The 55161-nt window shown below is 38.3% G+C and overlaps 3 protein-coding genes across 3 annotated transcripts in view; all 3 read left to right on the top strand.

Moving 5' to 3' along the window:
* nptxr (neuronal pentraxin receptor) overlaps nt 1-14633 on the top strand; it is a 21585-nt gene extending 6952 nt beyond the window's left edge. Inside the window, exons 3-6 of the mRNA XM_012962517.3 lie at nt 9791-10022; nt 10595-10836; nt 11353-11532; nt 12362-14633. Coding sequence (XP_012817971.3) covers nt 9791-10022; nt 10595-10836; nt 11353-11532; nt 12362-12586 — 879 coding nt within the window. The 3' untranslated portion in view covers nt 12587-14633. The remainder of the gene's footprint in view (nt 1-9790; nt 10023-10594; nt 10837-11352; nt 11533-12361) is intronic.
* A 4830-nt stretch (nt 14634-19463) lies between these two features.
* Nucleotides 19464-29165, top strand: dnal4 (dynein axonemal light chain 4). The gene is given in 4 exon segments (NM_001006783.1): nt 19464-19648; nt 24180-24376; nt 25315-25398; nt 28021-29165. Coding segments are annotated over 3 exon segments (321 nt in total). The 5' UTR covers nt 19464-19648; nt 24180-24304; the 3' UTR covers nt 28186-29165.
* Nucleotides 29166-30369: 1204 nt separating this feature from the next.
* Nucleotides 30370-54788, top strand: LOC100494742 (extracellular serine/threonine protein kinase FAM20C). The gene is made up of 10 exons (XM_002933758.5): nt 30370-32180; nt 36683-36855; nt 37324-37402; nt 42239-42331; nt 44447-44562; nt 47240-47420; nt 50184-50293; nt 50741-50822; nt 53069-53128; nt 54190-54788. The coding sequence occupies exons 1-10, from the start codon at nt 31726-31728 to the stop codon at nt 54416-54418; spliced, it is 1578 nt and encodes a 525-aa protein (XP_002933804.3). The 5' UTR covers nt 30370-31725; the 3' UTR covers nt 54419-54788.
* The last annotated feature ends 373 nt before the right edge of the window (nt 54789-55161 follow it).

The raw sequence follows: 55161 nt of genomic DNA, 5'->3' as shown, positions 1-55161 counted from the left end.
TAATTTGGATCACCATACTTTGTCTATTAAAAAGTCATTTCTACATTAAATAAAACCAATAGGATTTTTTTTGCCTTCAATAAAGATGAATTTATCTTAGTTATAAGTGGATCAAGTACAAGGTACTGTTTTATCCTTACAGAGACAGAAACCATTTTTAATTATTTAATTAAAATAGGGTTTAGGGGAAATGGCTTTCCTGTAATTCTGAACTTTCTGGATAACAGATTTCCAGATAACAGATCCCCTACCTGTATTACTATTGCCATTCCCTATGATTTATGCAAATGTCCTCTTTGAGTAACAGGTACAAAACCAGAGAGTAAACTCTTCTAAAAAGAGACGTCTAAAAAGTTTTGCATCCCCAACATCACAGGAGTCTCTCTGGGAAATAACATTGTTAAAAGTTCAAAGAGAATATTATATTGTGTAACAGTTGTGATATACGGACATTTTCCCATATGCTGTCTATAGCCCTCCAACATCTTTGCGTCCATCTGATAGGGAATGATGAGACTTGAAATACAGTAACAGCTAGAGCGCTATAGTCCGGGCATCCATGTTCTGTATATTAGTATACCTGGCTATGACAATATGTTCTGATTTATGTATTTTCCAACCTGTCCTCTGTGGTCCAGCCTTTCTGCATTTTTAGGGGCCCACTCTTCTCTGACTTTAGCCCTGGGGCTAAGGGTAAATGTCTCTATTCTTTACCCAATATATTTACTATATTTACTAGAAGCAATAGTGTTATCTAATCTCCATGCATGATTTTTTTTTTTGCTGTCTCTTCGAAAAACCTATGCTGAAATGCTGTGCAAGAACACACTAATATTTCAGTAAATTCCTGTTACAGCTATTGAGCTTTTTGCTATACATTTTTGGCTGTGTTTACTGACCATTAATCATACTTTCTACTGTTAACTAAGTCCTCAGCTCTAACTTGTTGATCCCACTGGTTTCTCTTCTCCTCTCTGGGAAAAATACTACATATATTATTTATAATACACTTTGCTTTATTTGTCAAGCCTAAATACGAATTAGGAAAATGTCAGCTAGCAGCCAGATTTAGCAGCAATCTATTTGAGCAGGTACTGGAAAAGAGCAAACAGATTTCCCACAAAACGTAAAAAATTAACTGTTGTGTATCTCTAGGTAAGTGCTGTATGTGAAAAGGATTCTGTTTACTGAGCTATAATTAATGACATCTGTTTATCCAATAATGGCAGCCATGCATAAAATTATATATAAAATGTGTACAGCTCAGCCTTGTCTGATCAGCATTGCATTGCACATTTTAAGTCCAGGGGCACTGAGGTGCCAGACACAATGCTGCAAGTTCTCCATAACTAATAGAAATTCTTTTCTTATAAATACCTGGATGGGTTCTTGACGCCCCTGGATAAGTGCCACCTCAAGCGAGACTCACATTTCTTATGGCAAAAGTGCCCCTGTTGAAGACTGACCGATGTACAAGGCATAACATGTACACATTAAATATAAAGGAAGACTTAAGGGCTTATTAACTAAATAAGGGAAAGTGACAAAACAGAAGCAAAGTGTAATGGGGTTTGTCCCTATGCACTATGTTTCCTTGTATTTGTGCCTGTACACCATACTAGAGATCCATTGCACCCTGCATGACCCTGAAAGTGCTTTAAAGCTAACTGTATAACCCTTTTGACTTTAAACAAGATCAGAGAAAAAAAATAGTAATGGTCGCTACTAGCCACAATGTTAACAGGCAGGTAGGTAGCATTGTGCTTGCTCATTCAGTCTTTTCCTAATTATTAACAGACTGCAAAGAGTCATTCCTCCAAGGCTGCCATAATTCACACAGGTTGTATAACCTGACAACTATAATGACAAGGAGGTTAAGGAATAGTACCAGCAAGGTAGGACAGAGACAGACATGACCAAAAGCCACTAGGGAGTAATGAGCACCTGCAGATATTGGGAAGAACAGACTGTGCTGTGACATAACCAGATGAGCTGGCAGTTTGTTGCATAAAGAGAGAAGAGTCAATAGAGAGAAGAGTCAATAAAGAGAGGAAGGGGAGAGTCAATACAGTCTCTCTGACTGGATGACTGGCAATGTCCCTGGTACAAATTCTTGAAAACTGGGCAATTGTGTAATGTTTTTGCAAAGTAGGTATAGTATAGTATATTTTATTTGGCACATAGCCCAAACACTAAAACTCCCATAAATCTTAGTAATAGAGTCCCACATGAACATAAAGAAACTGCAAAAATAGAAAAATACAGGGCAAAATGAAACTGTTCAAACAGCTGTCAATGTAAAGAAACCAGAAGATCTTGGAAGCATAATGGAAGAATATCATGTATTGGTTATGGGGGAAACACTCTACAGAGCCAGCATAAAATGGTTTGCTCTTTTCATTTGTAGTATGCAAACATATACAGGCCTAGTTATCAAAATTTGTATTTCTGAAATTTTTGCATTCTTTTCTAACCTTAAAATGTTAAAAAAACAAAAATGTTACCTAAAAAATTTAAACAAATAAAAAATTGAAAAAAACTCAGATACCTTGAATTCATATTTACTCATCATTTTTGATGGGTGAACAAGCTAAAAAAAAAACATAAAAAAAACTTGGGAACTTTGGAAATTGAATAAATAGTTTAAATTTTGCCAAGGACAGCTCCCATTGACTTCTACATGACCTTGCAAGCTTTTAGATGGCAAAGGATGGCAAAAGTTTTTAGCCTTTTTTTTGCTTAATAAATTTAAAAATTCATGTTTTATCAAAACCATGATCCAAATTTTTAGCACAAAAAATAGAATTGCAGAAAAAAATACAAATGTTGATAAATAACCCCCATTGGTTTACAAAGCTGGCCAGGAGTAGTAGGCAGGCATTGTGCATAGATAGCAGATTTAACAAGTTGAGATGGGGATTGTAATGCTTAACCTGCAGCCTTCAGTAAGAGATCCCAACACCCACTAACAGCTAAAAGTCATTATTTGAACAGTCTGACTTTGTAATGGGAGTCCAAAAGGGTTATTTTACACTGAGCCACACTGCTACTGAATGAAGACCTTCAGGTTTAGTTAACTCCTAGGTCTGCTGCAACCTGAGGCGAGAGGGGCGAAGTGGTGCCACTAGTGTAAAGTGCCTTCTGATACAAGGTTCTTAGCTTCCCTCATAACAATACGGCACTGTATGTGATACAGGTATGTGTGTGTACTGTGTATGTAGCTGGGTGGGATTATCCACAGTCACTCATACACTGTAGGACATCCAATTGTACATTATTCATGAATCAATATAATTATTTTTGAGTCCCACTTCCGGCCCCCCTACTGCAGGCTTTCCATGTATTCTCATTAACACCTCTCCTGAGTCATATTTGTCCTAGGGAGAGATTTCCTCTGGCACTACAACTCCATTTTCTTTCCATTACAGCAGAGAGTATTGATTGAGAGATGGGATGCTGAGCAGTGTGTTTCAGCAGCTCGGCCTTCTCTAGTGTGGAACTGAACACAATCGAACAATACATAATACGCTACTGATTCCCTTAAGGACATGTAACCTTTTCAATATTCCAGAATGACTGAATATAGAAGGTTACTACTTCTTCGGGCAGTAGTTTATAATGGGCACTTGCGTTTAATTTCAAATTATAATTATAGCTGTTCAATCACTCTTTCAAGAGTATTATGAGTTGGGCTTTGGTTTTCCTCCCAAAAAAACTCCCCCACCACCCAAATTTCACCTTCACTCTCTCCAAATGCTATTGTTCCGGTGCTATACTCCCCCTGTGATGTGACCATTGTGGTTACATCCTAGACTTGCAACGACTTCTTTACCATTTTTTTTTAATTCTGTTTTTCCTATCTGGAGGTGGTTTTGGTGGGACCAGAACAGGTGAAAAGTAACCCTAATAGTAGTTTAGGGGTCTTTTATGGGTCCTGAGTGTCTATAACCAGGAGAGATAGCAGGGAGTGGTCTCCTAAAAGGCTCTCCGGTCTTAGTGAAGGGACTGCAGTAGTGACAAGGGTATCAGGCTTAGATTTATTCTATAATACTTAACTATGGAGTGCCCTCCTCTGTCCAGACTTCCCAGATGAGTTTTTAAAGCAGGCCATACACGCACCAATAATATTTCGGTGTGTGTATGGCAAGTCGGTGAGTCGGAAGCTGCTGATATCGGTCGACTCGGCGATCGGCCCAGTTAAAAGATTTTGATCGGGCGCCATAGAAGGCGCCTGACCAAAATCTGCCTTCAGAGCTGAATCGGCAGAAGGAGACAGAAATCCTATTGTTTCTACCTCCTTACCTGCCTGTTTCAGCCCTGAACGGTTTGTGGCTGATTGTACGATCTTTCGTGCGACCAATGGTCACCTTAAGGGATAGCGTAATACAGTGATATAATATTGATAATCAACCGTCCAAACGTGTTTGTATCCGAAACCAATCTTGTGAACACCACTACCAAATTTACTTCACTTTTATGTGAAAACTCATAAATACAATCCACTGCAAAGCGTTTAAAGTTTAAGGCATTTATATTGCACTACGTTTTTAGAGAAGTTACACTAGAAAATCATTAACAAATTTCCTATATTACTAGTTTTTTCCAACAAAGCGGCCAGACAGCTTCTTAGATAGACAGGGGGAGGGCTCAGATCTAATAAGGTGGTGCAGAAGGCAAAGGGGTGCATACTAATAATGTTGGCGTTTGTTTTCTCCATTTTTTCCCGTACAATATGTTGTGTTTTTCTGCTAGAACAGAAAGCATGACAAAATTCTAGTGCAGATTTACCAAGAAAAATGTAGTCACTGGCAAAACAACAAATTTTCGCCCAAAATTGTTCTGGGCAAAAGAGTTAGCTCATCCCTACTTTCCAGGTATTGGCAATAGATGACTCTTAGCAATTTAGCCCATTAGATACCTATTTCACATTCTCTGAGTTGCAACACCATCCTTTCCTTAATGGCATGGTTGGGTTGGGATCAGCATTAATGCCACATGAATACAATTTTGTCTCTTCCTGAAACCTCTATACCTATTGCAGGTATTTCTACATCTGTATTTATACATTGTTATAAAGACCACAGAACATTGTGTTTGTATAATTTCTGTAGCAAATAGAAAAATGAAGTGGCAATTCAAACCGCAATAATTAAAATGCAAATCCTATTATTTATACAGTTGCACAGTGTGAATAATAATGAAAATGGCATCATCACTAATAACTACTGACTTATAAACTGGAAAACAAACGCACAATGTAACATTGCTTCCGCTCTCAACATGTTCAGTTTCAACCCATCCTTTCCTTTCTCTCTTCTTCCTTAAATAATTAAAGAGTTGTGGAGCCACAAGCCACCTCTTTCCTCCGAGTGGCTTATTACTGGTCTGTAATGCTCCACTGATCTGCCAGCTATACTGAGGCTCCTGTCTCATTAGCATTTGCCTGTGGTTTTATAAATAGAACCTATAAGTTCTTGTGATAGACTGGGGCACAGACCGCCAAGTAATAACTTTGTGGGGGTGGTCAGCAGGGAAATTACAGATATCACACATACTCACTTTAATCCTTAAAGGGGCAAATGGGACGTATTATATTAACTGCATATGGAGCTACAGTATGAATGCAATAGTAAGTGAAGGAATATTATTTGTGCAGTAAGATTAGATTTATCAAGATGTGAGATTAAAGCGCACCACAGAAAAATTCTCCTACTATCTATCCATTCCTATGGGATTTTTTGAAGCATATTTATCAAGGGGTGAAAGTTAAGGTCTTACCACTTCCAAAAATCCCATAGATCCCACAGGAATGAATAGAATGTGGGTGGGTCATGGTTTTTTTTCTGTGACAAATTCAGGTTTTTGGTGACAGAAGCCCAGCCTGAAAAAATCACACTTTAGTAAATGACCCCTTTAAAGTTCTTGTGGAATCTCTAGATCCCACAAATAACCCATTTCTAATAATATCTAATCTAATTTTGAAAATCTTCAGTATACAAAGTGTACAAATTCTACATTTCCTGACATCCTCAGACCGTACAATAACTGGGCTCTACAGGTACAGTACTTTAAGGAAATCTAAAATACAGGAGAGCCATGGAGGAGTTCCTACATGTCAGCACAGCAGCTGCACATTAGGGCAGTGGCACATGGGGAGATTAGTCGCCCACAATAAATCTTCGCTATTGCGGGCGACTAATCTCCCAGAAATGCCATCCCATCTGCAAGAATGTAAATTGTCAGTGGAATGGCATACATTTCGCTTCTGTTTACATTGCCTCTCAAGGAAACTTTGGGTGGCTTCGGAAAACTGAAGCGACGCGTATCCCATCCCACCAGCAATTTGCATTATTGCCGGTGGGATGGAATTTCAGGGAGATTAGTTGCCCGCAGCAGTAAAGATTTATCGCGGGCGACTAATCTCCCCATGTGCTACTACCCTACAAAAATTATATATCATGCAAATCACTGCCCCAGTGGAACTTACAGTCTTAGGGCGAAGACACACAGAGCTACTAGTAGCAGCAATAGACAATGCTCATCATTTACTGATAATTGTCTCTATGCGTGTTATACCAGAGGCAATTATCAGTATTGTCTATGGCAAGGTATTTTCTGGCATTTAGTAGCTGTTACAAGTAGCTGCTAATAAGTAGCTCTGTGTGTCTTCATCCTTATGGTGAAGACATATATGCAGCGATTAGTAGCCACAACATTTTAAAAAATGATTGTGGCAACTAATCGCAACGACTATCCCACCATAGGGTACAGTATAAGTTGCTGCGACTATTTGCCTTTTTAAAAAAGTCGCAGTGACTAATCACTGTATGTGTCTTCGTCCTTATCACATTCACACACACTATGGTGATTACCAGGATCCAGTTAATCTGCCTGTAAGTTTAGGAAGTACCTGGAGGAAACCCACACAAGCACAGGCAGAACATGTGCCACAGAGGCCTTAACTGCTATAACTTAATCTTTAGAAGAATAAATGCCTGCTGACTGCCAATATTACCAATGAGTATTGGGTAAATTGTTGCACAGTACAATGGTTTTGATCTGTTACTGTGTGCTGAAAACAGTAATCATTTTCCACTGAATTTGGTTGATTGTTTCAACAAATTGATATTTCTGCCTATTTCTTATTCTTCCTCTTGTGTTCAAGCATGTGTTCCACCACCTAAACTGTCCCCTTGGGGGTCACAAAATAGGAATGAGACAATCATTATGCGATAGACTTTTGAGAAGAGGTAGCACTATATCAAAGAAATGTGCAGAATACATATGTATGCCCCACAGCCTCCCAGTAATATATGAGCTACATTCAATCATTTCTATAGTTATTCTCTGTACAATAATTCTAAGTTATGTGGTTTGCAGTTTTATGAGGCTCTTAGTTCTTTTTATATCATGAATTATTCTTTACTAATGGCTCAAAGATGCATCAGATTTTAAAAACCCCATTATAGTAATTATTCTGTAGGTGAATTGACTTCAGAATCAGAATGGCTACAAATATAAAATAAATATAAAGTATAAATTTGTTATATTGTTGCTGTGTGTTGAAGTGCTGTTGTAAAACCCAGTGTAACCTGTGCTCAATGAATAAGTGTTAGAATAGATAGGTAGATAGATAGATGATAGATAGATAGATAGATAGATAGATAGATAGATAGATAGATAATAGATAGATATAGATTATAGGGGCCATTTACTAAGTTTAGGTCAGGGTGCAAAGTACAAAAAATGGGAGTAATTTCCCTACCCTGGTCTTCTCTGATTTTCCACAAATATGTGTTCAACCCTGTAAATGCAGCACTATGTTTGGCAACACTGTATTCATGAAGGCCTGGTGGGGGGGAACATAGATTTCCCCTTCCTGCCCCCTACCTATGTTCTAACTTGAGCTTTAATCCAGCAGTAGGTGCAGAATGCAACAAGGCCCCAGATACAAGTGCTTTCAGAACAAGCACTCCTTTTTATCGAATGAGACCATTAATTATTCCTTATTCTGCTTTGTGCTGGTTTATAAATAGGGATATGAGACGATTCTTAGAGTCCTTCCTCACCTTTCCTTATGGCACGAGTGGCCCTACAACCCACAATAGTGTGTACAATTAATCCATATCTGCCAACCAGCCAATTAATGCTTTAAAACCTGTTAAAATAAAGTCTAGTTTAGGGCAAAGTCTATCAGCCTGAACAGTGCACTACACCGCAAGTGTACATAGCATTCATATTCCCTCCATAATGTGGGAAGAAGGTGACATTTAAATATGCCCATACTTTAATGATGACACATGCATTACATACGGGTGGAGGAGTCAACAACATCTGTGCTGTATTAGCACAATTTAATCAAAACATCACTCTGGGCAGGATCTTTTTGTTGAAAATACGTGTAAAATGCCCCTTTAAATTTTAAGATCTAAGCAGCAGACAGTTTACATTATCTTAATAGGTTCTGTAAATAGACTTTCAGTTAACATGTACAGTATGCACTAAGGGGATTTCTGAAATTTATTGCAAAGCATTCCTATTAGCACTTTCAAAACTTTGTAATGGGAAACCTTTCCGGTGGGAACCTTAAATGCAATACCGTAATGACAGCAATTTTAACAGATCAGAACCCCAGGTCTCCCGTCACTGAGTTCCAAGCAAATTCTCTTGCCACCTACCTAGCACATATTATAACTCAAAAGGATCCCTTCTCTTAATGATACAGTAGTCACTGTAAAACAGGCAGAAATCCCTTAGGGAAACCTTTCACAATTCTATCAAACTACAGAAGTGAACTTTATGGTCATATTAGAATATCTGTTAATTAAAACAGAGTATCCAGGCAGGTGAAACACTTAAAGCACAGACTAAGAATTCCCAGACCAAGCTCTGAGAAACTTTATCTATATTCAGTAAATATTCTTGATTCTTGAAGGGGTTGTTCATCCTAAAAATAACTATTAGTATTATGTAGTATGTGCTATTCTGAGGAAATTATTTGCAGTTTTTGAATTATTTAGCAGTTCTCTCTAGTTTGCAATTTGAGCAGCTATCTAGTTGCTATGGTTCCCCATACTAATTCCCTAACATTCTATTTGTTCCTATGGGATCTAAGGAATTTTTAAAAGCATATTTATCAATGGGTGAAAGTTAGAGTTTACCATTTGATAAATATACTTCTAAAAGTCCCATAGAACCCATAGGAATGCATAGAATATGGTTGGGTCTTGTTTTTTTTCTGTGACAAATTCAGGTTTTTGGTGACAAAAAGCCCAGCCTGAAAAAATCACACTTTGGTAAATTACCCCCTTAAAGTTCTTGTGAAATCTCCAGACCCCACAAATAACCCATTTCTATTTATTTGCACCACTGATCCTGTTATTCTGCAAACATTGATCTATTGAGATGGATAAATATTTCATCCACAGCCTAATAATAACTGGGTTTATTTAATAGAAGTTTATTCACTGGCATACATACTGCTAGACCTAGTAAGAATAAATACAGATTTATTTATTTTTTTGAATGAAAGGGCTCATTGTAGATGGTTAGTAAGTATTTCAATATGTATATTTAAAAATAGTTATTGCTGCCTAACTTAGCCCTTGTTTGTGTGACAATAAGAACACGTGTCATTGAGATTGTGATGATGTACTGTTCTGTCAGTTACCCATTACTGTTTTAGCAGATAAATAGTCTCAAATTCAGAACATCAACAGTATATTGAGGAAACCACAATAATCTTTCTAATTAAATTTAACTGTGATATTTTTTTCTGGATTTCTTGTAGACAGAGATTCAACAAAGAGTGAATAATGCATCTTCTCCAACCTCTGCATCACCACCACCTTTTCATGGAAGGGATTCACTGCAATACAAGATGCTAGAGCTGGAAGCTCAACTTCTGGCCAAGCTTCAAGAGCTTGAGAAGGAACAGACAACAGCCTCTGGGGAAAGAGACAAACAGGATATAGAGAAAGAACTGAGCATTTTACAGAATCGCATTGCAGAACTAGAACATGGTGAGTGTGGGCAATTTTGTGATTGTAAGAAACTAAAAAAGCAAGAGTTTAATATAGTTGAATTATTTGTTTTATGATTTGAAAACAATGGATACCAGGGGCCATCACTAAAGACTTAGACCATTGGGGAAATTGATCAATGCACATTCCCTAGTCCCCTGTTTCGCTAGTAATTTAGTACCCGTGCATGTATTTCCTAAAACCAGGAATTTTAGTTGCAAAGTTAAGATGTTAAAATTGCAGAGCCACCGTCCCACGTCAAGGTAAACCCCACATAGTGGTCCTAACTATTTACCTCTGGTAATATTTTTCAAGGGATTGCACAAAACACAAGTTTCAGGGAGTCATGTCATACAAATTACATAGCTTAGTCCCAATTATAGCTGTTGACATCACTAATCACCTTTATAAAGGATATTTGTGTATTATAATACACATATATACAGTATATACACACACCCACATATAATATTACTTTACCTCAGAATCTGCTTTAGAAAAATTTTGATAAAAACCCTAGGACCCTCACAGCCTAAAACATTTATTGTTTTTTTTTTTTCCTTTTTCTACAGGAAACCCAGGATACAACCCTGAAAATTTCAAGCTCAGCTTTTCAGTCCGTACCAACTACATGTATGGGCGGGTGAAGAAGACCCTTCCAGAACTTTATGCTTTCACCATGTGCATGTGGCTGAAATCCAAGGCATCGGTAGGGTCAGGGACTCCCTTCTCGTACTCAGTACCAGGTCAGCCTAATGAAATTGTGCTGTTAGAGTGGGGGCACAACCCAATGGAGCTTCTTATCAATGACAAGGTAAACATTTGATTGACATATGCAACAACACAGTATAGCCAGAACCACAACATCTTTGTACATTAATGGGTCATTTACCAACAGGAAGTCAAGGTGCAAAATGCAAAAACAAAATAAATGTGCCTTCCTTTATCAACTGCAGCAAGTCTCTGCATTCCGTACCCTCATAAAGACAGCACTGCCTGCATTTTGCAGTGTTGTATACATTAAGGGGAGGGTAGGAAGAAGAATGTAGTCATGGTCTTGTGTGTTCATATGAACATTTAGAAAGTGCTTCAGAGCTGCTATATAAATGCAGAAAATACACAAAAAATAATGTTTTTTCTTAAATCAATGTTCAGCCTGCATCCCTTCAGCTGTTCTTGCATCCCTTCAGCTAAGCATTATGGACTCAAATTAGCTGTATATAGCTTAAGAATTTCAAACTACACTTTCTTCCATCCCTAGCAATTTCTATTCACCTTCACTTAATATACAACTACTGTAGTAATGTCTCACTCTAACTCACACTGACAGGTCACACAGTTGCCTGTAAGTCTAAAAGATGGCATGTGGCATCATATCTGTGTAGCCTGGACCACGAGGGATGGCATGTGGACAGCTTTCCAGGATGGGAAGAAGAAAGGCTCTAATGATAACCTCTCTGCTTGGCATCCCATTAAACCCAACGGAGTCATTATTTTCGGACAAGAGCAGGTAAAATCTTGTCTCAGCTAGAATGGTAATGTAGTAAAACAAAGGAGCCTGTTTAGTAAATAAATGTTCATTAAAAGAAACAGTCATCAGAAAATACTGTATGTTATTAGTGTTATAGTCTATTAAAATATTGGTTCTTAACAGAGCACACAAGTAGTATTTAGTGTATGCATGTCACAGCAGTATTCAAAAAGTTTTTTTTTCTCCTTACCTTTTGTGACAAATAAATTCAAGGAAAGCTGCCCTATATCATGAAAAGCTATTTAATATCACTTTTATTTGCGTAAGAATTAAAAATGTGAATTCAACAAAGCTAAATTACACATTCACTTGATACATATTTGGGCAGTAGTACCATTTACTGGTGGTTCCTATTCATGTCAATAAGAGGCAGCAAGAGAATGATTTTGGACTCTCTTCAGACAGCTGAGAATGCCCAGTGTGCCATTACAGTTGCCATCAATACTTTTCTGTGTATACTGTATGTCTGTGTTTGATGCTAGGCTATTAACTCTTTCCCTGTCAGCTTTTTCCCTGCTTTATAATCCAATGCAATATAATCTAAATTGTTTGGAAAGGGTTTAACTGTTTTCTTTGTAGTTTTGTAAGGCAGATGACAAGCTTATATTTTTTAAGATGAAGTAATTTACATTACCTGATGCTACAGTTTAGCTTCCATCCTGCTATCCCCACTGATAACATTTCTATAATTTAGCTATTCCTATCACTTTTGTTTATTAAATGTATTATTATATTTCAATTTCCCTCTATAATGTAGCTTGCGGAATGCAAGGTGCTGAGCCTCTTTTTTTTCATTCTGCTTATTTAGGACACATTAGGTGGTCGTTTTGATGCAACACAGGCATTTGTGGGTGAAGTGGCACAGTTCAACATGTGGGATCGAGTTCTGACCCAGACAGAAATAGAGGGCATCGCTAACTGTACAGCACCCCTTGTTGGCAACCTCATTCACTGGGATGACCGTCAGGTGGATGTTTTTGGAGGAGCCACAAAGGGGATATTTGAAAGCTGTGAGGAGCGCCTGGGCCACTGAACCACCTCAGCATCCTAGCTTTCCTCTTGCACCCTACCTTCCCTTTAGTGTCACCATTGCAGGCTTGGGCAGCTACCCAAACATTGGGTGGTAAGACAGCACAAACTCGAGTTGCCAGCAACACTTTCAAAATGAGTAGTGTTTGTGGTTAGTGAATGGGTTTAGGATGAAATCTTTTCCAGGTGATCTTAAAGCAGACATCTTAATTGTGGCATCTTTTTCTTCTTACCTAACCACAGGCTGTTGATTCCCACTAGCTGATAATAAATGATCTGCATTACATTAGGCTCGGAATCCTGCAGTAGCAGTTACACGTCGGTAACCAATAGCACAATGTCAGCACAAAACAAAATCTTGCTCTTTACCTTACTGCCAACACATTAGGCAGCTTAATGTCTCATCTGCTTAATATGTTCTGAGAAAACACTTTACACAAACCTCTGCTCATCCTGGGCCAAATGATATTGTTGTAGGGTACCGATTGGTAACAGTCTGCCTAAACAATAATGGGAGTAGCAGTAAGAAAATCACACTGAATATAGGTTGCTTTCTCTTTCATCAAGAGAAAAGGCTACAACACTGGACCCTCTTAAAAGTTATGATAAAATAAACATGTTTGTGTTCTCTGATGCCACAAAAAAATTATGCCAAAAGATTTTATTTTCCAAATTTTAGAGGAACAATTACAAAATCAAGGTACAGTAATACAGGGAAGGGTTTTATTTTCTATTTACCCTTTAAGGAGTGGTTCCCATTTAAGTTAACTTTTAATATGTTATAGAATGCCCTATTCCTAGCAAGTTTGCAAGTGGTCATCATTAATTATTTATTATAGTTTATGAATGTTTTGCCTTTCTCTTCTGCCTCTTTCTAGTTTTCAGATGAGGTCACTGACCCTGGCAGCAAAAAAATGATTGCTCTGTGAGGCTACAAAGTTATCGGTATTGTTACATTTTATTGCTTCCTATTCGGCCCCTCTCCAATTTATATTCCAGTCTCTCATTCAAACTGCATTCATACTGCCTGGTTTCTAAGGTAAAAAAGAACCAGGCAACCACTGATCTAAAAGCTAAATTACTGTAAAACCACTTAAAATAAAAAATGAAGACCATTTGCATATTGTCTCAGAATATCAATGTCTACATCATACTAAAAGTTAATGTAAAGGTAAACTACCCCTTTAAAGTAACTGGGCAACAGCGCAACTTCAGGTTATTTATATTTATAATATAATATTTTTAAAACAATTGCCTTACAGACTTACTAAAAGTATTTAACCAAGAACACATCTATATTCCTTATTTTCTATTTTTTTCTATGTATTTATTTTATTCTTTGTTTTATTTTTCTTTTTTTAAATTTCTATTTTTCATCTGAAAACAATGCAAAAGAGCAAGAAATCTAAGTAAAAAAATAAAAAAAACTATTTTTCCATTTGAGGGTAAATAGTCACCACTTACTATAAGAATTTTATTTTTGTGCATTTTATTTCTACATTTTCCTGGCTAGTAAATATAAGTAGACAAATTTTAACTTTATATAATTATAGGAAAATCTGTGGTTTATGAGTACAGATAGCTGCTTTAAGACATAACTCATGGAGAATAAAGAACTTAAATATCTGTAACTGAGAGATCCTCCCTTGTCCATACATAAACTTCATGGGGCTGCAATCATTTAATCTCTATGGTTCTATTTTGTGATATCACAATATTGACTCACTGTGACATAAGACATCACTGCCATTTTCTCGTTCAGAGTTCTTCCATATTTCTAAACTATTTCACTTCTTATATATATGTATTGTGTTAACTTTGAAGGTTTCTCTTAAAAGTTTATTAAAACGACAAAAATATATTCTTTCTTGCTTTTTCATATTCTCTCATTCCTTTGTCCCATTCCCTTTCCCCACCTTCCTCCCCCATGTCTTTACATTGTCCTAATTCTCCTACCTTGCTTGATCTTTTGGAACATTTGTGAATTGAATTGTGTCTCTTTTCTATATTATCAGTGCTGGAAATAAAGATGGAATTGTGTTTGTTTACAATTGTCAAAGAAAAAAAACTACAAGACTACAGTGTTTTAACTTGTTTATCTCCCATCCCTTTAATTATAAAGAGTATATTTAGCAAATATGTCCCAGGATCCATACAGTCTTCCTAAATAGAATGTAGGACTGAAAAATGGTTCTTAGCAGCTGAGATTAGAAGCAGTTGTTTACATATATAAACATATAAGTGTGCCTTCTAGTTTACATCATTACTCTCTACAAATGCACCCAAGGGCAGTGGATGGAATACAATATATTTATGGGCCATGCAAGAGATGCAAAGCAACATTTGATGAAGGTGACCATATCATGTGATGAAGGCACATTTAAAAAACTAAGCAGAAGGACTGCATTGATTGTAAAGTGCATTTATTTAGGTTAAATGCATTAAATGCAATAAATACAGACCAGCAACATGAATTGATTAGATTATGCATTAGAATATTCTCTGATTTTTTTTTCATTCCAGCCCCAGGTTTAGGTTCCCAATCCACTTACCCAACCATAACAGGCCATTGTCCCTGCCCACTCACAACTGTCTTTGGGACAAAATAAGAGGTATTATGAGGAAAAAAAACAAACAAAAAAACATATGATACATGTGATGGGTACACAATGTGTAATGTTTGGGTAAAGCTGTAATGAATAAATATAAAGGGTTCCACACTACAATATCTAAGATCAAATGACTGTTCCAGATAGAAATATAATGGCATAGTTGAAATGCTTCACCCTTGAGCATATGCCTGGTTATTCTTCAAAGGATTTTCTGTATCTTCCACTGGATTGATGTATATAAGATAAATGAGTATGTGATATTAATGTGAATGACAAGCTGCTGTGTGCTGGGTGAAAAGATGGCTTGTGGTCATTTTATATATTCTATTAAATACTAGATTTGCTGCAGACTTCCTATTCAATAACAAAAGTACACCTATGGTATCTGACCCAGAATTCATGCAACCTGAGGTTTTGCAGATAAGGGTTTGTTTCTAATTAGAAACATCTTACTAAAACACATACAGTATGTACACAGCAATACTGATTCAACATTGATCAATGCTGGTATTTCACATCAGTTGCAAGCTCTTGCCTTAGAGATGAATAGCACATCAGGATATAATTATGTTTTATTTATTTAAGCAGTAAACTGTGGAACATGGAATAGGTTTTAAAGCATTCAATATTAAGATAAAAGGTCCTATACCTTTATTAAAGGAGAAGGAAAGGCTAATAAAGAGTTAATCCCAAGCTGCAGGCATACCTTCAGTTGTCTCAATAGTGCCCTTAAGTCTCCCCATATTTCACCTGTTCAAAAGATCTGAAGCCAATCAAGAAGAAAAAACGCTGAGCTGGGAAAAGAGGACTCCCATAATGCCTCGCTCCTCCATTGACTTTGTGACCGGAACACTGAAGGTGGAAGCATATAAAACATGAATTTCTTAAAAAAAAAAACCAAAAACCTCTAAAACCATGAAGCAAAAAAAGATCTTTCAGTTGTAAAAAAAGACACCTTACATTGACGTTTATATGACCTCAGCAGCTTTTAGATGTTTTTTTCTTTAGGATTCGTTGCAGTATTATCACATAATAAATGTTGAAAAAATTGTAGGGTTTTTTCCCACTCCAAAAAAAAAATTTTAGTAAATGCCCCCCCTTAAAGTTACTTGTTTTCCATCCCTTTCCAAGTTATGTTCTCCTTTATGTGAACTCACATTTAGAGTAATGAATGCAGTGATATGATTTCATAAATAAAGGAGGATTCTTATAGAGTTTAATGTTATAAAGTGCAGTCAAAGTATATAATTCCATAGCAGGAGAGGTTCTAATGACTGATTCCTTAGCGGAGTCCAGAAATCAGCTGGATTCGTTTTTGACAAGAAAGGACATATGTAGTTATGTTGTGAAATCAGAAACGATCAATCAGGGGCCTGTGTGAGATCAGCAAGAAACATATACACACACACAAATACACTTACTTTGAGATTCGGTTGGCATCAGCTTAATGTACATAACTTTCTTTTGTATATTGGTTCCCTTTCAAACACTACAAGGAAAGACAAGGTTTTTGTTTTAATTTCTTACTTATTTCTTTCTTCAATTTTAACGTAGGTTTCCCCATCTTCTTGCATCGCCTGGGTCCCATTACTTACTCCCATGCCATCTGTTATGCGTGTGAATTTATCTGTCTTGGCTTTTGCCAGCGTAAATCAGCAATGTAAAAATACACCCACAGTCACTTTGTTTTATTTTACTCTAAGAAACACTGGTCAACAAACATAGGATTGGAACAAGCTACTTGAATAAACTGCAGGTTTGTATAAAATAATATCAACACCAAATTGTAACTATTCTTTCATTGCTAAGAAAAGCCACATGGAGGTGGCTGCAGTTCTGGCAGCCAATTTAATCTGCTCTCAGTAAAGTTGCCTCCTCAGCATCCCTAAATCTAACCGAATATCGTACCAAAAAAGGTTTTGTACAATATCATTGGTGCATGTATGACCAGCTTAAGAGAGGTAGATCAAGATAGGTTGCACTGCAGATCAAAACCATCAAGTCCAATGCTGCAGGCATTCCTTGTTGATTCAACGGGTTCTCCTTTCCTTGGGGGCTCTGGCCCTGCACCCACACCAGTCATTTGCATCTCTTTGATATGACCTGTACTGTAGCTGCAAGGGTTCTTGTGCAGGATGTCTATTGTCCAGAATTACACCTCAGCAGATGTCACATGATGGAAAGGAAAGATATTTGTTAACCCTTTGTGTACATGTGGGCTCACTACTGAATATCCAAAATGCAGTACTACACCAATCTTACTTCCAGGCAGCTCTTACCAATGCTGCATGTTTCTAAGGTAATTCAGGTGTGTACTATTCCTTGGGTCCCTGGGGTTACTGCTCTCTGCACCTCATGATGCTGTACCTTGCACCTCTGAATAATGTACAAGGTAGAGGGCAGGAGGGGGACACCTATGTGCCACCCCTCACTAATACAGCGCTGACAACTGAAATGCACATATCTGCAAAATGCCCTGCATTGTGTTAAAAAAAATTACAGCTTTTTTGCTAACTTCTTGTGGAATGTTCAAAGCTCTGCTTAAAGGAGACATATTGGATAAATGGGAAAAACGCTAATTTTGTAGGCAATTATGAATAATATCTGGTGCTGGTTTCACTTTGTGCTAAAAATTAATCCTATCTGTAACAATGGCCCCTTTATTGGAGCTCCCTATAGATCGTATCACTTCTCCGTCCTGTGTGAAATGAAGAGTGGGCGTGTCCTAACGGTCCCTGCCAGAAGCACAGTAGGAGGGGGAGAGCCAATCACAGCCCTGCACTCACACAAGCAAAGACAGGCTTTAGTTCCCTATCAGGTCAGCCTAGCTGCTGATTGGTTCCTATCCTACAGTGCAGTGTACTGAGGCCCGCCGGCTCCCCTGCACATCCAGAGAATTCAGCCAGCAGGAAGTGGAACAGATGGGCGGGGCTAGTGGAGTTTTTGTGGAATTTCTCAATAAATCAGTCAGAAACATAACATTTTTAAGCACAATCCTTCTATATCTAGAGGAGTATAATTCACTGGTACATTCATAATTTTTATAGGATATGTCTCCTTTAAAATACCGGCCAGTTGGCACCCCTAGCTGTGGCTGCAGGCAAGCTGGTGCTCACTCTCCATTTAGTAGTGGCCCTATGCTACAAGACTGACCAATCTGAATCCTGCAAATAGTGCTAGATGTGCCGGATTTCTGTTTAGGGCGCCCAGAGGCTGCCCCCATCCTGCCCCCCAGGATTGTGTGCCAGCGCATCCTTTTTGCTCAAATGTGAAGCACTGGGGACAGGACGCACGGAAGCTTTACCTGGGGCCGGATGGCATGCTGCCCCTAAATTGATGCCGTCCTAGGCCTGGTTGAATCCCAATTTGCAAGTAGTAGTCAGCATGATACCTCGGATGTGTTTTCAAATAGAGCAGGTTCTCCAATGGCCACTTCCCATCGGTATATCCAGACGAAAAACAGTTTAGAACAGCACCATTAATATGTCTTGTTTAAAATGCATTTATTGCATACATCTTAGGCATTCAGGCTACGTTTTATCATAAAAGGCCACACCTGGCCTGAAACGTTGCTGGAATGCCCTAAGATGTATGCAATAAAGGCATTTTAAACAAGACATATTAATGGTGCTGTTCTAAACTGATTTTCGTCTAGTTGAATCCAAAACCAAATCCTGGAATGTGTACATCCTTAATATTATATGTGTTAGTACATATTATTAGTTTGTGTTTCCTGAGGAAGATCACAATGTAGCAGTAAAAAATGATTGGAATTCTTTCTCTACAATAAAATTTCGTCACTTATTGCGCAGTACTCTAATTCATTGGATTCATTGTATCTACCTACGCACATACAGCTACTGAGCTGCCTATATACACAATACAGTCTCAATCTTCATTGCGTCATTTCAACTTTTAAGGTTGCGGCTTTTTTTTCTCGAAGTCCCCTCCCATTTGGGAACGTTTGTATTTTCCCAACTCAGAATCCCACCCAACTGTGTCGTTTTGGGTCCCTCAGACGATTTCTAACAATGAGGGGAGTGGTCGTTTTGTAGCATATAGTTAACTGTGCATATACAATCCAGCTACGATTTAGGGAGACCTAAAAGTGACGTAGTTTAGAAATTTGTTTATAAATTATTTATTTAGAAATAAAAAAAAACAAAAGAGCGGAACCTTGTCAGGCACTAAAGTAGCCAGCTACCGCAGTCTCGTCTCCTAGGCAACCCATATGTAATCAGTAAGTGCGTCAGGGGGAAGGTCGGCAACATCCACCAAACGTTGGCGGGTTTTGAAACGAGTGGGCGGAGCGCAAAGCTCGGTGGCTTAGCTTCCGGGTTTGGTAGCGGTTGCCAGGGGAGGCCTGGCCCGCTGCATAGCAACGGAAAGCGGAGGGACGCTGTTGTGACACACAAATATGAAACCGGCTGGTGGCTTCGGCAGCTCAGTCTGAGGTAGGTGTGAAACACGGGCCCCGGTGATAATAACAAAAGGGAGGAAAACGTGAGAGGGTAACAAGGAACAGAGTGAATTACAAAGGACAAAAAGTGGAAAGGGGTTATATAGGGACAGCTGGGGGGGAGGAAAGGGCAGAGAAGGGAATAAAAAGTACTGTGAGTCGACTCGGCAGGCAGGACAGAAACCTGGGTTTCAGTTACGGCACTGCTGTGATACCATGTGTGGAAAGTTCATTCTTAATATGAATTTACATTTAAACCTGAGGGAGACGTTTCCTGTATTCTATGAGTAACTTTCACTCACTGATTTGCAACCAATGCTGTGTTCCCTTTCAATTCCTATGGACAGTGACCCTAATAAGCTTCTTTGTATATCTGTGTATGTGTGCAGCGTGCTCATTGGCTCTTGGCATACTTCCTCTCTCATATGTAGGCTGTAAGCTCCTTGGGTCAGTCCCTATACTGAACTCTTACCTCATTATATGTCTGTTACAATTTATTAGTCTGGCATGTCCTTCTATGATATGGCTAGTTCTACAGAGAACCAGAGAGAGGGCAGGTCACAAGCCACTGTGACATCACAGGAAAGGTAGAAAAGGTGCGTACAGGTACAAACAATCTGGAACAGCGCCTCTTGTGGTTTCAATTCAAATGCCTTTATTGCAAGTTTTAAGGGCATACAGCAAGGTTGTGGCCTTTTATCAAGCTTGATTAAAGACCTGGATGTGCTGATGGAAAGTGGCCATTGGGTAACCTGCACTACTACAGACTAGAAACAAGGTGTTGTGCTGAGTACTATCTCCAAAGTAGAAAAGGTGCATAAACATTATCGGAACTTGCAAAAATAATACAATAATATAAATAATTAACAATATAAATATATTTTTTTTACACAGACTTGCCTGGTTCCACAAATCAAAAGGAAACCATAATACACATAAGACAAATTTTCCAACCCACTACTTTGGTTCACTGCGTCGTGCAGCCCCTCAGTTCCATTATGAAGTGATAGATTCTCTGCTTTTCAGAGAATCTGTCCATTATGGAAAACTGAGGGATTTCAAGTCACAGAATCCATCACTTTACAATGAAACAAGATGAGGGGGGTTGGAAAGGGGTTCCTTAGTATCATGGTTTACCTTAATGTGTGGCATAGTGATGTGTGTGTGTGTGTGTGGAGAAATCCTCGACCCGCACCTGGCCTTAACTGACTAACTTACTCCACTCCACCCTACCCTACCCATCTTCCTCCCTCTATTTATAGACCCTTGCCCGCCTCACAATGACATCACAAAAGGGGCAGGGCGTGCCGGGCAGAGCTGAGAGGAGGACGGCAGTGTAAGGTTGCGGACGGAAAGGGTGATCAGAAGAGCTCAACCCGAACCCACCCACAATTGATGCGCCAAGGTCTGCCCGAACCTACCCAACCTGTGGGTCGACCCGCACATCATTAGTGTGGAACCAGTTATGTCAGTGTGGGGAAAAAATATATTTATTTTTTGAAAGTCAGGTAGTGTTCATGCATGAGCCCATGTCAAAAGGGGGGTATATTTCCCCTTTAACGTCTTTTGCTTTTAATGAATTCTAGAATAGTGTCAAGTACTACTCCATACCTTATTATCACAAAGAAATAATGAATAAGTCAAAAGTTCAATATTTGTTTAAAAATACATTGCCATGTTTATAGATATTAGATCCCATATCAAATTATTAGAAGAGCTAAAGCCTAAAAACAATGTAGCTAGAAATGTTGCATTTTATATACAGTACCAACCCACAGGTTTGGTAGCTCTGTAGAAATGATCCAAACCTTAAAAGCTGTCAAGAGCAGTCCTCTGCCTTTTCAGTGTCAGTGTCAGTGGCACTGAACATACTCGGTGTGCTGCTGTTGAAGAGCTTAGCTTATGTATTGTCAGAAATCATCAGAACATTAATAGATAGAAAATTTACAGTTCTCATAAAAGCTGATGCTACAGGAATGATTATTAAGGGAGAACTAAAGCTTATCAAAGAAGTAGGCTAGAATTTTTGCACATTATGCTTTGAGGTTCCCTACCAGTCCATGGCAACCACAGCCCTTTAGCAGGGCATATCTGTTCCCCCAGTAGCTACCCATCTACTTTTCTGCTAGTTTGCAGCGCATACTCTGGACAGGTGATAATTACTTGGGTTTATGGGAGGGCAAACAATATACTGAATATATACAATACAAAAGTCATAATACAAGGCTGATTAGTAATTAATGTAAATCCTTATTACATGGTGCATAGTGCAATTTCCATTAGAATTTAATAATCAGCTCTGTGACATCAGCTTCTGTGACGTGTGATCCTCATTTTTTGCTTGATGATTTGCAGTGACCCCCTAAGCTTAATTTCTCAACACCTGCCCAGAGCACATGCAGTGCCACTGACCCTTCTAACAAAATCCAAGATGGTGACCCCCCTGTACTCACCTGTAAAGACTTGACTCATTACTGAGATTCTATAACTTTAGGTTTATAAAATAGCATTTTTATTGCTTGGGGTCTATTGATAGAGGTTTTGTTTTAGGGGTTAGTTCACCATAAATGAAAAATGAATGAGGTAGAATGCTCTGATGTCTGTGCAGCTGTGTAATCTGAATCAGAATGTATTACCAATAAGACTTGTATGTGAATTTATTAATGCTTTATTTTGTGTTATTTGCTATGTAAACGTGCTCTCTTCCCCTGTTCAACTGAAATGGGTGCTCTAGTTCTAACAAGATATTGCAAGTTTGGTTGCGTCTAACCTTTTGCATTTTACTTGTTACCAAATTACAGATGGTGGAAGCCTAGACAGCTACAAGTTAGTTGTCTCATGTGTTTAAAAGTTGTTTATATTTTGGTGGAAAATCTTCAAATAGATATTTACTCAATAATAACAGAACCCCTTATTATGTAGCACAGTCATGGACAACATGCATCATTTTAGGAGCCTTACACTTGACCAGTGGTGATGATGATAATGCCTATAGAACACCTACATAAATATTATTTTGTGCAACTTTTAAGAAACAACGTGTTACGTGTGCAGCGTGGTGAGTAGCCCATGCAATGCTGAATCATAGTATTTGGAAATGAGAATTATATGCGTGAGCATGCAAGCAAACATATGTGCTAGAAAAGTTCAAACATGCTTCTTGGTCAGTCTTGTAGCATAGGGCCACTACTTAATGGAGAGTGAGCACCAGCTTGCCTGCAGCCACAGCTAGGGGTGCCAACTGGCCGGTATTTTAAGGAGAGCTTTGAACGTTCTACTACAAGTTAGAAAACGGAAGCAAACATCCAGCTGGGTATTGTCATGGGTGTTGCCGTGTATTAAGCACAATTTTACTGGAAAAGGTGATGGTTTAGGGGCCCTTTCAGTATGGGTCTACACAAGTACACTTTGAGAACAATCACATACTGTTAAAAAAAGCGACGGTAACAACATTTTGCATCAACTATAACAATATTGCCAAGACTAGCAATGTCTTGAGAAGGGTGTATGAAAACCTATGCTGAATTAATAAATTTGTTTTAAATGGAGCATGCACCTTCTTTAATGTGCATATGTCAAAGTTTCGGTCTTGAAAAAGGTCCCTGGATGTGACCGAAATGTTGATATCTGCACATTAAAGATTTTTTTCATATATATATATATATATATATATATATATATATATATATATATATATAATTTACAGGGATTCTGATACTGTGCCTTTGTGTGTTGGTTCCAGTGCTTTGTATCAGAGCCTTTGTGAGGAACTGGCCGTAGATGGAGTATAAGAGAAAGCACAATGATGCTTCTGTTTGAGCAGATGAATGGAGGGTTTTTATATTCGCTCAAAGTGATATGCCTAACATTCTTAAAGGTTTCTCTATCCCTTTTTTCTGCAGTGGCTTATTCTCTTTGAACACATTTCAGTCTAGTGGTTGCCCTGGTGATACTAAGCAGGAGTGTTGTTCTGTAATGTTTCATCTCCCATTGTTTGGAAGGAAAATAAATAAGGCGGCACGGAGGTTCATATTTTAAACACCAAGCGTGCATACCTACCAATGCTTTTCTTCTTCGTATTGTTCATATAATTCCATCCTAGAACATGCATAAATGTTTCATGCCAAGATCAAAGCACCTCACTTGCTTAACAAATATACAATTTGGAACTACAGGGATCCCTTATCCGGAAACCCATTATCCAGAAAGCGCCGAATTACAGAAAGCCCATAGACTCCATTTTAATCAAATAATTCAGAATTTTAAAACTGATTTCCTTTTTCTCTGTAGTAATAAAACAGTACCTTGTAATTGATCCCAACTAAGATAAATAATCCTTATTGAATGCAAAACAAGCCTATTGGGTTTAATTAATGGTTTATTGATTTTTTAGTAGACTTAAGGTATGGAGATCCAAATTACGGAAAGACCGCTTATCTGGAATACCCTTGGTCCCGAGCATTCTGGATAATTGGTCCTATACCTGTATTAGAAAGTGACACTGAGAACAATCTATATCTCCTCAGGTATGTAAGCTGGCCTGCCACTACTTACCCTGCAGTATCTACCTTCAAAATATAGTTTACACTGCATTGTGCAATATAACAGACTTAAGTGTAAAGTAACCACTTGGAGCTGACGAGGAATCGCCATGGCAGATCCTGGCGAAAGCAAGAAAGATGAGGCGGACTACAAGAGGATGCACAGCTTTCCTTTAATTCGGGTAATCTTTTATCCTTCCCAATATAGCTCTTCTGTCAAAATGGTACCACCTTTATGATTTTGCTGCTTTTTTAATATGGTGCATTATATTTAAAAGCATTGTGAGCTAAGAGCAGTATAAAATGCATGCAGTATTAAGGGGTTGTTTCCACCCCTAACTGAAGCATTAAATAACTGATGCTGTTAAGGTTGGAAACTTTTGAGATATTTACATGTTCTTTTCAGTAAAGTTTTGCAACACTTTCTTCTTGCAGCATTTTTTTTTGTTTTTCAACTATACTGAAAACTTCATACACTTTGATGCACTACAATAGATATTGTCAGCATCCCAGGAGGAGGCTGTTAATACACTTTTAGGCATCTCTGCGGTCCAGAATGTCTCTCTAACTATAATTCTATCATGTACTACAGTATTATTTTGGCTAGGCAGTCCAGCATTGCCATTCAGGCCCCATTGCTCACCCTTTCTTGGGAATGTTAAAGCAGTGTTAGGCTTTCAGGCAGGTATAGCTCTCTTGACACCAACTAAATCCATAATTATTTGTCAAACTACACATTTATCACTCTTAATACTGTGTATCCACTTCTTTAAAGTGCAGTGGTTTGGGCCTTTATACCATTTTTACAGAACTTCAGCATGATTTGGCATTGTGCATTGTAATGTAAGACTTGTGTGCAGCCACTTGCCCATAGAATACCCATGCTCCTGATGATTAATTCTTGTGGACAAAAGTATCTGCAAATTGTTTTGGACATATAGTTTATTTGATATTGCGCCTGTAGTTCTCCCTATGCTTCTTGGATGTCAGTATGTACTCAATAACATGAAACATCTGCATTTCCTAAGAGGTCCTAGCTCACATCCATAAGGCAGGTGGAATTTGGGCACACAACTTAGAACTAGTGGGTTCTGACATTCTTTATATGTTGATTTTTCAGCACACAGATATGCCAGAAGAAATGCGTGTAGAAACAATGGAGCTATGCGTTACAGCCTGTGAAAAATTTGCAAGTAATAATGAGGTACAGTGTTGATATGTTATAATCATTGAATAGGCTTTGTACCTAGTGTACTTTTAACATATTGTTTAATTTACGAATTGTGTTAGAAATATCTGTATTTTGTTTCTTGCACTAAATAGGGCAAATAATGAAAGACTGAGTAGTTTACTTTGCAAATTCCTGTAATTCTTTTGAGCAACTGTTAGAGGGGAAGAAGAATGTAGTTACCAGTTCACAAATCAACCCGCTGTATAATGAACCCCCCCCTTTTATATCAAAGCCTGACACTGGAAGAAGGGTGGGTTTTTATACAGAGCTGTTCTATTAATTAGAGAAAACAAAATATTGGTGGTGTTGTTGTTTTTTAAGGATTTTTTTAAAAGAAAGGGTCAAAATACATTTTCAACACAAGTGATATTTACTGTGCTTATGTTGAACAAATGTGTATATAGGTGTATACTGCCCATTTAGCTGTGTTACTGGAAACTTAACTGTAGTCATGCAACAATTTGAGGTCTTGGCTTAATCCCAGCATTTTTTGCAGGATTTAAGCTAAATTCCTTGTCATTGTAAATCTGAACCTTTAATGTTATGTGATTTTAAAACTCTAGATGACTAAATGTGGCAATTTTAAGGCATTTAACACAAATACCAATTTAAAAAAATTGGGATTTGGGTTCCATGTTCCTCCAGTGAAGGAATTGGTATTTGAATGAATTCCAAAAAATATACGTAAATTTTAAAATCTCAGACAACCCTTTACTTTATATTTAAGTGGACATTCACATTCCATACACTGTATGGATGGCTTTCTGTTCCATTTGTGCAGGCTGGTAATTTGAACAATTGGGAAAACAGTAAAGAGGGGCTTTTCCTTTCTTCCTTACCTGCTGATGCAAAATACACTGGCAGATATGGTGCACTGGCGGATAAGATTTTTAAATTTACTCAATCACAGAGCAGATTGATATCCAAGATGCAATATTATAGATATGCGTATGGCCACATTTAACAGATTTTGTTACCCAAGCTCGTTACTTTATTGAGGATCTGTATGTATTATGCAACACTAATCTGATGATCTCTTAGAGAAATATCACCTCTTGCCACTGCATTCTCTGCTCTACTTTTTTATTTATGTAGATGACAAGCCTCAGGAAAAAAGTTATCATTATTATTTTTCTTTTTTTATAAATATACATAATGTTCTTTCCTGAGCACTTCTGCGCTTTTGAGAAAATTAGGCTTTATAACCCTCTTTTTCCACACCTCTAGCCCAGGAGTAAATTTTCTCTTTACAGAGACACTTTGTTGCACAGGGCAGATGACTGACAGAGAAGCATATCATAATTGGAGGCACTGCAACACGTCATTGATCTGGGTTGCAGAGCATTTTCCATCCTTTTACAGCCCAGTGCACTGATATGAGACCAGTGAGATGGAGAGCACCCTATGCAGCAAGGCTGATAGCAAAATCCTCCTACGAAGGGAATTAAACATTGGCCCTCCCTCATTGCAGTGGTCCTTGTGATCTTAAAGGCCTCTTTTTCCAACACTATTCATTTAAAAGTAAAAGTACAGTAAATTAGATTAAAGTAATTGTAAAAGAAAAGTGCAGCATATTTTTTTTATTTATTTTGAGTGTTTAGGAGTCTTTCTAAAAAAAGGAATCCAATAGGAGTGTGAGAAAGCTAGTAGTATAATAGTATGCTGATCATTACTGTATTTCTGCAGAGTATTGACAGTGAGAGAGTTTCAGTGAATAGTGTCAGCCCACCTTGCTACTGCAGAGAGTCTGAGAGCCTCTGAGTGCCATGTGACACCACTTGCCAGGGTCCATTTCAGATTATCTGTGTGGGTACTTTCTTGCCTTTGCATATTCTCCAAGGTCTTTTTTTGCTTACAGACTTGGAAGTAGCAGGTGGCAGATGGTGGATGGATCCTCTTAAAGAGACAGTATACACTGAATAGGGTTTGTGCTTTAATACTTTTAATTACTAACTAATTGAGCAGCTCATTGTCAGGGGCTTCTCAGTGGACTAGTAAAGCCTGCTGCTTAGAGAAGAAAAGGCTTTGTTTAACAGTAGATAGGGACCTCTAAATAAATTGCCCTATTTATAAAGGAACGGATGGGGGGTAAGTTCAGTGAAATTGGTCCAACTTTAGAATGGTAAAAATTAGGAAAATATTTTTTTAATTAAAAGAATAGGAGGAATGCTGTTTCAAGACTAGTCCTATTTATCGTGTTTAGTTTTGCAAATGTGTTTTAAGTGTATACTACACCTTTAATAGAGAACTAAACAGACAGATATGCTGCTGATATCTATTGTTAAAGGTGAAATCATCACACAGGTAATGTAGCGATCCCACAGCTGCATATTTTCTAGAAAACCGTTTTCTAAATTGTTGTGGATGTTTTGTGGTGCTGTTATAAGGTACTTCACATCTTCTTATGAAATATTATTGCACTAACTGCTAATAGGCTTCTCAGTGTGGTTCTGCATAGCTACATTCTGTAAATCTGATCAAGATGCTTTAATTTTATTTTTTGCCATTGGTGGTGCATGTAAGCATAATGGTGTCTTATCGTGGAAAATGAGGAAACATGTTCTAACCTGTTTGGTCATTGTATCTATCTCACAGAGTGCAGCAAAGATGATAAAAGAGACAATGGACAAGAAGTTTGGCTCTTCCTGGCACGTGGTTATCGGAGAGGGGTTTGGATTTGAGATAACACATGAAGTCAAGAACCTCCTTTACATGTTCTTTGGAGGCAGCTTGGCAATCTGTGTGTGGAAATGTTCATGATGGACCCTTATATAGGACAACAATTTCAATGCCTCAGTTTCTCTCCTTCTACTCAGGATGTGCTGCTGCAAGGCCTTGCTCAGGAAAGAGTCATTGGCTGGGCTCTACATGAAAAAATCTTACTGTCTTTTTGGGCTTTATGAGGGGACCACATTAAATACTTTTTGGGAAAGAGTAGCAAGCAACAGGTCACTCTGGCAATGACCTTACTACTCCTACTATAAAAGTTAAAGTTGTTGGTCTTTGAGTAATATATAAGCCTTTGCAATATATTGTTAGCTAAAGTTTGCAAGCAATCAAACATGCCAAACTGGCCAAAATCCAGCCGTTAATTCCCTTTTCCTATCCTTCACCCTCAGAGGCTTTTTTAGTCCTGTATAAATTTATGCACAGGGTTTTACCGTCCTATTGGCACTGCAACTCTGGTCTCCCAAATAGCATTTATTTCATATAAACTAGTTTGCTATCTCTGGTTTCATTTTTCCTGTCATTTCCTTGGCACTGAGTTCCCCAGTTCCGTTATAATAGTTCTTTTTGTTTAGAAGTTAAGAACTCCTTTTACACTCATCCGTGTCACTTTTTTATAGTATATTTAAATATTTAAACCATTTCTTTTGTTTTATTCTGTACTAAATTTTCTAATTTGCTCCTTCTTACCCAGTCTGATTGTTCTCTTCCTTTTGATAAACCGTTTTCTATTGCTCACTTTCTGCTCATCATTCTGACGTAGTTCTACATCATAGTTTTTCCACAAGCCATAAATAATAGATCAGGAGTTTTAGGAAACCACAGAGAAGCCTGCCAACAACCAGCCCTTAATTTTTCTTGTTCAGTGGTGGAAACGTGAAGCCATGTTTCTTGGAAGGTTTTTATACTCTGTTGGAACATTAAGGAAGCTGTTTTTTATGTTAACTCTGGTTATAAAATGGTTTGCTCTAATTGTCATTAATAAAATTCCTTGGATTTTTAAAAAAAAAAAACCTGACATTTATACTTTATACTCTAGTGTTGTGGCTAAGTTAAAAAATATGTCCTTAGGTGTATATGCTAAAAAGTATTGAATGCAAGGTAAGAATCTCTGGGATATATTGCTATTTTAGGTAAATTAAACGCAAAAGCTAACTTTCCATTCAGCAGTTCCTAGATGTAACTGCCAGCTTCTCATTGCGCCTCCCTCCTCACTGTCTATAATTGTGTAGCCTGTGCATTAGGTACATAATTCGGGCACATGCACAAAATTTTGGGGTGATACAAAACTTGCCATAACTGTGTCCACAAAAACACCTTTCTGCTTGCTGTAATTGTGAATTCCAATACTAAAGGTGATAAAAAAGTAATGTAGGGTAATTAAAAAAATATTTTGCACAAATAACATGATAAAAAAGGTCCCCTTTAATCCTCTAAAGTCAATTATTGGATATTCCAGCATTATTCTCAGCAAACTAACAGAATATTTACTAACCACCACTGAAACCAATTATTTACAAAGTATGACCAACAAGGTGAAAACACAACTGCTGAAGCTTCTGTACATCGAGCCTCAGTTATTTATACAGGACTCAGAATTGGTCAGCCTGACCTAGATCTTCGTTTACCTACTGCCTCTTATCTTGACTGAAATATTTGAAAATGGCACTGGCTCCAAAAATAGTGTCAGTCTGACCTGGACACTGAACCCAGCAAAGGCATCCCCTAACAACTGATGACTGTTAAACTGGTAGTATAATACGCTGAATATCTAGTATATTCTTTTATTTGAAAATTATATCTGACATTGTAAATTTGCTACATATAATAGAATGGAACCTTTGAACTGGTACCCTATGCTGGGGTAACTGATACCCTATGGCTAAATTATCAAACATTTGATAAGAAATTGTTATAGAAACAGTCAAGGCTGCTATTGTGACGCAAACTAACACTCCTGGCAGAATTGGATTAATTCATGCTGTCTGTAGGAAATTATCTTCTGAGCAGAGAAAACAAATGAGGATGGTCTTTTCTCAAACCAAATGCTTTTTTCTGTGTTATTGACTACCACATAACTCCAATGCGTAATGGATCCATCACTATATTGGCAGGGTACTTTATTGTCAAATTCACTATTTTTTTTTTTTTTTTTCAAACAAACCTCCTATATTTGTGGCCAAATAGTTACATTTTAAAATGCCACTGGCTTATCTGGATGTTGTTTTCATAAATCAGACAATGACATCTACGATGATGTTGCAGTTAAGGTTTCTTCCTGATGACTCTTCCATGCAGATCATGGATGTGCAAGCAGTGCTGCCTCTGGAATGGTGCAGGCCTTTTGCACGCATATGAGCGTTTGCTTTTGCCCTTCTGGCAAGCAAAAGAGCAGTTTTCTTGCCTTGATTTCCACAGTTCCCTTTAACTGCCATTTCTTGATGATATTACAGACAGTGGAAGTGTGATCTGAAGGCATTATGCATTCATACTTCCCTGGTTCTACATGTGCAGATTTGAAAACCCTGCACCGTACTGATGAGCCCCAACCATTGTACAGTTGGTAATCTTGTCAGCATACTATTTGGACTGTGCTTCAATACCAAGTAGGTAGGGTTTAGCCTATAAGGTATTTCATGTAAATGGAGATTTTTAAGAGCAATACTGGTCTTTCTTCCCAGAATTCCTTCTCTGGTGGCACAAAGAACATTCTACATTTAGAGGGAAGAATGAATTCCTCTAAATATCTATAAATTCTGAATGCCAATGTGAGATAGCCAAGAAACCGATGCTGAAAGGGAATCCAGCTCTTACAGTGCTCTGACACATCACTGAAAATCTATGGGTTTATCATAGACATGCAAGACAGCCGAAGAAGATCTTGCAATTAAAAGTCAACTGCAATGAAAAGAGAAAAATTCCTTTCAAAAATTGAAACACACTTTGCAGCATACTTTCTCCTCTTTTTACTGTCTAAATAACAATTGAAAAACTCTTAGCTGAACACAGAAGGCATTTACAAGCTGTAATCTGTGCCAGAGGGGGTGCCATTAAATACACATATTTTGTTTCTATGATTTAAAGTTTTTGAAATAAAACAACTATTCCTTAACATTTTCAAATATGTTTTTTTAACCACACTGATTCCATTAATAGTTGTCTACTACTTTTTCTTTCAGCTGTATATGCATACATAAAAGAGGTGCTGTGAGAATACAAAGAATTGCAAAGTAATAAGGGGTTGGTTCCTGAACGTTTCTTGTAATGCTCATGATGCCCTTTTGTTGGTGCCAGAAATGATCTGAGAGAAAAAAATTGGCTGCAGTTTCAATTATTGATTGCCCTTGTTTGACGCTGTCTCCTTTTTCTGTTGAGAAATAGCTTTTGGAAACACCAATGAAAAAACCTGATAACTCACAACTTCTTTCGCTTAAAGAGGGCAAGGGGTTTACTTTCTCTGCACTAAATGGGCTCTAAATATAAACGGGGCCCTTTACCTTTCAATAGAGTTGGCAACTTTGGAGACTTTGCATTTTGACCCTAGAGTTTTGGACACTGCTCCCACATTTTGAAATGATTCGTCGCCTGCATTTTTCTGTACAAAGGAGGTTTAAGTTGGTGGTTCTGTCACTTCTCTTTGTCACTTTTGTGTTGCATTTTGCTTTTGACATATCCTCCTTTTCTGCTACCGTATCCTGCTCATGTCCATCTCACAGTCACCCCAAGGCCAAAGTGCATGTTGTCAGAAAACCTCCAGCTGTCAGGGCTCTGCAAGACTTCAGTGGCAGCAATGGTTCAACCCAGAGTTCTTCGGTTCATGGAAGTCAGGGGAAGAAGGCTCTTCCTCTCGGACCCAAATTTTCAGATGAAAAAGCAAGACGATACCAGGGTTCAAAGATGAATTCTCTGTTCAAACACCCCCTTTACAATACTCCCTTGCCAGTACTTAAGGAGGAGGACAAGCTGTTTAGAGTTAACTCCAAGGAACGGTTCACCCTGAAAGACAGCAGCAGTGGAAGTGAGGAATGGTAAGTGCTGAGTGTTAACAAGAGGAAAGAGGTCTCTGCCACTTACTGAACTATAAGGGCTGTGACAGACGGGGAGATTCATTTCCCTTATCACGGGCGAATAATCTCCCCGAAATGCCATCCCACCGGCTAGAATGTAAATCGCCGGTGGGATGGCATACGCAGAGCCGAAGTTTCCTCTCAAGGCAACTTTGGTGATTTTGGCAAATTGCTGCGCCGCATATGCCATCCCACCGGCGATTTACATTCTAGCCGGTGGGATGGCATTTTAGGGAGATTAGTCGCGCGACGACTAATCTCCCCGTCTGTCACAGCCCTAAGGGTGAAGACACACTGAGCTATTAGTAGCAGTTACTTTTTCATGGCTTCTAAACTCCAGAAAATACCTTGCAATAGACAATACTGAGATTTGCCTCTGCTAAAACACATGTAGAGACAATTATCAGTAAATAATCAGCATTGTCTATTTTATTAGCCACAACAAGTAGCTGCTACTAGTAGCTACATGTATCTTCACCCTTAGTGCTGTCTTCTAGTATTTTAGCAAACATGTTCAGTACTAGTATTTAAGCTGCTGCGTAAACATTTCAACCTCCTTTATAGATTATAGCTCTAGCTTTAACAAGTCTTTTGACCTGTGTTGGAGTGAAATCACCCCAGCACAACTAGGGGGGCAAGTCATCATTGTGTATAAGTCTGAACAGTTGAAGTGTAAGTGATAGAATGCTATGTAGGACAAGACTGCAGGAGATGAAATAGCTGTTTTGACTGTATAAACATAGGTTGTTGGCTAGGGCAAGCAGTGTTAGAGGCCCTTGCCACCAAGTGTGGGCCCTACCCAAGAGAAAACTCCTTTAGATGAAGTTCCATTCATCTGAAAGAGTGGCCTCTGGTGCATTAAATGTTTTTATGGGAGAAAAGATCCCTGTTGTCTATAATTCCTGCTACCATTTAGTGTATAAGTCTTTTTTATATTATTCCTAGCAAAGTGCAAACTTTGCACTTGCCAACATTGAACCTCGTTTTTCAGTTTGCTGCCTAGTTTTCCAATTTTGTCAAATCTCGCTACAAAGTGGCAGTTTCCTGTATGAAACTTTTTTACATAATTCAGTATCATCAGCAAAAACAGAGACAGTATTTTCAATGCCCTCATTAATAAACAAGTTAAAAGGCAGGGGGCCATGGGCAGACCCCTGCGGTACTCCATTAACAACATTGGTTCAATAAGAAAATGTTCCATTTACCACCACTCTTTGTAATCTTCCCTTAAACCAGTTCTTTATCCAAGTACAAATATTGTGCCAGTATTAGTGCCTTATATAGGCCAGTATTCCTAAATTTGACCATTAACCTGTGTTATACAGTATTAAATATTTTAGCAAAGGCTAAGCAGATCACATCCACTGCCAACCTAGGGTCAAGGTTCCTGCTCACCTTCTCATAAAAGGCAATTCAATTAGTTTGGCAAGATCTATTGCCCATACAACAATGCAGGCACAAACTCATTTTAGTGGTTTTTTTAATGCATTCAAGTACCTTAGCCCTATTTGTCCCTTTCAAAAGCTTTCCTACCACTGATGTAAGACTAACAGGCCTATAGTTTTTAGGCTGAGAAGAACAGCACCACATGAGCAATTCACCGGGCTCTTGGCACCATGCTAGACTTTAATTCTGAAAAATCCTAAAAAGTTGTTATGGATCAGTAGTCTATGAGAATAGGGGGCAAAGTGCAAGATGCTGGTTCTAGTTATTGCAGAACATAGCAATGTGATGGAAGGAAATACATCATCATGTCATGTGATCTAGAGCATGGGGAAACTGCTGTCATGGGTCCAGTCCAATCACCTCATTGCACCTTTTGATTAAAGCAAATTAAAAATTAGAATTGTCATGGAGAACATGTTTTATATTTTCAGCTATCATTTTCATCTACAACCATCGGAAACTTTGGGCCCCTAACTATATCAAGCAAAGTATCTGCATTTCCTGCCTCAGTAGACAGAATACAGAAAAGCACAGTGAGGTTAAATTACATTGCAGTTAAGAAAATTCTGGCTTTATCACCCAACTCCAATGAGTGCTCAGCAGCACCATCCTTTCACCGAGGTTTGACAGAGTTCATTATGTTATTTACCAGATAAACTGTGCAACATTCACTTTTATACACAAAATGTAATATATGCATTTAAATTTGCAGAATAACCCCTATTCAACATGAGTGCAATGAATAGGGCTTGTACTCAACATACTTTTTGCCTGTTTTTTTTATTTAAAAATATATATGGTATTTGTTATGCCTTGCACTTATCAGAGGATAGACTGAAATTGAAAGTAAAGGCTCATTTTACTTCCTGGTTGTAGGTGCAAAATCAAAACAAACTATCACTCATATAGAGTCCATCAAATCAACCCCTCCAAGTAAGCCCAGCACACACAAACCTATACTGACCTATCTATACACTCACATACATAAACCATATATACCAACATCAATACTAACTGTAGATATTCGTATCACAATAGCCTTGGATACTATGCTTGTTCAAGAACTCATCCAGGCCCCTCTTATAGGCATTAACAGAATCTGCCATTACAACGTCACTAGGAAGGGCATTCCCCAACCTCACTGCCCTCACTGTGAAAACCCCCCTACGCTGCTTCTAATGAAGGTTCTGTTCCTCTAATCTAAAGGGGTAGCCTTTTGGTGTACTGATTGTTTTAAAAGCCCTCTGTAAAACAAACCTCTTCCCCCAGCTACTATAATTTTTCAGATAAGGAGCAGCTCATTATGCAGAATGTGACCAATTTTAAGTTCAGATTTTTAGTGTAAGAAATAATAAAAACTATACATACTTCCTAATTAGAACAATAGGCACAAGGTATGCTAAGCACAAGCCCTGTTGATTGAATTTGTGTTCAAAAGGGCGTCCCTTTAAAGGAACAGTAACCCCAACAAATGAAAGTGTATAAAAGTAATTACAATACAATGTACTGTTGCCCTGCCTTGGAACCGGTGTGTTTGCCTCAGAAACTATAGTTTATATAAACAAAGATGCTGTGTAACCATGGGGGCAACCATTCAAAGGAGAAATTTCACAGGTTCTATAGCAGATAATAGATAAAATCCAATTATATTCTACAGAGCTTATCTGTTATCTGCTATGGAATCTGTTACTTTTCTTCCTTTTTCCAGCTTGAATGGCTGCCACCATGGCTACCCAGCAGCTTATTTATATAAACAACTGTAGGGTTTCTGAAACAAACACACCAGTTTTACAAGTGAAGGGCAACAGTACATTATATTTTCATTACTTTAAAACACTTTCATTTTTGGTGTTAATGTTTCTTTAAGATTGAGCCAGCTAGTCGTAACTGCAAGCACAGTGATTCTAATAGTTGCTGGAAAGATGTCATATACTCTGGATCCACTAAAACCACAATCCACAATCCATTTGTTTATTTGTGCCACCTTCTGTTAACAATTGCGTCTGATAAAACAGTAGGCTGTAATGTTACTGTCAGCCTGTAGGGGGGTGCCCAAGTGATTGCTAATTCCCTAGCATAGGTTTTAGTTATTGTAGAATGTATTTGTGCAGTTTAGCCACTAGGTGGCAGGGTTTTGCAAGTTTGGGAAAATTAAGTGTAATAGAGCCTTCTTCCACTAGAGGGAAGCAGGGGGCAGAAAGTACAAAAGTAGGGTACCACACCCAGTTTGGAGCGTTTTGATGGTAGATCTGCAGGATAGACAGAGAGGGTCACAGTGAGAAGCACTAGGTGTTTCAGGCAGACAGGCTTTTAAGCATGGGCAGCCCACACCCCAACAAGGAAGTAGATGGCTTTAGGAGCCTTGGCTATGCCACAGTAAGGGATGAAGTGTCAAGGTTAGGACTAGCAGAAAAGGGGACATTGCCAGAAAATTCCTGTTCAGAGAAGGGCAGAGGGGTGTTAGAGGAACGCCGGACTGTCAAGTGGACAGGTGGGGAGTGAGCTCCCAGCGGGGGTGATGTTGAGGAAGGTTAGTCGGAGTGAAAAGAATGTGAGTGACTGCATTATGGGGTAAGCCTGTCTGTGTTGCCCAGTAGAACCGAATGCTGATTGGAACAGTACTTTTGGATATATGTGACCGGCTGGAAACTGAATAAATATTTGTTAACAGCATTTATATGTGGGGCTATTCGTCTATTTGTGCTACAAGCCTAAGAACCATATATATGCCCTAAATGTAAAGTTAAAAGCAGAATATTTTAAAGCTCCTGTAAGCATTTCGAGCAGGTATACTAATGCTGTCATCCTCCAGGGTTCTGAATAGAAGTGGGAAGGTTACATCTGCTGAATAGGCAGGACTTTCCCAGTTCTTCATGCTGCTGTTCAGCATGCAAAAGTCTTGGGGTATGTAGGTATGGAGATAGCACAGGGACATTGAGAAGCTGCACACTCCTATTTAGCAATCTGTTAACAGAATGCAGAGATTTACTAAATGAAAAATTGATGTATTTTTACAGGGTCAGTGCCGGTCTTGAGTTTGTCTTGCCCACAGGAGAGACAGCGGTGGACACATATCCCACCTGGCTAAAGATTCACATTGGCATCAATCGCTATGAGTTGTACCCAAGGAACGATCCACTCATTCCCATCCTGCTGAAGGAACTCTCTACGCAACGTATCCTTAACTCGGGTACCTCCAGCAATTGGCTCTCCTAACTGTATCAAACAGAAATTATACATTTGACTGACAACATTGTCTTTATTTATATAATGCAGTAACTGTGAACCTAGCCCTGGATTTTGTCCAAAAGAGAGAGAGAGAGAAAGAGAGTGTGTGTGTATGTGTGTGTGGCTAACTATAGGAACTTTGCCTTGGAAAACTGGTTATAATTCTCTCACATCTAAAAAGATGTTACCTTTTTATTACAGAGGAGGAAGTTCCAAATCAGTGACATATCATAGAAGGATAATTCCTTTAATTTATACAGTTCATTAGAGGTTAAGTGAATGTATTAAAGTGTATTTTATTGCTAGATGATGAAGTATGACTCCCAGTAGAGAAGCATTATGTTGAAGATTAGAATATAAGCAAATGTAAGCAAATGGAAAATGTGAATACTGCTTATAATAAAGATTTTTTTTTCTGCTTTCCGTTTAGTTCAGAAGCCCGGTGGCACCCAGCTAAAGCTGCTTATGACTTTCCCTAACTATGGACAAGCTCTTTTCAAACCAATGAAGTAAGGAACAATAAAAATTATATGTGTAGTGGTCCCAGTAACATTTTATATGTAGTTAGGTTGCTTGATTTTGGCAGCAACGTGTATTCTTCAAGTAGGAAAAGTGAACAGGGAGAGAGAGCAGAAGGTTTCACTTACATTACAGCCACCGTGAAAGTAGCCCTGCAGTACAAAAATATACATGTGAGAATAGCCCTCACTTTTGGAACTGTGGCAAGACATGTAAATAACAGGTAATGTATGGGAACCATTATTCAAAAAAATATAATTATCCAGAAAGCTTTAAAAAAGGGGAAGACCATCTTTAAGGCCATCTTTATATTAATCTAATAATTGCTATTTTTTTTAATGATTACCTTTATCAGTAGTTTGTATGTGGGGGTAACTAAGCTGCATCAATCCATAATGATGGCAAAACAATCCTATTGTGATTATTTCATGTTTAATGTTTAGTAGACTTAAGGTGTGGTGATCCAAATTCTGAAAATACCCCTTATTTGGAAAACCCCAGGTCCCAAACATTCCAGAAAATAATAGATACCATGCGTTTACTCTTCTATAATAAAACCTGTATCCCAAGAAGGCCACGTAAACCAGCTGAAAAATGAACACAAGAGTTGATGGGTCCAGGTGCATGTTCTCCAGACCTTCAACTTAGTGAGTGGTACTTGAACTTTAACAAATGCTAGGCTACACAAACTTACTGATTTACTAGTGTAAAGAGCCCTAATTCTTGTAGCTCCCTGGTAAAGTTCCATCTAAGTCAGGATTATAAATGGCCAAAGACACTGGTGTATGATGTGGGGAACTGGCAACTGAGGAATAGGAAGATTAGACATACAAAGCCACCAGTAATTCCTAAAATAAAACTGGCCACATGCTTAGAGAACCCCTGGTTTGGTGAGAACCCAAGCAAACAGATCTCTTCCTGAATTGTCCATCCATGTGCTAGGTCAAATCAGGCTGATTTGTCCTTGGCCAATGATCAGATTACACTGCTGACCTATCAGATGAGGACTGCATCAATGTACCAACAGGTTTTTCAAACCTGAATAATTCATATCTGCCCAGAAATCTATAAGACAGGTTATTAGGAGGCACCTATTTACAGGTCAAAAAGTTGACAACTCGGTCTGGATAGACTGAGTGGGCGGTATGTTTGCACCCACATATGCCAACCTATTTATGGGTTGGTTTGAGTGGCTCCATGTCTATGGCGATCAGAACCCGTACCGTTCACATTTGATTACTTGTTTTCGTTATATCGATGACTGTATAGGCATCTGGGAGGGTGATGAGATAACTTTATCCAAGTTTGTTAATTTTTGTAATGAACAGGTGATGGGTATTTCGTTTACTTTTGAGACACATTCTGAAATTATTTCATTTCTTGATGTTAATTTTTTGATTTTTGAAGGGAAGATACACTGTGATTTGTACAGAAAACCTATTACACGTAACACGTTGTTGCATTCTAGAAGTGCCCACCCGGCCAGTTGTGTGAGAGGTATCCCAGTCGGACAGTTCCTCAGGTTGCGCCGGATCTGCTCGACATGGGATGCCTTTCATAGACAGGCTATGCTGTTGTGGGACCGCTTCTTAGAGAGAGGGTATGCTCCAGACACAATTAGAATAGCTTATGAAAGGGCAGTAGCCAGTAATAGAAGTGAGCTTCTAAAATCTAAAAGAAGAGTAACTCAGTCTTTACAGGAGAAAGCCGGAACAAAAATACGGTTCTCTACGATATATAATAAAGACTCTCATCTTGTTCAGAAAAGTATTCTTAAATACTGGGGAGTTCTATTACAGGACCCTGTTTTAGCTCAAATACTGGATAAGAAACCTTCTTTTGTATATAGGAAGGGTAAAGATATTGCAGCCTGGCTCTCTCCGAGTATATATTCCTCTAAAAAGGAAACTGGCTCCTGGTTAAAAACTACAGGGAACTATCGCTGCGGGAGAAATAGATGCAAAGCTTGTCAATACTTGAAAGTTTCACAAGTTTTTATTAGTACACAAACAGGCAAAGAGTTTAAGATTAAACAATATTTCAATTGTCTATCGAAACAGGTTATATACCTAATAACATGTAGTTGTGGGTCCCAATATGTAGGGAAAACCATACGTAATGTCTCCACACGGATCCTAGAGCATGCTTCGGCCTTGGAAAGAGGGGATTTGAAATCGGCAGTGGCCAAACACATAATTGAGAAACATGATGGGAAAGCATATTTTACGTTTCAAATAATAGACAAACCACAATTTCAGGTTAGGAGGGGTGATATGGAAAGGAGACTCCTAAAAAGTGAGGCCTTTTGGATTTATAATTTAAACTCCCTAGATATCAAAGGGGGTATGAATAGGGAATGGGAATTATCCTGCTTCTACTAAAATATAAAATCTACACCTATTTCCTAATATATATATTACTATAATTATTTGTACTGCTCTCTGCTCTTTCTAATTATTAGTATTGCTTCTTATTTTTTGGTTATTTTGTTTCTGTTTTTCTTTAATAATGTTTTGGTCTGCTTTTATGGAATAGGGATATATACATGTATGTATATCTTCTGTATGGGAGGGGAAGGGTTAATTCATTCTACATGTGACTGATTCCAATTAGGAGGATAGCTTTAAAAACCCCTCTCTAAGTGGGACTAACTATGCTTCTGAGGAAGTGGCGACAGGCCACGAAACGCGTTAAGCGTTAGACCCTGAGGGATGTGCATGTGCCTTTTATCTATGATGGAATAAAGACTGGATTTTAATCATATCCTCGTGGTGCTCCGCCATTCATTATCTTTCTATTTTTGCTTGGCCTTGGGACCCTTGGGAGTGGGTCTGCGTGATAGTACACTTGGGCTTGCGGTAAGTGCTCCCGTGTGATGTAATTATTTTTATTATAGTATTAAATAACAGGTAATGTATGGGAACCATTATTCAAAAAAATATAATTATCCAGAAAGCTTTAAAAAACGGGAAGACCATCTTTAAGGCCATCTTTATATTAATCTAATAATTGCTATTTTTTTTAATGATTACCTTTATCAGTAGTTTGTATGTGGGGGTAACTAAGCTGCATCAATCCATAATGATGGCAAAACAATCCTATTGTGATTATTTCATGTTTAATGTTTAGTAGACTTAAGGTGTGGTGATCCAAATTCTGAAAATACCCCTTATTTGGAAAACCCCAGGTCCCAAACATTCCAGAAAATAATAGATACCATGCGTTTACTCTTCTATAATAAAACCTGTATCCCAAGAAGGCCACGTAAACCAGCTGAAAAATGAACACAAGAGTTGATGGGTCCAGGTGCATGTTCTCCAGACCTTCAACTTAGTGAGTGGTACTTGAACTTTAACAAATGCTAGGCTACACAAACTTACTGATTTACTAGTGTAAAGAGCCCTAATTCTTGTAGCTCCCTGGTAAAGTTCCATCTAAGTCAGGATTATAAATGGCCAAAGACACTGGTGTATGATGTGGGGAACTGGCAACTGAGGAATAGGAAGATTAGACATACAAAGCCACCAGTAATTCCTAAAATAAAACTGGCCACATGCTTAGAGAACCCCTGGTTTGGTGAGAACCCAAGCAAACAGATCTCTTCCTGAATTGTCCATCCATGTGCTAGGTCAAATCAGGCTGATTTGTCCTTGGCCAATGATCAGATTACACTGCTGACCTATCAGATGAGGACTGCATCAATGTACCAACAGGTTTTTCAAACCTGAATAATTCATATCTGCCCAGAAATCTATAAGACAGGTTATTAGGAGGCACCTATTTACAGGTCAAAAAGTTGACAACTCGGTCTGGATAGACTGAGTGGGCGGTATATATTGCCCCATGGATGGCCAGCTTTAGGGCAAAGACACACGAGGCAAGTAGTTGTCGCAACTATGATTGCAGTGATTTTGCCGCCATAGGCTAGTGTACAAGTTACCACAACTAATTGCGCACCGATTTGTGGTGCACCAATTAGTCACAGTGACTTTTTAAATAGTCTAATTGCACCCTGTGTCTGCACCTTGTGTCTGCACCCTAAACGAGAAAGACAGGTTAAATCATGTTTTGTTTTGTTTTTAAAGCAAAAGGCCATCTTTTTGACTGTGCTGTACATGCATCAGCCCAGGGGCCACTGAAAAATGAAGAAGTGGAAGAAGATGCTTGCTCAGTGGTACTTACTCTGAAGTCCCTGGGCCAGTGCAGTTTTCTGCTATCAGGAGCATCAGACCTGAGTATTAGGAAAGTGATTATAATCACTGGCGGGAGCCTAACATTGGCACTCCCTCGGTGATTTAACTTTTCCATCCCCCTTCAGAGTTTTTCTTTAAAACTGTATTGCAATTATTAGTATGGTTATGTTTATACCTAATGTTTTCTTAAGCCTTATCATTTTTATTTTATAGCAGAGTTATATTATTTGGCCTGAGGGGTGCCAAATGTTAGGCATACTCCTCCACACTATCACCTTAGCAGTTATTCCCTTGAGAATATGCATTGTAGGTCCCCCAAGGATATCATCAGATACCCAATACATGTGCCGATTTTATTGTTATCAAACTGAAATGTTCTAACTTGTCCAATCGACTACGTGACTGATCGCCATGGTATGAAAATTATCAGGGGGCCACACGCGGCCCGTGTTTATGTATGGCCAGCTCACACAAAGCTTGATATTTACTCACTATCTTTATGCTACTTTGTTAGGCCCACATGTCTGCTCTATTCCAGGGCTGTCCCATAACCAACTGAGCCTATGTTCTGTTTTTTACTTTATGTTTCTGTGCGTTCCGATTTCAATATTCTTTCTCCACTATTCTCCACAGACAGACCCGAGAGCAAGAAACCCCTGCTGATTTCTTTTACTTCTCAGATTTTGAAAGGCATAATGCAGAAATTGCTGCTTTCCACCTGGACAGGTACAAATAAACAAATTAATAAGAATTGCCACCTATAATTTTAGCAATTGAAATAAAAACAGCACAGAACTTTGGTTAAATGCCAGGGTCACTAACAATCAGGTACAGGACAGACAGCAAGGGAACAAAGTCAAGTGCAGAATAGGTAGAGAAAGAGATGTACTAGAAGGAATAAAAGAAAGAAACACTAAAAACAAGAACCATGCAAAAAAGGTAAACCCAAGTATTCACCCTTCCTAAAGCCATTCTCATATGTACAGTGGTGCCTAAAGGTTTGTGAACACATTAACATTTTCTATATTTTTTATATAAATGTGACCTAAAACATCATCTGATTTTCAAACAAGTGCTAAGAGTAGATGAAGAAAACCTAGTGAAACAAATTAAACAAATATTATATTTGGTCATGTATTTATTGAAAAAAAAAATTCCAATAACATATCTGTGTGTGGCAAAGAAAGTGAATTGTGCTCTCAGTATCTGGCATGACCCCCTTATACAGCAATAACTGCACCTAAATGCTTGTGGTAACTGTTGATCAGTCTTGCACATCGACTTTTAGCCCATTCTTCCATACAGAACAGCTCTTGGATGTTGCTGGGTTTTCCTAAAATAAACTGCTTTAGGTCTTTCCATGACATTTCATTTGGACTTTGGCTTGGACATTCCAGAACATCCACTTTATTCTTCTTCAACCATTCTTTGGTAGAACGACTTTGTGTGTTTAGGATCATTGTCTCTCTGCATGACCCACTGTCTCTTAAGATTCAGTTCACAGACAGATGTCTTGACATTTTCCTTTAGAATTCTCTGATATAGTTCAGAATTAATTGTTCCATCAATGATGGCAAGCTGTCCAGGCCCAGATGCAGAACAAAACCAGAACACACCCACCACCACGTTTCACAGATGGGATGAGGTTCTTATGCTGGAATGCAGTGTTTTTCTTTCTTCAGATGTAACACTCCTTATTTAAGCTAAAGGTTTTATTTTGACTTCATCTATCCAAAAAACCTTCTTCCAGTATCCAGTGGCTTTCTCCTTGCTTTTCTGTCATAACCATCATTGTTGTTAGTGTTCTCCTAATGGTGGACTCATGAACATTAACATTCGCAACTGTGAGAAGTTACTCTGGGTTCCTTTGTAACCTCTTGGACTATTATACCTTGCAGTTGGAGTTATCTTTGATGGTCAACTACTTCTGGGTAGGGTAAAAATTATTTTGAATTACCATCATTTGTACACAGTCTGTCTAGCTGTTGATTGGTGGAGTCGAAATTCTTTAGAGATAGTCTTGTAACCTTTTTTCAGCCTTATGAGCATCAACAACTCTTTATCTGTGGTCCTCAGACACCGCCTTTTTTCAAGCCATCATACATATCCGCAAATGTGTTGTATGTGTGATCTGTTGTTTAATAAAACAGGGTCTCTCACTCACACCTGATTGTCATCCTATTGGCTAAAATCACCAGACTCTTTTGCCACATGCAGATGTTATTGGATCATTTGTTGTAAATAAAAAAATGACCAAATATAACTTTTTTTTAAAAATAATATATATATTCTTGAAATTCTTTATCAGTTTACTGCAATTCTGGCTCCACAGGTCAGTACTCTATCCACTGGTCAGGGGTGGACAGTCAGCTTAGGGCCCCCTTGATCATACAGGGCACCCAAGTCACACCAGTTTTTTAAAGCTTCTATGTGCTCAGTGCCACGACTTAGGGGTGCTGAATTACTAGGGGTTGAACAGTTACAATATAAACATTATACAGATCTCCAAGCAGCTTGAATGGCAAGCCAAGATATCTAGGGCATCACAGACAAGAATTAAATCTTAGCATATGTTTACAATAGTGTTTGGCAGGTAAACATACCACACATATCCAGCTTTATCCAGCATCCAGTTTTAATATATGATGAGAATTTTTATATTCACCAATTTCTTATATATGTTATATGATCAGTTGGACTCCCTGTTACTGCATTAAAACTCAATAAAAAGTTGATTAAAAAAAAAACATACCACACATATAGAAAACTGTATTAATCAGCCACAGCAGTACAATCTACAGGGCATAAAAGCACTTACAGTTTATTTTTTGTTTGATGGAGAATCCTAGATTTCAGGCGCATCCCACCGGTTGTTGGGCGGCTGGTGAATATGACAAGAGAAATCTGGGATATCACAACAGATAGGAAGCTGGCTAAGACTTTTTATATCTCTCCAGGTGAGCAACAGATATTATTGATGTCATTGGGGTATAAAGGCATATCAGTCAGAGGAAAGCCATGACAGAAGCTATAAGACATGTAGATTAATTTAAGCATGCTCAAAATGTCTGTGATTAAAAATATGCAAAATTGCATATTTTCACGTAAAACTTTGGTTACTTTTAAATTGTTTTTCCAAAAGTTTTCTTAGTTCAGGGTTCCTAGATTTGACATTAGTAAATGATTTACACATGGGTTTTCCCTTGGCCCTCCCAAGCTCTTGTCTTTGACTTTGACACGATAAGTTGATAAAATCTTCATTTGTACATCTTAATGAGTAAAGAGTTAGATAAATCATCTAGATCTAATGGGAGACCAGCTACCTTTTTTTTAAATACCTTTGCAGCTTCTGCTCATCATCCCAAGGCAACATCCAATTCAATAGTCCCTCCTTGTAAGTTACAAATGCATCTTGGGCCCCCACTACTATAGCATGACCAGTTATCAGGCATAATACAGTATGTATAGGAAGCCTACTCACATTAATTAAGGAATATATTATAAGGAAAGTATAAGCAAGAGTGGCTCAGATACAGAAATAGAAAAAACTTTTTCTCGAATAATGTTTCACTAAGAAAGCTGCCAACAACACATTATACCTGTAAATCTACATTATTACTACCTATTGAACGTATTTACTAGATGCAATAATGTACACTTACTCATACCAACAAATGAGCAAATAGCTTTTCACGTTCAGGCAAAAGAGATTTGGATCATTTTGAATGAAAGGGTGAAAAAAGAACATGTAAATGGCATACCCTTCCCTATTCATAAAAGTTTGGAATGAACATTATGTTAAACCAGTGTTAAAATTGAAAGAATCTCTTGGGAGAATAAGAAAAAAAACACAGATATGTAGATATGAATACAAATTGATTTACATTATAGAATGGCCAGTTCTTAGCAACTTTTTAACTAGTTTTGATTTTTGTATAGTTTTTTTTAAATTATTTGCCTTTTTCTTCTGAACTTTTCCTGCTTTTAAATGGGGGTCACTGACCCCAGCAGCCAAAAAACTATTGCTATTGCTACCTTTTATTACTTTACTTTGTTATTTTTATTTTCTATCCTTCTGTTCAGGCCCTCTCCCATTTATACTCCAGGCTCGCATTCAAGCCACTGCCTGATTGGTAGTGTAATTTAGACCCTAGCAACCAGCTGGAGAGTTGAACAAGAAGCTAAATAATTAAAAAACCACAGATAATAAAAAATTATAAATAAACCCAATATCACTCTCTCTCATCATACTAAAAGGTAATGTTAAGGTAAACAACCCCTATAACAATAATGTTATTGGGATCCAAACACATAGTTGTTTAATAAGGACAGGGGAAGGGTGTGCCAGGATCTTTTTTCTTTCTTTATATTACAACAAGTAGCTGTATGTACCCCCTGAGTGCCTATTTTTACAAGCAACTGGTAAGCTCTGCACAAACGTATACAATGATTCCTTTCTTATTATATAGTGATTTTGGCATTGAGTAAATGTACTACCTGTTGCTTTAGGACTGTATTTAGTTGAATTTGTCTGAAACACACTTGCTATAGTTACTGGTTGCTTATTGAAAAATGTTTATACAGATTTCTAGGTCCATAGAAATAGTCATTTTCCTGAATATATTATATTCCCTCTACTTTTTCCTTTTACAGTAATATGTAGCATGACTCACATTGTGTTCCTCTATAATGCATAGCTTTCATCAAGTTTTGCTGACCTGTGATAGGTTATAGTAGATTGTTTGTCACACGTGGACTTTATGCATAGTTTGGGTTTCCTTTCATTGCAAAACGCCATTGTTTTTCATCCACTTAAGCCCCCTCTTTCTCCTCATCAGAATATTTTCATGGAAACTGCACAAAGGCAGTTTCCATGGAGATATTAAATGTAGAGGTCTGGGGGGCTTTCACTGAATAGTAGATTGGGAATATCTCCATGTACAGGGCAAAATGGGAACATTTCTGTATTTTATGCTCTGCTGAGAATTATTATTCAGTAACTTTCTTTGTTCTTTCAACATTTGCAAAGGCCAAAAAAGTTAAACTAAACGAGATGGCAAATGAATCACTGTTCTAAAGAAACTTTTAGTATGAAATTGTTTTGCAAAAGAAAAGTAAAGCTAGACTGCGCTGATTAACTGAAAACCCCAGATCCTGGGTCAGAATGTACCAGAAAGGGATTAGCTATAGAAGTGATCATGTAGACTCGGCAAAGTGAAATGTATAAGGGCTGACACTATTTTAACAGGTCACGGACAGTGAGCTCGAAACTGTAAATGTTACCATTTGTCCTACTTCATAGTTCCTACAAGCAAGTTCTTGTCTGCAAAGAGTTACTAGGAATGCCCATACACATATCAAGGCAGGTATCTACTATCTTTTATGAAAGTAGTGATCCTTTATTAAACAGGGTAAATAGGCAATTGGTCATGGGCCCCCTAACATTGTGTTTCCATTACCACCCCATTGTGTGTGAAGCATATGCCCATTCAGTGATTTATACAAAACCTTATTAAAGGAACATAAGTTTAGCCAGGAAGTATGCATTCCAGATCCTCATTCAGTATTAGGCTCTAGCCCATGTGTGTCTTCTCATTAACCCCACAGCTAACGTCTCTTGTTTCTTACCTTAAGCCAATAATGTCTGCTTCTATGGTGAGTGTTCCTACTACTGCTCCACGGAGCATGCATTGTGCGGAAAGCCTGATCTTCTTGAGGGCTCTGTAGCTGCTTTCCTTCCTGACACTGCACTGGCCAAAAGGAAGTCCTGGCGCAGCCCCTGGCGGCGCTCTTACCACAAAACCAAAAAGGCAGAGTAAGTGTTACAGTTTATTGTATAAGTCTGGTGTAGACTCTGCAGGGGTGTTTAGTTTCCCTTTAAATTTGCATAAAAAAAGGCATAAGAAGGCAGATGCGTTCACTTCTGGAGGTCCCAGGAGTATAATAGTCCCATTGTTGTGGGTTAAGTTCTGATATGTTTCTTTAGTATGTGCAAACATCAGATCATTTTCACCAAGATGTGGTGGGTCCTTAAAAGATTTTCCTGGGAACCTTGACTTTAAGCTTAGCCAAGTATTACACTCCTTGTCTGCTAGAAAATGTCAAGACAAATACAGTGCAATGCCAACTATTGCCACTAGATGGCATTTTGGACCATGTATAAGATATATTGCTTTTTTCAATTATATCACGCTAGTCAGAAATTTGGGGTTAGATTAACTTGATAAGAAAAACAATTTATCTAATGAAAATTATTTCATTGACTTTTTTAGCAAGCATGTATGTCACATGATTAGAAGCTTTGTTTACACATAGCTAAACAGTAGGCTGCAATGTTATCTGGATATTATGCTATAAAGTCATTGACTAAAGGTAAATATTGACCTGTACAAGAATCAATTGTCAGATGTGGAGCAGCCTGGCAGAAAAATTCATTGCACAGCACTGGATAATTACCATCACTCCTGTAAAAATAACAACGGAGAACAGAAACTGTTCAAAGGCTTTATGTGTAATTCTAAAATATATTGGTATTCAAAGACACATTTACAGTATACTAAATAGAGCAAAAGTGCATTAGGGACAAATGAGAGATTGGTGGTTGTCCTATTACAAGCCCTTAATGATAGCATGCTGTAATAAAAAGCAGGGAAAAAGCTGGTGAAAAAGCATAGATATGAGTCCCTGATGAAAGTGTAATTAGTGTGGCAAGAGCCTGAAGCATTCCTATTGTGTAGGAAAGTGGAAAAAACACAGCCAAACATATGTTGGAATGCTAATAGTTTAACAAATAAAAGCAACGCATAGGGGCCCATTTATCAAAGTATTATTGAATCCGAATACTAAAAATTTGTATTTTTTCTAAGTTTTAGAACTGTGTGTATTTTCTGCGATTTTTTTGTTAATTTGCTCGACTTTTTCGTACTTTACAACAATTTGTGTGACAAAATCGTATTTGTAGCGCCAAGTACGAAGGTTTCGGAATTCATTCAAGCTATGGTATTGTGACTTTCCTTGGGCCAGGTTGGAGCTGGAGTCCTATGAGAGGCTTCCAAAAACATGCACAGAAGGTTTAAAGTCAGAAAGTTTTTTGCGTCTTTTACGACTGTTCGGATACAAAAATTTTGTATGACCACATTCCGAAATTTTCGTACTTTTAGCGCACATCAGAAAATATCGGATTTAATCCGATTTTGATAAATGGGCCCCATAATGTTGTTCAAATACTAAGAGGCTGCAGTTGTTTTTAAAGTGCAGTAGATTTAGGCAGATAGGACTTTACACAGTAGATTAAAGTGACAAGTATAGACACACACACTGGACAATTCTACTCTCATATTGCTAGGCAATGTTCCTGCGAGGTACAGTGGTTGTGGCACTGGAGCATATAAATAGTGGGGCAGATGGAAGTACAGTCATATGAAAAAGTTTGGGAACCTCTCTCAGCCTGCATAATAATTTACTCCACTTTCAACAAAAGAAGATAACAGTGGAATGTCTTTCATTTGCCAGGAACATCCGAGTATTGGGGTGTTTTCTGAACAAAGTTTTTTAGTGAAGCAGTATTTAGTTGTATGAAATTAAATCAAATGTGAAAAACTGGCTGTGCAAAAATTTGGGGACCCTTGTAATTTTGCTCATTCGAATGCATGTAACTGCTCAATACTGATTACTGGCAAAACCAAATTGGTTGGATTAGCTTGTTAAGCCTTGAACTTCCTAGGCAGGTGTGTCCAATCATGAGAAAAGATATTTAAGGTGGCCAATTGCAAGTTGCGCTTCTGTTTGACTCTCTTCTGAAGAGTGACAACTTAGGATCCTCAAATCAACTCTCAAAAGATCTAAACACAAAGATTGTTCTGTGTCATGGTTTAGGGGAAGGCTGCAAAAAGCTATCTCAGAGGTTTAAACTGTAAGTTTCAACTGTAAGGAATGTAATCAAGAATGTAAAACCCAGGTCTGGCAGGCCAAGAAAAATACAGGAGCGGCATATGCAGAAGATTGCAAAAATGGTTACAGACAACCCAAAGATCACCTCCAAAGACCTGCAAGAACATTTTGCTGCAGATGGTGTATCTGTACATCATTCTACAATTCAGCGCAATTTGCAAAAGGACATCTGTACGGCAGGGTGATGAGAAAGAAGCACTTTCTGCACTCACGCCACAAATAAAGTCGCTTGTTGTATGCAAAAGCTCATTTAGACAAGCCACACCTATTTTGGAACAAAGTGCTTTGAACCGATGAGACAAAAATTGAGTTACTTGCTCATAACAAAAAGCGCTTTGCATGGCGGAAGAAGAACACCTGCTACCTACTGTCAAAGTGGTTGACTTTTGAAAGTCAAGTTGCTACTTTGAAACCTCAGCCAATGATAAACAAAATTTCAAAGAATTAAGAGGGTTACCCAAACTTTTTCATATGACAGTATTTGTACAGACTCACAATTCATTACCAAGGCCAACCCCCTGCTCTATGCACAAGTAGAAACAAGAGATATTTGGGTCATGTGGCTGGCTTTGTACGATGTACATATCTTTATGGGTTCTGTTTTAGCATTTTCCCTATTTCTTTACAGATGGGAACTGAATCCAAGTTATTGTAATACAGTAAAAGTCACCCCACCCTACAGCCAGGGCACACGACTCTTAGACCTTATAGACATGGCTATTTTAGATTTTCTCATGGGTAAGTAAAGTGAAAACTCAACCATAAATCAATCTTTCATGGCAGGGTCACCATATGTGACCAAATTCTCCATTGTTTTCCTGGCTTACAATAAATTTAGTAGTTCTGTTATCATTTGCTATTTCTGTTAGTCTTATGTAGCATTAGTAAACCCTTTGGTGAGCTGCTATTCTTAGGGTACTCTTCAGGAATAGTACTTACTTGGCAGGGGGACAAGTTTATGAACAGGCTGTGCTGGTGTGGGGAAAGACCAGATATGTGTTATTCTGTTGGTGCAGTGCCTTCACCCAAAGCCGGTGCCATTATATTTCAATAATATCATAGATAAAAATAAGCTCTATAAATTTGTTTTGAGTAGGTGTTGTTATAAATGCAAAGGGATTATTATTTCAGGTCTACCCCATTGGTAAAACAATGTTCATTTCTATGCCCATGCTTCTTTCAAAGGAAACCAAGATCGTCATCACTATGAGACATTTGAGAAATTTGGAAATCAAACATTTCTCCTTCACTTGGACAATGGGAGAGGGTGAGGCCTATATTCTCTATCTTTATGCACAACACAAATGTAACAATTTGGCAGCTCTATGCAGACAAAGTTATTCCACCGTATGCAAAAACAAGAAAAACAAGTCAATATCTGCACCACCTTACACATTTCAATGATTAAGTGCTCTTGGAGCACCAAAATGTGTAATGAATTAGAGAAAGATTTTTTCTTTTTAAACATAACTTTTCCTGTTTTGGCATACATATGGATTTCCACTCTCTTTGCTGTGGCTCTGGGGCTGTTTCACCTGGACCATCCTTTACCTTTGTGTTATAGGTATATACTTTATTCACACGTTATTCCACTCCCTACTTCCATTACCTCCATGCAGTTTGGGGTTAGAATACTCCAGAATAAACCAGCAGCTTGAATGGTACATATAACAGGAGGCATAAACCAGCTGTCCCAAAGTCAGAACTACACTGCGTTAATAGGGTTATGGGATCTGTTATTCAGAAATACCTAAAATAGGACCATACCATTTACCACCCTGTTCTTTTTCAACAAATCTTATATTTTTTTTATTAAAATGTTCTCTGTAATAATCACACAATAAGTAGCCCATTTACTAACATTTATATTTTTTTCCGTGATTCATGTTTTTTCCACTAAAAACAAAAATTCTTTAAATAAAAAGTGCACATTTTTTACCATACACTATGTATCATAATCATGAAAAATACAAATGTAAAATATGACAAGGTGGTGTCGAGGTTGATGTGGTAATTCAGATACCGAAAGTCATTTGAGGTAAAAAAGGTATGGTTTATTTGACACATACATGGGTTCTAAGTAAAGTCAAGGGTCAGAACAATGAACAAAGAGACAGTACAGGGTTTTTATAGACTTTGTGACATGGGGGCAAACGACATAAGAATGTATGAGTATAGGCCTTAACAGTGTAAGTGCATAAGGATATCTATTAACAGCACAGAAAACAAAGAACTGCTTTTTTACAGCTAAACAGGTGTCTCTGTCTTCAAAGCCATGGTACTAGTAACCAAGGCTAGCTTGAGAACAGAATCCATCCAAGTCAGAGAGGCCTGTGGGTAAATCTGCACACACAGAATTTATTCCTTATCCTTTTCCAGTTTCTTTTTTATTTCTAAGCGCTCAAAAATGTGTACAAGACGTTTTTGCCCTTATTAAAAGCAGAATTTTTAATGAATGTTGATAAATCTACCTCCTGAGTAATTACATATGCAGCCATAAGTGTGATAGAGCTAAAATGGACACAAATGTTGCATTTGTTGACAATAAAGATATTGACTTACTGACACTTAAAAGTACTTGCGTGCAAACACCCTCCTTGGACTTACGATGAATTGCGCCCAGGCTTCTCACAGTGTGTTGCATTAGCAGCTGCAGCAAAATTGTTGCAAAGAGTTAGACACTAACATCATTTTAAACACAAAGTCATGCAGTGCCACATGGCTATTTTTCCCTCACCTTGTTCCGTTATGATGTGATGGATTCTTGGACTTTGGGCAATCATTTTACAGCGCAACAGGGTAAAGGGAGAGTTTAGTCTCTTGTACTTAGGAATATGGTAGTCAGTGTAGATCAGAGTATATATGATTAGTTACAGTTCCTTTATCTGGGGGGGTTTGGGGCTTAATGTTTTTACAACATAAACCATTAACCAGCCTTATTTTAAAAGGGAATTCCAGCTTCTGATCCAAAATTTGTTAAAGAGCCCCACACAACACAGAAATAATAATATACCTATCACTGTAATCTGTTCCTTCAAACAGTATTAATAAATACCATTTTCATATGCTAAAATCCAGCTGGAAAACAGTTCTTCTCTTTGTGCATCATTTGTCATCCAGGCAGAGAAGGAGAGACTAAAACATTGATGTTACAAATTGTAACGCCATCTCCACAACTTTTGTTGTATTTGGTTGGTCAGTCAGTCTGCAGTCTCGTTTGCAACTTAATTCTTTCCCCCTTCAACTGCACCCTAGGCACGTGCCTTTTCAGCCTGCCCCTAATTCTGGCCCTGGAAGAGGCCAGTGGCTATATGGAGACTAGGACAGAAGTCAGGAGAAAGAGTACTAATAAAAGTGGACATTGCTAGGGACAGAACAGTGTAGATATGTGTTTTTGTGTGACATAAGAGGGAGAGAGTGCTGCATACAGAACTCATGAATGGAAGAGTTGCATGGAAAACTTTTTTGGATCAAGACAACACTAAAATGCACAGGGCTGTGTTTTCTTTCCAGGTTTGGGCGTCACTCATATGATGACCTCTCCATTCTGGCACCACTGCAGCAGTGTTGCAGGTCAGTCTCTCCCCAGTGTTCTTCACCCACTGAATACGTTTTTTTCCTATTTGTACAGTGTTGACGTAAACACTAAAGCAGAAATGACTGACAGACCATATCCTTTGTGTAGCTTTACTTTACTATGCAACTGTAATGTACAAATGAACATCAGACCTGTGTAGGCAGCAATTAACTGGACAGTCAAACAAGTATCACACCTTTTGTACAAATTGCCTTGGAAAATTTTCAGTTGGTCTTGTTATTTTGCAATTATTCGCCTTCCTCTTTCACTTTTGTAGGGGCCCATAGGGATAACTATCCCTACTGCTCAGTCCCCAATTATTAACCTATGCCCTGTGGCAAGGGAAGTCTTTTCTATTGGGGCAGTTTACCAGTTCATTGTACCTACTGTATTAAAGGGTACATGTGCTCAGTCTTTTTCTGAACTCCACTATAGCAGGAGGTGGATATGCCACAGGGCCTGTGATGGAGCTAGGCCTTAGTTTAAGAGGAGAAGAAGCTGGGACTGTAAGGTAAAGCCAGAGTAACAGAAACCTTGTGAGTGAGTCTAGCATGTAACAGGCTAGAATTCTGTCTTACAGAGGTGTAAGGTAGTCAGAGCTAGGTGTGAGTAGGGACCTCTAGGGTTGGACTGGGGGGTGCAGGGCCCACTGGGGCTGCAGCCCCAGGGGCCCTGCAGGTGCCTCCGCTGGCTGCATCCCCTGCACCCCCTAGGTGCCCCACTGCACCCCCCTAACCTAACTAAGGAGCCTCCCTAACCTCCCAAAATGTTAGGCACCACCCAGTAAAATAACAAACTGGAAGTTGTGCAGGGGATGCCTGGGGCTCTGGTAGAAAGGTAAGTAAAATGGTGGCTCTCAGACATTTTTGGTTGGTGTGGTTCTCTCCTAACAAGAGCACCAGCCTGGGGAAAAAACTTAACCTAACTTAACCTTCACTCCCAAGTGAAGTAGACTTTACATGTCCTTTAATCCATTTATGTCTGTTGTATAAGTACTGCTGAATTAGTTACCTCAATCATTATATGTACCAAGGAAGTACCCCTCTTTCTACTTCAGGATCAAGAAGTCTACCCTGCAGCGCTTGCAGCTTCTGGCGACAGAGCCATATCGTCTGAGTGATGTAATGCGGGAATCTCTCTCCATGGATCTTCTCTACCCTATCCTGTCTGAGCCCCATCTCCTTGCCCTGGACAGGAGGCTCACCCTCATCCTTAAAGTAGTGAGGCAATGTGTAAAGAAAGAAAGTCATCCCCGGGTGGTACATGATGATCTAAAGAAGCTTTAGAAGGAAATGGGTGGTTTTAGATGTCACCTATATGATGCTTCCTTTTTGTCCTATCATGACACATGTTTTAAAAAATAGGTAGAATTAAGAAAGCTTATCATCTTCAAAAATACCCATCAGCACCACAAATACCCACCAGCACAAGGATTCCACAGGCATGACCTTTGTTTTATTCTGCTTTTATTGCAGAGGGTTGGGTATTTGGCATTCATTTGTTCAGATTTGGTTTCTGTGAGCATATGCTTATTTGCACAAAGAATATCATGCCTTTATTTCAGCACAATGTCAGCCTTTCAGTAATTGCACTTAGATCTTTGGTCTTTGTATTATGTGACAAACCATCATGGATCAATAAAAAGGGCATATTTTATTTTTCCGTTTCTTTCACAAGGGTAATGGCAAATAGGGCTGCTACTAAAGGGGCTCTCAGCCTGAATTCCTAGCATTTTTGGGTTAACATGTCCTATATGAGTGTATATGAAAACTTCCTATATGGAAGTTTGGTTTGGCAAGGGTGGAGGTGGTGGTGGGTTAAGATAAGAAAGCCATTTAAGCCAGAATCATACATCCAAAACATTGGCAGATGGTGTGTGGCATATACTGTAATTGGACTGGAATATTCCATATCATCATGATAAAGCATCATACCTCCCAACTGTCCCTTTTTATGCAGAACATTCTCACAGACTTTCTTGGAAAGGGATGGGGCTGGGTGGGAGCGCTTGAAGTTGGATTGTCAGAAA

Source organism: Xenopus tropicalis, chromosome 4, assembly GCF_000004195.4.
Source record: "Xenopus tropicalis strain Nigerian chromosome 4, UCB_Xtro_10.0, whole genome shotgun sequence".
In the NCBI taxonomy this organism is placed as follows: Eukaryota; Metazoa; Chordata; class Amphibia; order Anura; family Pipidae; genus Xenopus; species Xenopus tropicalis.
This window is presented reverse-complemented; position numbering and strand designations above follow the sequence as displayed.

Excerpts from the sequence above, each read along its gene's own strand:
- LOC100494742 (XM_002933758.5), top strand. The coding sequence starts at position 31,726 with ATGATTCGTCGCCTGCATTTTTCTGTACAAAGGAGGTTTAAGTTGGTG. Across the intron at positions 44,563-47,239 it reads GACTTTTTATATCTCTCCAG|CCAATAATGTCTGCTTCTAT; the intron begins GTGAGCAACAGA and ends TCTTACCTTAAG. Across the intron at positions 50,294-50,740 it reads TATTTTAGATTTTCTCATGG|GAAACCAAGATCGTCATCAC; the intron begins GTAAGTAAAGTG and ends CTTCTTTCAAAG.